The sequence below is a fragment of the Cynocephalus volans genome, chromosome 8 (assembly GCF_027409185.1).
Source record: "Cynocephalus volans isolate mCynVol1 chromosome 8, mCynVol1.pri, whole genome shotgun sequence".
In the NCBI taxonomy this organism is placed as follows: Eukaryota; Metazoa; Chordata; class Mammalia; order Dermoptera; family Cynocephalidae; genus Cynocephalus; species Cynocephalus volans.
Genome location: NC_084467.1, coordinates 16,696,635 through 16,764,798, shown reverse-complemented (window position 1 = coordinate 16,764,798; position 68,164 = coordinate 16,696,635). Strand labels below are relative to the sequence as shown.

At 56.5% G+C, this 68,164-nt stretch overlaps 1 protein-coding gene across 1 annotated transcript; it reads left to right on the top strand.

The window, feature by feature from the left end:
• Positions 1-32,700: 32,700 nt before the first annotated feature.
• Positions 32,701-54,714, top strand: RAP1GAP (RAP1 GTPase activating protein). Its single transcript, XM_063106873.1, is given in 24 exon segments — positions 32,701-32,733; positions 33,686-33,733; positions 34,811-34,849; positions 35,283-35,468; positions 38,318-38,421; positions 38,699-38,777; positions 39,212-39,265; positions 40,386-40,469; positions 40,684-40,784; positions 40,919-41,048; positions 42,096-42,251; positions 42,698-42,769; positions 43,405-43,491; positions 43,886-44,023; positions 46,409-46,540; positions 48,345-48,441; positions 48,444-48,521; positions 48,524-48,603; positions 49,400-49,509; positions 50,563-50,676; positions 52,393-52,516; positions 53,441-53,543; positions 53,879-53,982; positions 54,684-54,714. Coding segments are annotated over 24 exon segments (2,262 nt in total). The 5' UTR covers positions 32,701-32,715; the 3' UTR covers positions 54,708-54,714.
• The last annotated feature ends 13,450 nt before the right edge of the window (positions 54,715-68,164 follow it).

The window sequence follows — 68,164 nt, the reverse complement described above, 5'->3', positions numbered from 1 at the left end:
CTTTATCCAACTGAAAATGGGCTGGGAGTTTCATTAGCAGGGGAGGTAGGAGGGGGAAGCTGGCTGGATTCCAGCCTATGACGTGTGAGAGAGGCTTGGCCTCCACTCTGCTCTCCTTGGAGGTGCAGCAATTGCACACCTCTTTGACTCCCAAAGAGTCATTTTCTCTTCTACCTTTATATCTTCCTAATAGTTAGCTGGGTGCTCTGTGTGTTGTGATGTGTGTGTGTGTGCACATGTGCCTGTGTGTATATTGTATGAACATAATGTGATTTGAGGAAGGGCGCATGGTCCTGTGATTTCTGTACATGAATCTGTTGTCACTGGTGTGTGTTCATATGTGTGAACAAACCCAGCCACAGTCAGAAGGTGAGCAGGTACTCAGTGTGAACTTAATATAATCTTTGCATGTGTATGTGCATGTGCATGTGAGTTTGCAATGTAGGAACTGACATTCATGTGAACATGTCTGCACACACTTGATCTTGATATGATCTCCGTAGGCATGAATTAGATGTCTCTGCGCATGTGTATGGTACAAAAACAAGTGCATGTGTGATCTGGGAAAGTTTGTGTGCAAGTATGCACGCAGGTCTACCAGAGATCTTGTGTGTCTTGCTCATACTCTGTCACCAGTGCTGGAACAGTGTCAGACATACAGTAGGTACTCGGTACATATTTGTCGAGTGATTGAAGGAAAGATGGAAGGAAGGAAGGAAAGAAAGAAGGAAGAAAACAGTGTACGCTTGTGTCTGTGTCTTCAAAAGGGCTTTGCTCACAGGGACCCTTGAGGCATATGGTCCATATGGAGACCAGAGGTACATTCTCAGGGGTGGGGACCTGAGTGGGGGCATTTTCTCTGGCCATTTTTGTCCTGAGGGGGACACTTTGAGTAGGCAGGAGTCTTAGGAGCCCATTGAGTGGAGTAGGGGGTCTCGGAGCCAGGGCAGGGGATGGCTGGGTCAATAACCCCACTGGTAGCTCTTGCCCTACCCACTCCTCCTGCCCTTCCCAGGGCCTAAGGACCCGCCCCCCAGGAGACTCCTCCGGTAGCTCAGGGTCTGCAGTTCCTTGGGATTGGGTGGGTGTGGCTTGGCCATGGGCCAAGTAAGGATAATGATGCTTCCAGAGCTGGTGGAATTCTCTGAAGGCGAATGCATTTTTCCATTGTTATATCTTTAACCCAGCAAAGTGAGAGTGGGTGTTTAACAAATGAGCAAACTGAGGCCCAGAGAGAAAAACTAATTAATGCAGAGCTACACAGGAGCTGCCTGGGCCAGGGCAGGAAGCCCAGGACCACGCCGTCTCCTGCCCAGGAGGCTCCAGGCAGATATCCCAAGGGAAAATAACTGGGGGAGAGAAGGAGATTTTGGGGGACCCTGGCAAGAGTGCATATGGAGCCCAAGCCAGAGATCTGCCAGAGGTCTTCCCCTCCCTCTGCCCTTGCATTTTTCTGCCAAGAGTTGGGAAGGCGGAGCTGGAGGCAGGTGGGTAGAACTCCCAGAGTTCAACTTGGGGTGAACTTGAAGAGAGAACTCTGTGGCTTTCCACCCCTGCACCCTTCCCTCCTCCTTCACAGTCTGGCACCTGTTTGAACAACTTGGGTGCAAATCTAGGAGACTCAGAGGAGAGGGACTCCTAGAGAGAGGGCCTGGACCCTGGAAGACAGCCTGGCTCTGTTTTCTAGAGGCTGGAGGCAAAGGAAAAAGGGGGCTCTATCCTTCCCCCAGAGATGGCAGTGACTTCCTAGTGCCAGGTGGCAAGCACCCACTCTGTGTGTACTGGGGAGTAGTGAGCTCCCATCACAGTAGGCCAGTGGAGGCCAAAGTCTGTGGAGTGTTAAATAATATGTTTGAGTCACCCATCTAGGAAACATCAGAGCCTGGCCCAGCACTGGTCCCTATTACACTGTGTGTGTGTGTGTGTGTGTATGTGTGTGTGTGTGTGTGTGTGTGTGTGTGTGTGTGTCTGTGTGTGTCTGTGTGTCTTGAAGGTTGTTCCACATGCCTGCACATAGATCTGCCCCATTCCTTTTTATTTGTTTGTTTCCACATGTTCTAAGTGTCAGAAGATCTGCCCGCATACTTTCCAATAGCCTCATGGTATAATTGGACTATAATTTATTTATCTGGTTCCCTCTGGATGGCCATTTAGTTTGTTTTGGAATCCTTACTAATAAATCTTTGCTAACCCTACAAAAATGGCAATCTCATATAGTTCAGCCCAATACAAATGATACTGCAGCAAATGTTTTATTTCGCAAACACATGCTAAGTGCCAAATGCTATTCTCAATGCTTTATAATTAGTAACTTATTTAATCCTCAGCAAAACCCTTCGAAGTAGGTGCTGTTACTTTCATCACCAACCCCATTTTGCAGATGAAGAAACTGAGGAACAGAAAGCTTAAGTAACTTGCTCAAGGTCACACAGCTGTCCAGTAGGAGAGCTGGGATTTTAACCCAGGGAGGGCTCACGGGATGAGGATATAAACAGATGCCTTACTGTCCCTTGTCATTGGCCATTCATCTTCAGGCTCACATGCTGTGATGTAGAGGGTGAATTCTTGGAAGTAGTCTTGCAAGTTAAGGAGGTGTGTTTAAATTCTACTGTTGCCCAAGGAACTAGGAGCTTGCCAGGGACTGTCCTGCTGCATCCTTGGCCAAGAGAACGTGACCCCTACCAACCACCCCACTCTGCCCCCATCCCTTGCCAAGAAGGCAGCTGCAGCTGGTCAGAGCTGAGAGGCTGGAGCCCACACTGGGCTCTTTGTCCTTGGTGGGAACCCTGTGGCCCTCATGGTCCCTCTCAAGGGCCCACTGTCCCAGCATCAGCGGGGCCTCCCGGGGGGAAACTTGGCATGTTGGAGGCCCCTTGGCTACCCTGCCAGTAGGGCATGCAGAGCCCACTCAGGATCATTCCCATCAAAAAGGCAGATCAGCGAGGCTGAGATCCATGTCCAAAGGGTGCAGCAGCCTGGATGGGGCTGGAGTCCTGGGCCCCTGCCGAAGCACTGTGCATAACCCCATCCCCACCTCCGCATGGCCCTGGTTCCTCCTGGTTCCTCTTGCACACGTGCGTGTGCACGCACACCCATATACACACACAAACCCGCCTCTCTGGGAGCCCCTGCTGTTGCTACCACTTTGCAAAGAAGGAAGGAAGGACTTCCTCCCTCCTCGGGTGAACCTCAGTGCTCCCAGGGCTCACCCTTCAGAAGCCCCACTGCACTGTGAGTGGTGGGCTTCCCACACTACCCTGAGGTGGTCTCTCCAACCAGGAGTCTGCAGCCCTGCCTGAAGCAGAGGGGCCCAGCACCTTGCCAAGAGGGGACCAGGTCCACCTCTGAGCACTGAAAACCAAGGAGGGTAGTTGTAGGGGTGAGGAAGTAACATTTGCCCTGCCAAGGCTCTGAACTCTGCAAGAAACTCTTGAGGGCTCCTCCACCCACCAGAGTGTGTGCAGAGGAGAGGGGGCCCAAATGGGAGCAAAGAAGGGGGCTGGGGGCAGACCCCCAAGAGAGAAGTAGTTGTGTGAATGGAAGTTTCAGTTTCTTCATGTGTGAAATGGAGAAAGCACAGCACCACCTACCTCTGCCCGGGTGAGGCAATCTGTGGAGCCTTGCGCGGGACCAGTCATTTCCCAGGGGAAGATGGAGCTCACCAAAGCCTGGCCCAGGGCCCGGGTGGAACAGTTCTTGAAACGCTTCTGAAGCATCCTTGCCACCCAGTCTTTGCACCTTCCGTTGTCCTTCCTCCTGTAACCTTCACTGCATGTGTTCCCTGCCGTTCCTGTAAACAGAAAACCCCATAGAACACCTCAAGGCTCTGGGGGCCTCGCTGAGTGCAGGGGGTGGGGGGATTATCCTCTTTGGGGAGGGGGGAGGGGGTGTTGCTGGTGGGGGGTGGTGCGTCCTGGGAACAGGGCTAGTGTCCTGTGTCTGCTGTCCCATCTCCACCTGGGCAGCGGAGACAGCTTCCTGGGAGGCAGAGCGCTGGACTGTGAGCTCCGGGTGACCTGGCTGCAGAGGAGGGACTCGCAGTGTTTGCTGAGTGAATGCGGGACCGGCCGCAGGACTCGGAGCCTGCTTCCCCCTCGGAAGGCTGTGGAGTGAGGGAACCTGGGCGGGATGAATTTCCAGGAGAGGAGGTGGGGGGTCTCCACGCTCCCCTTGGCTCCTCCTCCTCACCACGGCAGTGGGGCAGGGGTGCTCCTGGGGGAGGGGGTAAAGTGGGCAGCAGAAGGGCAGTTGGAGACGGTCCCTTCATGCACTCGTTCGCTCTCCGGAACAGCTTGCATGCACTGAGCGTTTGCGCTGTGCGGGGCCTGGGCCGACATCACAGGGGCTCTGGAGGCCGGCGGGACTAGTCCCATTTTGCAGATGAGAAGAAGTTCGAGGAACAGGGAGTTCCTGACTCGGCCCTCGTGAGGATGGGGGACGGATCCGCCCACAGAACCCGGTGGGTGTCGAGGGGACATGGAAGACGGTGTCGCCCCCCAGAGCAGGGTCTGCGGCCGGTATCCCCAAGTCGGGCGTCGCCCCCGGGGCAGGGCTGGGGGATTGGAGGGTGTGTCGTCCGCACTCCCCCGCCGGCCCGCCGCGAACAAGCGGCCCTTTCTGCGCCGGCCGCCCGGGGCAGCTGGACCGCAGCCCGCGGGGGCGCGGACAGTCCCCGGCTGGTGCGGGGGCGGGGCGGCCGCGTTGCCAAGGTGACCCGGGCGCGGGGAGGGCGCGGCGGGCTCGGCGCGGGCCGGCGGCGGCGGCAGCATGAGCGGCAGGAAGCGCAGCTTCACCTTCGGGGCCTACGGAGGGTACGGGCGCCTGCGTCCCGACGGGGGTTGGGCGGTTGTGTGGCTGTGATTTTGTGCTCGCGTGTGGGGTGAGCGTGTGACCTGAGTGCGTGCACAGCATGTCGTGCTGGTAAGTCCACGTGTGTTCGTGTGCGTTCGCTTGGGGGTCCAGGCGCACGGGTGGGGACGTGAGTGCGGGGCGGGCGGTGCTGTGTGCGTGTCTAAGTGCATGACGGCCTATGGACGTGATGGTGCGGGCCTGGGAGCATGTGTGCGTGTGTGCACGTCTGGGTACATGTATGGGTATGTGGGGGTGCAAGCAGGTAGGTCAGGGGGAGGCTTGGCTGGGGCCCTCCCTTCGCCTCTGCAGCTGCCAGGCCCCTCCAGCGAGGATTTGGAAGAACGGAACCTAGAAGCCACTAGCAGCCCCCTGCTCACCCTGGCACCCCTGGGAACCCGGCTGCCCCTGCCTCATACTGCTTGGCTCTTGGGAACCCTCTCTGACCAGAGCTGCTGGCTGCCTGGGCCTGGAGGCCCCGGGGGATGTGTCAGAGTGGTGACTGGTCCATCTTGGGGTCACTGTCCCTCCTGCCCCCAAGTGCCCACTTCAGAGGGGTTCAGAGGTGGGATGGAGGGATTCTTGTCTGAGACAGAGATTTAGCAAATTGGAAGGAAGACAGGCTAGACAGATTGGGCCCAGGGCCCTTCTGGGCCAGCTGAGGAGCTGCGTGACCTTCACCAGGCCCTGCCTCCTGGAGGGCAGAGAAACACACAGGGCGCACCCTTGGGGTGTGGAGCACCAGGGGCCTGGTGTGCTGCACGTGACGCTGCTGGTGCCTAGTTGTAGTCTTTGAGCTGTGGGGCTTGCGTCCAAGGTGCCTCCCCTATCTGGACCCTCAGCCTCCAAGGGGACCCCAGCAGAGGGTGGCGCTGGGGGGAAGGCAAGAGGGCTGTTTGCCCTCTCTGGGGGCCTTGCTAGTTGTCAGGCGAGGAGAGTAGCCTGGGGTGGGCCCTGGGTTTCCCAGTCAGTGGACACCAAAGGGCGGCCCAGGGGGTGGAGCCAGGTTCTGTCGTGTGACCTTGGGCAAGTCCTGGCCTTTCTGGCCTCACTTTCCCCATTGGAAGAGTCAACCTTCCTCATTAGCTGACCCCTGAAAGCCCCCTGCCCTGCTTGTCCAGAAGACGCCACTAGCTGGCTGGCAGAGTCTGGTTGTTGGCTCCCTCTCGACTCCCTTCTTGCCTCTGGGCAGGAGTTGAGTTGTTTGTTGTCCCAACAACTGCCCAGTCCCTCGGCCCCCAGCCCTCCCCAACCCCAAGGTGCCCTCAGAGGGCAGTGGGGGCGAGAATCTGGGAGGGGACACTGTGCACACACTCTCCCTGTGGCTGGACCTGGGAGGATTTGGGGGAGACCCCTGAACGCTTGAGTAACAGGGTATGTGTTGGAGCGAGGGGAGGAAGCTCCCTGTGAGTCTCCTCCCAGATGCCCAGGCATTTGTCCCCGGGTGGATTTGAGTGAGCTCCAGCTCTGGGAGTGAGGCAGGCTACAGGGCTCGGTGGGGGTGGGTGGACTAGGGGGTCTTCTTCCCGCTCACCGTAAACTATAAACCCCCAGCACACCCCTCAATTCTATCTGGAAATGCTCTGAGCTAGCCCCAGCCACACCCCTACATCCTTGCTCTGACTCTACTGTTAGAGTCACTGTCCCACTCCACCTGTCCCAGGGCTGCTCCCGCTGACCCCCACCCCTGCTAACCCCCCACAGCCCTTGCTTCCCTACCCCACTGCCCCCAATCCTGACTCTTCTCCTTACTCTTTAACCCCCACACCTTCCCATGTCCCTAATCTGACATGAGGGCCCCTGTGACCTAAAGGAGATGGTGACTGCACCAGCGACCTTAGAAACAGTACCTCCGGAGGTCAGGGTGCAGGTGGGGGTGGCCAGTGTGTTGGGCAAGGCTGGTAGGAAGGGCCTGCTGCCTCACTCGCTGCCCCTTGTGCTGTGTTTCAGGGTGGACAAGTCCTTCACCCCTCGCCGGAGTGTGTGGTGAGTACCAGGGATTCTCAGGAAGGCCTGGGATGACTTGGCTGACCCTTGCAGATACCCCCAATCCTTCCCACCCCTTATAGTGCCACGCCAGACCTCACCAACTCTCCAACCATCCTTTCTGGGCAGGGGCGTGGGCAGGCCCTCTTACCTGTTCTACCCCCACATGTTCTTATCCACAGTTCTTTCTAGAGCTCAGCCTCAGAGTCAGGAAAATCAGGTTCAGATCTTAGCTCTGCCCCTGCCTGTGTGACCTTTAGCAATGCACTAACCTCTCTGAACCTCAGTTTTCTCATCTGTGAAATGGGGATGAAAATGCCTATTTAATAGAATATAAAGTTGTAACCAAACAAAACAAACTGGGCCTGGCATATTGTAGGCCCTCACAAAAAGTGTTTCCTTCTTTTCTCTCTTTTTATTCCTTCCCACCTCAGGGTGGCTCCTGGCTGGGTTGGGGTGCCCTTAGCCTTTTCACTGACCCCAGACCTTCCAGAACCATCCCATACACAGTACTTGGAACCCCTCCTCCAGTTCATTTTCTACGTCTGAGGCTCTCTTTGGAGGAGGAGGAGGAGGGAGGCAGCTGAGTCTGCAGCTTCTCTAACACCAAGAGGTGGTGGGTGGAGGTGCAGCCTCACCTCGGGATTCACCGCGACACCCTGATGCCCTGGCATGTGGGTGCCTCCCGACTTCCCTGGCACCAGCATCACACGGGTCCAGCTGGCTGCCCCTGCTGCCACTTCCCCTCCACCAGGAGAGCCCCCCGATGGCTCTGGCTCCTGCTTCCTGCTCCCGCTGAGGGCTTCCTGGGGCCCACAGGCCCTGCAGTGCCCCCGAGCTGTTGGATGGCTCCTATCTGGCACCATTGCCCCATCAGAGCCTTTCCGGGAAGCCACGCCTGGGGCAGGAGACACACGGGGTGCCCAGGCTGAGCTCCAGGGCCTGCCTTTTTATTTCCCTTTGATGCTTCCTGTGCAACCTGGGGCCAGTTGCTCTCCCTTGCTGGGCTTTATCTCCTGCTGCTGTGCCCAGTCAATTTGAGCCTTTTCTATATTCAAGGTGGTGTGCTATGCCTGGAGCAGGATAGAGCAGACAGTTGAGGAAGACGCCATCCTTTCCTTCAAGGAGTTCGATAATAATATCACCAACATCTGCCACTTGCCAAGCACCTACTGTGTACCAGATACTGTCAGGTGCTTGACATGTGTCATCTGTTGTAATCTTTACCACATCTCTGAGGGAGGGACTGTTACCTCTAATGAGAGATGAGAAAAATGAGGCGCAGAGAGGGGAGAGACTTGTCAAAGGTCACACAGCTAGTGAGCAGCAGAGCTGGGATTTGATCTTCCAGACTCTGTGCAAAGCCCAGAATCTCACCCTCTCTGTCCCAGGGACTCCAGCCCATATGGAGGGTCTGAGTGAGGGATGAACTTGAGGAAAGATTCAGAGATGAAGGGGTGACACAGAAGGCCAGTTCTAGGGAGCCCTGAAACAAGGTTAGGGACAGGGGCCCAGGACCGACCAGTTGTGTAACTTTAGGCAAGTCTCTTCCACTCTCTGGGCCTCAGGTGACACATCTATGAAGTAAAGGATCTGGAATCCCTTGGATGTGCCCATTACCCGCAATGCCTTGCCCTGCGCCCTCTTTGCTGGGGCTGCTGTCCAGGGTACTAACCCCCAGGCCCTCCCTTCCCAACCCCCAGGAGTTGATTGCTTAGCCCCAGCCTGTGCTGGGCGTGTAATCAGTGCTCAGTAAATGGTGGCCATTTTAACTGTTCATTACAATCTCCTGGCATTCAAGCCTCCTCCTCCTTGTCCAGTTTGGGGCTCACTTCTCCCGTGCCCTGCATTTCTGATCAGAATCTGACCCTGGTCAGCACCACCGCCATAATTTTGCTCACGTTGTTGCCTCCCCTTGACATCTCCCACTTCCATTTCCACAGGCCCTTGACACACCTCTAGCCCACCTTTATCACCATTTGTCAAGTGTTTTCTTTCTTGACCCCACATCCTATCTTTCTCTCTTTAGAACACCTCCTCTGCTGCTTATCATACATGCAGAGCACATACTAGTGACCATTCCTGGGGTAGTGGAAAGAGTGTGGATTGCAGAGTCTAACAGGTGTGCATTTGAATCTGCCTTTGCCACATTCTAGCTGTGCAACCTTGGGCAGGTTATTTCCCCTCTCTGAGCTTGATGCTCAACAAGTATTTGTTGCATTGGATATTTCAGTGAGTGGACTTCAGTTGAGTTGAGTGTGTCCACATGACCCTGCAGCATGAAGCAGGCTCTGAGCTCCTTGAAAGTGTGGGTTGCTTGAGTTACTTTTGTGCTTGACTAAGCCCCATTTTCTAGCACAAGCCCCGTGAAGGCCAGGCTGTACTCTTCCCATGTGTCTGTCCTCCGGTGGTCTTGCACAGCTACCCATGCCTAGTAAATGCTTAATGAATGTTTATGGAATTGAATGGTCCAGAGAGTGGAAAAAGTAAAACTTTGTCACTAGGCTGGAGGGCTTCCTGGAGGGGCTGTGATTTTTCCCACACCTTTTAGAGAAAGGACTAGGAGGCTGGGGCTTGGATCAAGGGAGCAATGAGGCCTGGTAGAGGCCAGGCGTGATCATGGCTGGGTTCCCCTACCTAACCCTGTCCTGGTGAGCAGGTTATATGCAGTGGAGGAGCTCACAGTGGGTGTGCAAATGTAAGAGGAAGGAGGCCCAGTGGGAGGGTTGGGAGCCAGTGAGACAGTGGATGGTTCTGGTTCTGCAACCCTAAGGGACCCAGAAGTCCTAGAATGGGGGCTGGACATTCGAGGTGGATACAAATGGAGGGCGGGTGGAGAAGTGTCAGGGTGGAGGGATGGCTAGGTAGACTTGTACAGGGAGCGGGGGAAGGTCTGAAAATACTTCTGAGAAGTCAACTTTGACCTTAAAACTAGGAGCCTGGTGGGGAGGAGGCATAACCCTACAGGGATTAAGTGCTGATGGTGTGCTTGGCATTTTCCTATGATGGTCTCATTAAATCATGACATTGGTCCTTCAAGTTGACCATAGGGGCCTCACTTTAGAGGCCAAAACCAAGACCGAGAATGGTAAAGGCTCTGGTTCAAAGTCAATCAGCTGGTGAGGGCTGGATTTGAATCCAGGTCTTTCTCCTTCTGAGGAAGGGACCTTGGTCAGAAATGGTGGTGAAGCTGCAGAAATCAGGGAAGTCTTGGTTATGGGGTGAGGGAGGAGGGGGGAGAGTGAAGTGGCCCCGCATGCCCCCAAAATGGGAGTCCCTGCCTAGGCCCGAGCATCCTGCTGGGAGGGCCATCTGGTCACTGAGATGTCTCCTCCTGACAGTATCAGTACCAGTGGCTCCCATATATGGAGCACTTCCTGTGTCCCAGGCCCTGGGCCAAGCACTTCACCTGAATTAGTTCATTCCATCCTGACAACAGCCTTACAGAGTAGAGAGACTATCACTGTGCATCCCCATTTTACAGATGAGGAAACTGAGGCTCAGAGAGGAGAAGTGGCTGGCTCAGGGGCATGCAGTCAGTGAGTGGAGAACCAGTACTGACCACAACATCAACCCGAGCCCAGGCCTTTAGCCCTCACTCTCCTGGATGTTGCCGCTTGTGACGAGGGGTGGGCTTGGGTGGGTGGCCCCTGTCCTCAGGTGGCTCCTGTTGGTGATCACTGAGCCAGAGGCCCTGGAGGCCTGTGTGCTGCTGCAGGATGCATGAGTCTAGCCTCATTAGTGGCTCTGAAATGCCAGGCAGGCACAGCCTGCTGGGCCTCCTCTTCTATTATGCATCTGGTGGGCAGGCCCCTGGTGGGCAGCTGGCAGAGCATAGGTCAGGGGAGCTGGCAGCTGCTTCCTGAGCCCACACCTGCCACCATACCTCTAGGTAGGGGTCTCCCAAGGCAAATGCCAAGGCAGCTCCTGCCTCACTCCCAGGCCCTCCAGGGTGAGGGGTCCCACTGGGGACAGCTTTCCAACTTGTTGGCCTGCCCATCCTAGCGGCCACTTCTGAGAGAGAGTGGGACTTTGGTTGATCTGGGGTCATTTGGGATGAGGGTGGGCAGAGGCAGAGTGAAATAGAACCTTAGACGCACAAGCTCCTGGCAGGCAGTGAAGAACCTCAGAGTGGATGGAGATGTGGTCGTTTATGTATCATTTGTTCATTCAGCCACAAGTAACCACTGAATACCCACTGTATGCCAGGCATGATTCTAGCTGCTGCAGATTCAGCACAAAATGAGACAGGCGCAGTCCCTATGCTTCACGTTTCCTAATCTGTAAAATGGGAAATGGGGGAGACAGACTACAAGTAAATAGACAAGAAGACAAACTCTTATGGTTGTGCTGAATTTTAAAACAAGGTTATGTGCTGACTTATCAGCTGGACCTTACCTGGAACTTACTGCGTGCTGGGCTGTGTCCCTAAGTACTTTGCACATATTGATGAATTTAATCCTCCCAACAATCCCCACAAGGCAGGTACCATTATTATTCCTGTTTTAGGGCTGAGGAAATGGAGGCAAAGAGAGGTTAAGTAACCTGCTTAAGGTCTCTTAGCAAGGCTGAGATATGAACCTAAGCAGCCCAGCTCCAGTTTGCCTGTCACCCTGTGCTGTATGGCTGGAGAATGAAGGGGTCATGGGAGGCCTTTCAAATGAGTTAAAACCTGGAGAAGGAGAGGAGCTGGGGAGAGCTGGTGGGGTGGGAGGTGCAGGTGTCCAGACAGAGGGAGCAGCAGGTGCAAAGGCCCTGAGGCAGGAATGAGTTTACTACGTTCTGGGAATGGTGAGGAAGCCAGTGTGGCTGGGCATGAGAGAGTGAAGTCGCAGGTAGGTTTGGAGAGAGAGGAAGGGACCAAATTGAGCAGGGTCTTGCAGGCAGGGTAGGAGTCTGGATATGTCAGTGACTGACACACAGAAGCATTGAGTCTCAGACTTCTGGCTTTGTAAAATCTCAGAATCAGAGAATATGAACCTTCTAGAATCTTTGGAGGTGGAAGAGACCTCTGAGCTACCCTCCTGTGGCCTCCCACTTAGCAAAGGACCCCTCCTTTGGTTCATGACCCCTTTGAGTGTTAGAAAAGGCTTTTGGGAGCCTCCTGAGAAAAATGCACCTTTATTTCATTTCATTTTATTTTTTTAAATTTTAATTTATCAATATATAGTGTAGTTGATTATCGTGTCCCTTCACCAATTCCTCTTCCCCCCTCTTCCCATCAACATCATATCTGTTCACTTGTCTTAACAAGTTCAAGGAATTGTTGTGCTTGTTGTGTCTTCTTCCCCACCTCCACCATTTATTTGTTTGTATATTCATTTATTTATTTTTAGCTCCCACAAATAAGTGAGAACATGAAAAAATGCACCTTTATTGTCAGTGACTTCATGGACCTCTTGAAGCCCGTCGTCCCTAGGCTGAGCCTATCATGACCTTTGGCAGCTGCTTGACTTCCTTACAACTCCCAGTGGTAGGAGGCTCACTACTCTTGAAGTAGCCCGTTCCATTGCTGGCAGCTCAGATGGGTATTGAAAGCTCTTCCTTACTTAGAGCCAGCTGCCTGGGCATAGGTGCACCCTCTGGGGTCTCCCACCCCCACGGTGGCCCTTCAGTGAGATAAGAATGGGGATCATGTCTCTCCAAGTCTGCACTTTCTGAGCTGAACAATCCGCACATCCGATCTTCCTACCTTCCATCCTCTATGCAGCTCGTTTATTGCAGGCTTTGAAGCCACGGCCCCTTCCATTGTCCTTCCCTATCTTCCTATGGGGCCAGGTGATGCCCCCTTCTAAGGAAGGCCACCCCCTTGGGTTGCAGGGGCTCCTCGATGGGGTCCCAGACAGAAGGACCCTCCCTTTTCAGGAAGGATCCCCTATAGCTTCAGGAGACAAGAGAAAATCCCCCCAGATGGGTTTTGGTCCTGGGACTGCCACTGTTTTGCTCTATGATCTTGGGAAGTAAGTCCTCATCTCACTCATGCACAGTCCTGCCCTCTTCATGCCCGTCCTTGGCACCATGAAGAGAGGGTTCTTGTAGCTCTGAGGTCCCTTGTTTGGTTGGCCTTGCTTGCCCCTGTATCCTGGTGATGCTCAGGGACTCTGGTCCCTTTGTCTAGGGTGTTGCATGGAAGGATTTAGGTTGTACAGTTAGGTAGACCAGAGCTCGAGTGCACACTCTAACTTTCCCTTGCTTGCTGTGTGGCTTTACCCAATCTACTTGGCCTCTCGGAACCTCAGATTGTCCATAACAATGGAAACAGTGTTGCTTAGAATGAAATGAGTCCAGTGTGTATACTCGGTGGATATTCTCCCTTTTCTAAGTATTTGCATTTTGAGAGAAAAGACTCAATCCAAGGAGAGACTCTCCAGTGGCAGAATTTCAGGCACTGTGGTGGCTGGGTTGAGATGGTTAAGGAGGGGACGTGTCTAATATCCCAGATCCTATAAAGGCTTTCGTGAGCTCAGGGTCTTCCCCAAGACAGTCATTCATTCATTCATCAGATTAGTTCAATAAGCAGTGAGTGTAGGGATGTCCTCTGAGGACCAAACCTTGAGCTAGACACTGCTGACATGGCAGTGGAACTAGCAGACGAGTCCACTCTTCTCCCCTTTTTTTTAAAGATGACCAGTAAGGGGATCTTAACCCTTGACTTGGTGTTGTCAGCACCACACTCTCCCAAGTGAGCCATGGGCCTCCCCAAGGCCACTCTTCTCATGGGATCACAGTCTAAAGAGGGAAATAAGGAAAGTGGTGGTTCTAATGGGAGTGACCAGTGCTGATGGGGGAGGCTTGAGGGTGGGGGGACTGAAAGGTCAGGGAAGGGACTCCATCCCACACCTGGGAATCAGGGGCTTCCTGGAGGAGGTGATGCAGAAGTCAAAGTGGGCCAAGTGGCTATGTGTGTCTGTGTCTGTGGTCAGGGAGGGAGGTCCAGTGCCAAGAGAATGTTCCAGGAAGAGGAGGTGGCAGGTTAGCAATGTGGAAAAGAAAAGCGTGTGGTGGCAGGTGCCAAGCACAGGACCAAGTTGGGCCTGGCAGGTGAAGGGAGGAGAGGCAGGTCATGCCGGATCGTGTCCCTGCAAACTCTGTTGGGATGTCTTGCGGGGTGCCCTGGAGGGCTCTGAAGCCCCAGGTCACCATGGTCAGAGGCCTGCCAGGGCCCATGATCCCCCACCCCTGCTCCTACCCCAGTTTGCTGCATAAACTGCTCTTTGACAGTCAGTCTGCAAGTGCTCATTGAGCCCCGCGCTGTGCTCTTGATGCAGTGCTGTGTAAGCCTCGAGCCCAGACTCCAGGCCTGGACTGTGGGCGCGGCCTCACCACTGGTTGGCTGGGTGACTTGGGCAAGTTGGGTGACTTCTGGGGGCCTCGATTTCCTCACCTGTAAATGAGGGCAATAAAAGTACTACCCTGCAGACTGTTGTGGGGGATTAAATGAGATCACGTGTGCCACGGCCTAAAACCAGGGCCTGGTGCAGAGGAATGCCCCGTAGATGCTGCCATGGCCATTACTGCTGCTGGTGTCGCGTGCTGGGCCTGCAGAGGGTGCAGTTACTGTGTGAGGACTCCGCCCTCTGGAAGCTCACTGCCTGCGGGGAGGTGAGGCCGGCCTACGCGTGAGCACACTCCCCGGCTGTGGGCACTGGCCTTGACACTGGCCCTGGGAATGCTGGCTTTGGAGTCTGACAGGCCTGGCACTGAGTCTTGGCTGGTGATCTTGGGAAGTCCCTCACCTCTCTGAGCCTCGGTTTCTTACTCTGTGCACCGGGGATGTTAGTAGCCCCCAGCTCAGGTGAGTGAGAGGCAGTGAGGAGGTGCATTTAAAGGGCTGACCCAACGTAACAGTGCAGCTGTTTCAAAACCAGCACCCCACTCTCCCTTTTTTTTTTTTTTTAAATGACCGTAAGGGGATCTTAACCCTTGGCTTGGTGTTGTCAGCACCACGCTCTCCAAGTGAGCTAACCGGCCATCCCTATATAGGGATCCAAACCTGTGGCCTTGGTGTTATCTGCACCGCACTCTCCCAAGTGAGCCACGGGCCGGCCCTCAGGGCAGCTGTTTCAAATCACTGCAGGACGGAACAAACATTTTGGGCCCAGGTGACCTGGAGAAACATCACTCTTCCTCTCTGAGGCTCATTTTCGTACTTATGAAATGGGAAGATTGACTCTGATACGCTCTGATGTGCTGGGGTTCTAGTGGAGTCAGATCGTCCCTAAGTTTGACTTGGTCCAGATGTTTGCTGTGTGACCTTGGGCTAGAGACTTAAACTCTTTGAACCTGCATTTCCACGACTGCAAACAGGGGCAATATTCACCTCACAGGATTCTTTCAAGTCTTCCCATAGCCATTTGTTTATTCAACAAATACTTATCAAGTCCTTACCATGTGTTGGGTACTAGTGTCCATGGACAGCAGGGAACCTGAGAACATGGTCTCTGCCTCATGCACGTTACCTCTCGGTGCAGGAGACAGATGCAACATGAGCCAGCTGACAAATAAGGTGGTTTCAGATGGGTAATGCGTAGTGACAAGGTGGGTGTGAAGGTGCTTGCCTTTGCCCAGGGTATCAGGGGAGGGCCTCTCTGAGGCCTAAATGGGAAGAAGCTGGCTGTGGGAAAGATGGTCCAGGCAGAGGGCAGAGTAACTGTGAAGAACATGAGGCAGAAACAGGACTCTTTCCCCTACCCCAAATCTAGAACATTCTAGATCATCTCATGGCAGCAGGTGGAGGTAGCTGAGAAGACAGGGGCCTGGAGCCCACCTGGCTGGCCCTGCTGCCCAGAGGTATGCTGAGGCCTGCTACACAGACCCTGGGCCTGACCATTTTAGGAGGGGCTTGGAGTCAAGGGAGGCATAGGAATTTATCCCTGCTCCCCCTCTTATCCCAGCTGCCCTGGGACACTGGCCCTGAAATGCCTTGGTCATTCCCAGCTCACCCACCCACCAGGCCAGAGGTTCAGTGAGATGACCCCTTACACATGCATACACACACACACACACACCTTTCCCTACTCACTCTTATAGACGTGACCCTTGTACAGACAGCTTCAGTCAGGAACACAGAATCGTGTGTACACATTCATTCATGCAGAAGATCATAACTGGGCATCGACTATGTGCCAGGCCCCTGAACAGAGCCAGTCCTGACCTGAGGAAGCTCCATTTCTAGAGGGAAAGACTGATAGAGGTCTAATGATCATGGCGTGAAATGTGCAAACCAAGCTGATGAATCTGTGAAGGTCCAGAACAGGCTTCTGGGGAAGCTGGTCAGGGTGGGGGCGGCTTCTCCCTGTCTGGGGAGGAGGCTCCAGAAACACTGAATAAAAGCATAGCACTCAAGGTGTGATGGGGGAGGATGGGGAAAGTGTAATGGGCTGCGGGTATGGTGTGTGCAAAGGCCTGGAGCACCATGGGTTTGAGGAGCTGAAAGGAGACTGAGAAGGAGAAGAGAGGCCCTTGATGAGGAGGCAGACACGCAGGGCCCTGGAGGCCACGTGAGGCAGCCACGTCTCCATCCTGCATGCAGTGGGAAGCCATCGGGGGCTGTCAGGCAGGTGGGTGGTGTGATCAGATCCAAACACGCTCGCACACAAACCCACCCACACCCCAGACGTGAGCTCCTTCTTTCCCACATCCACGTCACATTCCTGCCAGGCCTCCCGTCTCCATTCTCACCCACAGAGTCACACACACCCTCTCCCATCACCAGGCAGAGCTGCAGAAAGCTCGGCGCTGGCTCCCAACAAGTGTCAGACACTGGCCACCCACCGGATGGTTCTGTAGGGCAGGGCTCTCTGGTTCAGCCAGGACCTACCCTTGCTCACTCCACATGGGCACAGATACGCACATGCCCCGTGCACACACTTGCAGGATCACAACCCCCACTACACATGCAAGGTGGCTTCTAGCTTCGCAAGTGTTTTTACTTGCGTCAATGCATTGAATTCTCCCAGCAGCCCTGCGCGGAGGAATTATCAACACCATGTTACAGCTGAGGCTCAGAGAGGTGAAGTGACTCACCCCAGGCCTCATAGCTAGAGCTTGATTTGAACGGAGCTCGGTCTGACTTCCAGGTCTGTTCACTGACCCACCACATGCAGGTGTGCTCATCAGCATTCCAGACTCTCACTGAGAAGGTGACAAGTGACCTTCATCAACACCACATTCCAGAAACAGGTTGATCAACACAGAAAGTTATTTAGAGCCTAAATAACTAAGGAAGGGCCTGGGCCAGCGCATGCCCACCTGCCTGGTGACCCTGAGGCCTGGGAGGGTAGTGCCAGGGGTGGGGCTGGGCACCTGCCAGCCTGGGGCAGCTCAGGGCATGGAGCTGCAGCTGGGAGCAGAGCCTGTATTTGCATTTACAAATGAGGGAGACAGCCCTGCCCCTGCACAGGCTAACCACAGCTGGCCTGGCTCCCAGGATGTGATGGCTGAGGTCCCAGGACACAGTCCTGTGCCCAGCTGCCTGGGCCGCCTCTGTCCTGCCTTCTCTCTTCCCTGGCCCTCAGAGCAGGTTGCCTAGGGCCTAGTGTAGGGGAAAGAATGTGGGCTTTGGAGTCAGCCAGAACTGGTTTATAGCCCAGCTCTTTCTCCTGGCTAGGGGACATTGGTCATGGTGTCAGCTTCTCCTTCTTGGAGTAAGGGGAGAAGACTCCTTAAGATGCCTGAAAAAGGTAAAGGTCCTCAGAGAGCTGACTTAGTAAGTGCTCAGTTTTTTTAAATCTTTTTTTTTTTTTCTTGAGTACAAAAATAATGAGTGCTCATTATTTAAACCCAAACAACACAGAAACATACTTGACACAGAAGGCAGAAGTTCTTAGTGGTCCTGCTGCTCAGAGACAACCCATGTGAACTTTTACATGTAATTTAAAATTTTTACACATAAGATTTTTGTTGTGCGCAACTTGCTTTATTCACTTAACAGTATGCCTCAAACCCCTTTTCTGTCAAGCCTGAAGACCCTCTTTGTCGTTGCTGCGTAGTATTCCATGGTCTGCAGATGCCTTGATGTATTTAGCCAACCTCCTTTTAATGGACCTTGGGTGGCTTCCAGATTTTAGCTATTGCGAACCCTGCTGCATCGAATGTCTTTTGTTCACATATCTTTGTGTATTTGTGTAAGTATTTCTGGAAAATAAATACCTAAAAACAGAGTTGCTGGGCCAAAGAGTGTGCTCGTTTTAATCTTTAATAGTTGTGGCCAAACAGCCCTCTAAGGAAGTGGTAGCAATGTCTGTGTCTCAGCAGAACCAGGAAAGTCCAGTTCCTCAAAGTCGTGGGAAGTCATCCACTGCCTCTACCTTTGGCCACAGGGATCCTAGAGTATCAGGAGGCATAGAATTCCAAATATGGGAGGCACCTGGGAGGCCATCTAGTCAAGCCCCTCGCTCCTCCCGTTCCCACACCTCAGGATCTACGCGACCGCACCCCTGAGAGGCTCACTCGGCCTTTGCTTGGCTGGGAGCTCAGCACCCTACACGGCTGGTGGTTCTACTCTGGGGCCGCTCCATTTCTCCCATTGTTTCCCGTGCTGAACTCTAGTCTGCCTTCTCACAACTTTCCCCTAGGAGTCCTGCCTCAGTCCTCAGGAGCCTACAGAGGCAGGAAAGAAGGAAGAGAAGGGAGGACAGGGAAAGGCTCATGGTTACTGTTTATCAGGCACTTTTTACAAATATGAACTCATTTAATCCTCGTGACAACCCTCAGAGGCTGACACTGTTGGTATCCCCATTTTGTGGATGGGGTAACTGAGGCTCAGACAGGTTAATTGACTTTCCCAAGGTCACACAGCTGTTAAGTGGCCGTGTTAAGATTGGAATCAGGCAGTATGGCTCCAGAGCCCACACTCCGGTGCTGTACTGCCTCTCCGGGCAAGAGCCGGTAATTCATTGAGTACTTACTGTATACTCAGCTCTAGGCTAGTCAGATTCTACATGTAGTATCTAATTTGTTGCACGCAACACCCTGCAATGTAGATATCACTATCCCATTTTGCAGATGAGGAAACTGAGGCTCAGAGAAGTGACTTGGAGGAGTTTTAGGCCCCCTCCAGAGAGAAAAGCTCTCTTCCAGGCTTCCACTTCCAACCAGTCCTTGATGGACTCAGTTTCCAGTTTCTCTCCTATTCACACTCCGCAGGATGTCAGAGGCTTGAAGAGGTTACGGCAACTTAATCCTGAACACACAGCGATTTAGAGGCAGAGCCAGGGCTTTTCTTTGCTGTCTTTGGTTAGGAGATGGAGACCTTGTCTCTCTCCATGGGGGTTTCACCTTGGCCTGGGTGGCCACCCCATCCAGGGAGTCCCAAGAGGCAGGGACCTCTGCTCACCAGCCTGGCCTGGAGCCCATGAGGCGGCAAACCCAAGCTCCAGCCCCATGTAGTGCTGGTGCGGAGGGGAAGGAATGGATTAAACAAGGACTCGGCACTGGAGGTTTCAGTGTCTGGGTGCTAAGGCCAGAAGAGCCCCAGGAACAGCTAGAGAACAGTCCAGGTCGGTATCACTGGGGCTGTGCTTTGTTGGGGGGAGGCCTGGCTCACCCCACTGTGATGCCAACACCCCACACCATTGTCTGGCCCAGAGCAGGCGTCAGGACGTGTGTTCTGAATGAATGACTGAGCACAGGAATGAAAGGCAAGTGGGGAGTGGGCAGAAGATCAAGTGGGTAAGTGAGCAAAGGAATGCGCGGCACTCCGGGAAGGGAGACCCCCGGGCTGCAGAGGCTGGGGGGGACAATGAGGTCAGTGTAGGGGTGGGGGCGAGACAGAATGTGCAGGCGGCTACAATACTGCGTGTGGGCCTATGGGTGCTGGGAAGGGCGCGCTGGCCCACCCTTGCCCTGGGTGCTAAGGGTGGGGGTAGCGTGTGGCAGGCCCATGGTGGGAGTTGTGTCCTATGCCAATGTGGGCAAGGAGAAGAGCAGCTGGGCTGAAACTTCAAAGGTGGAAGCTCGGACAAGTCACTGTCTCTGTCTGGGCTTTAGTTTTCCTTGGGTAGAATGGAGATAATGTTACCTGCTGTGTGTTCCTTGGGAGGCTGTTATGAGGGTCTACAGTGAAGGCAGTTTGGAAACTGTAAAGTGCTGGGCTGGGTAAGCAAATGTTGTTTTTCCCTTGCAAGAAGAAGCCCCATGGCTGGGTCATCTCAGATTCACTTCTCCTCCCTGTCCCGGGTGCAGGGAGGAGTCAGTCTACATAGAAGTCCACGGGGAGGCAAGGAGGATGAGGGCTCGGGCCACCTGGGTGCAGGGCAGGCAAGGGGTGGATGGGAGGCCCGGTCCCCAGGTGCTGTGCCCCTGGGTGGGGGCCAGTCCCGTGACCTCCTCTCGGGCTGCCAACTTGTTGTTTGCTCAGGAGGCCACTGCCTGGCCCAGCTCCGGGATCCGGGTGTCTCGGCACTCTGCCAGTGTGGGGTGAGGGGAGGGCACCACATGCCACCTTCCTGCTCACCCCCTCTGCCCAGCTTGTAGCCTGGAGGCCCCCTCCTCCTCTTCCCTGCAGGGACCCTGCCAGCTCTACCACTTGGTACCTGTGGGACCCCCAGCCCTTACTGAAATCTTGCTGAGCCTTTACTTCCTTATCTGTGAAATGGGTGAAGGCAGCAGCCCTCTCAGTGTTGTTGTTATAAGGATTAAACCAACAAACAGTGGCTCCCTCCCCTTCTCCCCACCCTCTGCTCTCTCTCGAGTCCTGGCAGAGGTCAAAGGGGGAAGGAGTGGCCCAGACCCGTGTCAAGCTGCCCAGGCCCCTGCCTCGGGAGGAGGGGGCCAGGTTCCCTGGGCCTACCTGTGGAAACCTGCTCACCTGGCTGGCCCGGCCACCTTCCCTGGCACCTTGGGAGGGACAGAGGCAAGCAAGGGGGAGGGCAGTGCCGGATGGTTGAGCTCAGAAAACAATGGCCTCTGTGGCCCCCCTGGGAGCGGGCAGTTCCAGGGCAGCCGCTTGGCTCTAGTTTCAGGAGATTAGAATCCCCTCAGACCCGACGCTCGTGGCTGGGAGGGGCCTTGCACAACGCCCTACTCACTTTGAGGTCTGTGCTCCTTCCCCTCGCCCCCCACCCCAGGTTCGTAGAACCAGTTGGTCCCATGGAGACCTGGGAGACCCAAGGACCTGGATCCACGCCTCCCCCTCCCAACCTCTGGTGGCCGGCGCTGGGCTGGCCTGAGCCGCTCAGGCCCCTGTCCTCTGGTCCCCCCTACAAATCCTTCTTGGCTCACATTCATTGGTTCAGAGTCCCTCCTCAGCACCCCCTGCACCCTCCATCTGGTTTCCCAGCATGTGTGTGCTGGGGTGGGGGGGTCCTCAGGCTGGGTTCCTCCTCCAGCTCTTGCTTCAGGTTCTGTCACCTGTCCAGCTCCCCTGCTCCCAGTCGCAGTCTTCCTTCCTGAGTGGTCACATGTCACCTGCTCTAGCCACCAGAGCTTCAGCTGTATAAGCTGAATTTGAAAGCATGAATGGTTCACCAGGCAGAAAAGAAGGAAAAGGGAGCCCCCAGCAGAGGGGACAGTCCATGTGGAGGCTCAGGAGAGTGAAACAGCACAGCTTGTTTGGAGCTCTGTCTGCAGCCCAGCGAGGCAGGATAAGGCTAGGACCAGGTGACTGGGATAGGACAGGAAGGGGGGAGGTAGAGAGATGAGACTGGGAGGGAGACAGCAGGGGCCAGCCTACCTGGGGATCCCCATCCTGGGCAGCTATCTCTGGATGGCCAAAGGGCCAAGTCCCACACACAGGACAGCCCAGCCACCCTTCTGGTGCCCTGAAAGGGTTGGGTTCTCCAGAAGAGAAAAAGACAGGACTGCCCTGCCCACCCTCCATCTGGTTAACAGGTGGGAAGCACCCCAGGGAGACATCTGGTCACCTGTCCTTGGTCTTCCCGATCTCTCGCACCATGCCTGGGTCTGACCCTGCTGTTTTGCAGAGTGTGGAACCTCCTGAGATCCCCCACCCTGGTGTGGCATCGGAGCCTTGGACTGGTGGAAGGCCTGGGTTCTCAACCCTGACCTGTTCCCCCTTGCTGGGTAATCTTGAGGTAGTGGTTTAACCTCTCCAAGCCTCAGTTTACCCTTGTGGGAATTTGGGTTCCTAATGATGCCTTATTTCCCTCTCTGGTTCCTGCGAGAGTCCCAGGAGTGAGCAGATAAAGAGGGCTTTTGAAAAGTACAAAGAGCTGTACTCACGACTGATGGTGAGATTATTATTGTTACCTCGATGCAAAGATAAGGGAGGGGGAGGAGGTGCAGTGACAGTTGCCAGGAAACCTGGGAGCTGTCAGCAGCTGCTGTTTCCGGCCTGGCCCATCCCACTCAGGAGCCAGGCCCTTCCCCACCAACACCCCTGCCTCGCCCTTTCCCTGGGAGAGATGGGTGCTCTAAGAGGGAGAGAGCTGGGGCCTGCTGGCTGGCGGCCACGTGGCCGCAAGGGCTGAAGGTGAACCTGGAATGTACCTGGCCTGGACTCCAGGTTGGCACTGGCTTTCTGTGTGACCTTGGGCAAGTCGCCTCCTCTCTGGCTGCTGCTTCCTCATGTGTAGGAGGAGGCAGCGGGCAGGTGTCCAGGCCAGACAAGGCATGATTGGAGCTGGACCTGGGATAGGTGCTGTGATGGGGAGGTCACTGGGGGCAGGAGGCAAGGTGACAGAACTGAGGGCCTGGGTTGAGAGCAGCTGGGATGTATGTAGTGAAAGGACCCTGGGCTGGAATCAAACATCAGCACTGCCCTTGCCTTGGCTTGTGACTTATGGACTTGTCCCTTAACCTCTTGGAGCCGTTTTCTCCTCTGAAAAAAAGATTATGTTCAATCTCAAAAAGCCACTGTGGTGATCACATGAAACAATGCCTGTGTAAACTGTAGGGTGCTGTGCAGATATGACTACAGTCATGGCAGGGCAAGGGAAAGGAGGGGAGAGTCCCCATGTCCCAGGCTGCTCTGGGCTCCTCCTAGCTGCTGCATGTATAGGAAAAATGCAAAGAATTTAAGCTGAGCCAGGCTGAAGGGCCAGGAAGGTTTTTAGAGAAGTGGGGAGGGCACAGAGACTTGGGAGACCCTCATGTGAATGAAACAGGAGGAGACAATGGTGGGATAGGAGACAAAGGGATGGACAGAGAAGTTCATGAAGAGGGAGGAAGATGATCGAGTTGGGGGAGGTCTGCAGAGGCCACAGGCAGAAGAGGATTGGAGGGGTGGGCTAGCAAGGTGGGGAGAGACGGGTGAGAGGTGAGGAAGGCTCAGAGGACAGAGCAGGTGGAGAGAGGTGAGAGGCTGAGTTCATTCATTGCTTCAAAAGTATTTGTTGAGCAACTGCTATTCACTGTTTACTAGGAGGCAGTAGAGTGTAGTGTTAAGGGACAGCACCTTGACCCAGAGGGTTGGGGAGTTCAAATCCTCAGACTTTCACTTATTGTGTGTGACCTTGGACAAGTTACTTAACCTCTCTGTTTCTTAGTTCCCTCCTTTGAAAAATGAGGAGTAAGCCTTGCGTCAGCACTGGCTGCCGTTGCTGTTGTCACTAGTGTTATTACTCTCTGGCTTGACTTGATGTGCTGGGCCACGTCCCCAAGTTGGGGTTGGAAAGGCTCTATGTTGCTGGGTCCACAGGGTTGGCCGTCCATGTTATAAAGTTCAGATCTTGGGCTCTGGAGTCAACAAACCTGGATTCAAATGCCTGCTCTGCTTCACTGACTGTGTGGCCTTGGGCAAGTTAATGCAACTTTCTGAGACTCAGTTTCCTCAGGTGGAAAGCAGGCAGTTTCTGTGCACCTGCCTCATTGGGGAGCTGCGAGTATTAAACCAGATCACGCAAGGCCTGGGGTAGGCCGTGGCTTTTGCTATTTCTCTCCTTTCTCTAGCCCTTCAGGGCTGGGGATGGATGGGGCAGAGCCTCCACTTTCCTCCTCTGACCCCATCCTGGAGCCCCTCCCTTCCCCTACCCTTTAGGGCCTCAGCAGTGGCTTTTTGGTGGAGTTGCCTGGGTGGGGGTCTGGGCATTGCCTGTGAGGGTCAGGACTCTGGCCAACCAGGAACTGGAGAGCTGAGGGCCCTGGGACAGAGTTCCAGACAAGCCAGAGCCCCCTTGTCTTGAGAGGCCTCCCTAATCCTGTGCCAATGTGGGCAATCCTGAGTGAAACGGACACCTGGACAGGAGGAAACTGAGGCTGAGAGGGTTCTGGAAGGGGAGTGTGTAGGAAGCTGCTGCCAGGCTGACCTGCAGTAGCTGTTGTGTGAGCCAAACAGAAGGTACCACTCGACTGGCCTGATTATGGACAAACACCTCCACCCGGCAGCCAGGCCACACCAAGACAGCGGGCCCCACGACCAAGGGACCCAGCTTCACTTGAGCTTCAACCCCAGGACTTTCTGCCCTTGGGCCACCTCTGCTCTCCACCCACTGGCACTGTCCCTGCTCAGTCAAGGACATGGACTTAAAATTCCAGCTCTGTCACCCACTTGTGAGGGGAAGTGGCTTCATCTCTCTGAGCTGCAGTGTCTCCCTCTGTAATAATGGGGATAAATAATACCCACCTTCCAATACTGGAGTGAGGGTGGAATATGCTTGACACAGTTCCAGGCACATAGTAGGTCTCAAGAAAGAGTCCCCATGGGAGCCTCAATGGAATTTTCCTGAACTATTTCTAAGGGCCTCTCTCTAGTCCCCCCACCCCATCTCCAGTCTCTCCCCATGTTAGCACACCTTGAAATCCCCAGGAACCTGTGTTTAGGACATTCCCTTGCTCACAAATCTTCGAAGACTCCCCACTGCCAACGTTCATTCATTCATTCACTCATTCAACAGATATTTAATGGGGCCCTAACTTGGGGAACCAGGGTTTACTGTAGGTGGACGAATGTGGAAGTATTCATTGAGGGAGTTCCTATGAGCTGCTCAGGCTCTGTGATGAATTTTTTTGGAAACTGAGTCTGTGAGGGGCTGTGTCACTGACTGAAGCTCACATAGCCAATAAGTGCCTGAGAATCCTTCCCCCACACTGATGTCACGGCTTGAAGTGCTACTGCCATCGTATCCATCCTTTTGGTTAAGGATGGCTGTGCCCATCCCCTCTTTTAAGATGCCAGCACCCCTGGGAGGTGGGAAGGCCTCTGGTGCCCAAGAAGGGCTGTGGATGGCTCCTGAGTCGTTTCTCTTCCTGGAGGAGCTGGGAGTCAGGAGGAGGCTCAGAACTTCCTCGATCTCTTTCTTGGCCCAGATTCCTGTGGGCCCTTCCCCTCTTGGGGCGTGGCAGTCCCAGCACTGCCTGACTCAAGCTCCCCGTAAGCCACTGAGGATCATCTGGCAGCCCCAATGACTCACCCGCCAGGGACTAGCCTTGCTGGATGGGACCTGGGCAGGGGTGCAGCCACGTCAGGGTGGCCCTAGGCAGCCGGCGGAAGCCAGGCCTGCTCACCCGGCCTGGGCTCCCTGGATCCCAGGAGCCACTGGGCACTTCCTTACCCTGACCCCAGAGGTGGCCTCGGCAAGCTTTCTAGGGTGACAGAAGCTGACTTCACCCTCACCAGGCCTGCTTTCTTTCCTGAAGGAGGGGTGTGGGTGTGGGCTTGGAGTCAGACAGGTCTCATGCAGATGCCAGCTCCGCTGCTGACCGGCTGTGTGAACCCCTCATGCATCCAGGTCCTCATCCACGTGGTGAGGAGTCCACGACCTCAGGTCTGGAGAGGGCTCAGTACAGGGCCTAGCATAGGCCCTATGAGTGTCAGTTATCGTTATTGTCATTAGTATTAGTAGCAGCCTGGATGGCCTCTCAGTCCTAAGGCTGCTGTCTTCCTGAAGGCTCTGGGAGGAGTCTACAGAGGCTAGGGTACCCTGCTCAGTCCAGGAGGCTCAGCCCTCTACAGCAACCCTCACTGCCCCCTCCCTCAGTCTACTCATCTGCAGAATGGGCTGAGGACGTTCTCTTGGCTGGAACCCTAATGGAGAGCTTAGGGAGACCCTGTCCACATCTCTGATCTCTGGGGAGGGACAGTCTGGCAGCCTTGCTCAGGAAGCCCCTCTTCTCCCTTCTTCTGGGGAACTCAGAACCCTCTCCTCCATGAAATCTGTCCCCCTTCCTATCCCCCAGCTTGAGAGTGACTCTTCCTCCCAGAGTTCCTAAATCTCCCAACCTGGGGCTTTCCCTGACCTCAGACTCTTTTTCTCTTCTAGGAGGAGTGATGGGCAGAACCAGCGCTTTCCTCAGGCACTAGACCTGTCACGAGTGGACTTAGTTCCCTCCCATACTGCTTCACTGTACCCTAAGGTAAGTGCCCCCCTCCATACCTACCACCCCAGGTTTGGGGAACCTCCCCCCAGGGCTGGGAGATGCCTAAGAATGAGTATGGGGCAGAGGCAAATGTCCAGGTAGATGCTGCTGGGGTTTAGCCCCCAGGGGGGTACCACTCCTGACCCCTGGGTGGGCCTTGTACAGTCTTAAAGGTAGAACCAGGGTCTGCAGAACTGTTGGTAGGGAGGGTCTTAGGGCTAATCTGAGCATAACAGCTGGGAATAGACTGGCCGACCAGCTATTCTTCATTATCAACATCCCCATCAGTTTCCTTATCGGTAAACCAGGTACAATTATAGTACCCACTTCATAGGGCCATTGTGAGGATTAAATGAAAGAACACCGATAGAGCAGTCCATGCATAATATCTGGCAGAGTAAGAGCCCTATAAATGAGGCTATTATTGTTGTTATCACCCAAATCAAATGTTTGCCCAGCACCTGCTTTGTGCCAAACATTGTCAGATTACTAATCTGACAGAGATCCTGCCCTCAAGCAGCCATCATCCAGTAGAGATAAATAACTGAACAACTTATGCAGAATATCAAATACCAGTAGTAATTGCTAGTATTTATTGAGACTTACTGTGTGCCAGGTGAGTACTTAATGCTTTACATGCAGTATATCATTTCACCCTTGAACTATAAGTACTATGCAATAGCTACTATTATTAGTCCCATTTTACAGATGAAAAAATCAAGGCTCAAAGAGGTTAAGTTGCTTGCCCAAAGTCACACAGATTAGATGTAGGCTGCGTGACCAGTGCCTGGCCTTATGTCCTCTTTAATACATGGGGTAATAGGTCCTCACTTTTTTTTTTTTTTTTTTTGACCGGTAAGGGGATCACAACCCTCGGTACGGTGTGGTCCGCACCATGCTCAGCCAGTGAGCGCACTGGCCATCCCTATATAGGATCCAAACCTGCGGCCTCGGCGCTACCAGTGCCGCACTCTCCCGAGTGAGCCACAGGGCCGGCCCAGGTCCTCACTTTTGAAGTAGAATTGGCAATTTGTGAAGCATGTCCACAGACATCATGCCTCTTGGTCTTTTCATCAGACCTTGGGTGGTAGGCATTCTTTAATTGAAGATCCAGATGCTCAGAGAGGTGAAGTGGTCTTTCTGAGGTTACACAGCCAGGAAATAGCAGAGGGGGTATCTACCAGGCCCATCCCCCAGATCTCTGGCCTGGAACAAGAGCCAGGCACCTTTCCAAGGCCAGGAGGGCAGATGGCCAAGGAATGGTGTCCCTGTGTGGGACCACCACCTCCAAGGGGGTCCCAAGTAGGGGTGCTGGTGGCAACAGAAGAGGGTTCCTGAGATCCTCTTCTGCTTTCTCTGCCTGGGCAACAGCCCAAGACTGGGCCACGTGGATCCTTGGGCTTGGCAGGAAGGGAGAGACTCAATGGTAGCCACTCACTCAAGCAGCTGGGTTCATGAAAGAGGCTTCCAGCCCCTCTCCCCCTAAGCATCCGGGGAAGAGGCCTGGGTCCTCTCTGAGGGCTGTGTGCCCTTGGACCATAGCTTCTCCTCCCTGGGCCTCAGTCTTCCCGTAGGAAATGAGGGTTGGAGCAGCCCTTCTCCCGGGTCCTGCCTGCTCAGACAGCCTGGGGTTGGCCTTCTTGGATTAGTGCTGAGCCACCTCCCCTCAGACTTCCTGGCCTCCACCCAGTCTAGCTAGAAGCCTCCATTTGTGCCAACACAGCCCAGAAGGCAGGCTCCAAACCACCCCATCCCAACAGCCAACCCCCACCCGAGAATCAAGACACAGTCTGTGGATCATTCTCCTTTGACAGGGGAGGGAGCCAGGGCCCAGAGAGATTGAGTGATTCATCTGGGGTTCCCAGAAAGCCAATAGCGGACTGAAGGAACCCAGGCTGGTGACACATTCTCCATCCTCCTCCCCCAGTACCCCTAACACTGTGCACATTTATAACATAGGTGGAACTAGTCCCAGGGGCAAGTAACCTCCCTGTGCCAATGGGCAAATCCCTGCCCCTCTCTGGGCCTCTGTTTCTTCATCTGTAAAATAGAGGTGACAGTTCCTTCTCTGTCCACCTTGCCAGCTTGCAGTGGGACAATGATTGTGAAAGTACTTTGGAAAGTAGAAATCGGGAAGCTAAACTGTTATCAGCATCATTACATTTCCAGGGCTAGACAGAACACCCAGAAGGGACATTACCTTCTCTTTGGGAAGCCACGTGTGTACAGATACTGAGCTAGTCAGTAACCTCCCACTCTGTCCCTTTCAGGGGTTTCTCCACTTGGGGATTCAGAAATCTGCACACACGTACATACACAGCCTACCCACACCTATGTACAGAGACATAGTCTTAGGCACCAAACACATAGACACATTCACATATCTGTAAATATATTCAGAGACTTGCACATGTACACATGCATGAGATACACATGTACAAACTGCACAAATACACATACCAGGTATTCCCATACACACAGAAACACACTATGTCCATGTGCACACAGCCACATCCAGTCTTGGAGTCACACGCACGTACATACAGCTGCACGCCCGTGTGTGCACACCTTCTACTCCACTTGGCACACACACATCTCCAGTGAGGCAAGCAGGTCTCGCCTCCCCTGGGGGCAGTGTGGGAATGGATGTTTCTCTGGCTGCATTTTGATGGGTGCCCGGAAGCGCTCAGGCCTGGAAGTGGCTGCATAAATCAATATTTGCTGTTGTTAATTATTAAAACCAAAGCTACTCCTTGTCTGGAACATACATCTCTGGAGTTCCCGCTGGCTCCCCAGGCCAGAACCTGACCCAGAGCCAGGTCTGGGAGGCAAGGAGGGAAGAGTACCTTCCTTCTAGAAGCCCTTGGCCCTGGGGATGGAGGGTGGTGGGCAGCTGCTGGCAGCTTTTTTGGGAAGCTGCAGAGAGGTCGGGCGCTGAGCTATTGAGCAGCCCCAACCCTGCAGGATTCACAACAGCTGGTGTTGACTTGGCCACAGATCAGGAAGCATTTGCCGCTTTCCCAACATCTGTCTAAAGGAGGGGTGGCAAGGCCCTGGCCTTGTCTCTGCTGTACAATAGCTACACCAGGCCAGGGACACACTGCAGGGTCAGCTGGAAGGGCCTGCAGAGGTCTTATATTTTACAGATGGGGAAACTGAGAGATGGCGGGGACTCACTCAAGGCTACTCAGCAAGTTGTAGGAAGTTCTGAGCTAGAACCCACAAATCTTGACGTCTGCTTGAGTCCTTTCTTCCATACCATGAGACCTTGGCAGCCCCCCCCCCAGGCTCTGTGGCCGTTTCTTTCAGGGTGGGGGGCAGCTAGGGCGCAGGGAATGTAGGGAACAGGACAGCCACTGGCAAGCATTCTGAGTGGGTGGTGAGGAGGAGGGAAGGGAGAGACCCCAAAGAGCTGCTCCAGACCTTTCCCTGGATTCCCGGTTCGGCCTTTTCCTAGCTGTGTGGTCTTGGGCAAGCTATTTCACCTCTTGAAATCAGTTTTCTCATCTGTATAATGGGGATGACATTTGTACCTCCTGGGTTGTGGTGAGATGGTGAGACATGCGAAAGGCCCAGCATTAAGTGCTCAAGAAAAGCCCTCCGTCTCCAAGGTAACCCCCTCCTCTTCCTGCCCAGCTTCACAGCCCGTCTCAAGAACCCCGCCCTTGAGGCCCTGAGGAGGGGTACCCAGCATCTGGCAAGCTGGAGAAGGAAGGGTGGGGGACCACTTGGGAGAGCCGGGATAGGGTCCCGTGGAGAGCCAGACGCGCCGAAACCTCCCAGCGCTCCAACCAGAGTGCGCAGGCGCAGTGTCCGGGGTCCAAGGGCCGGGCCTCGCCTGGGGCGGGGCCTCCGTGTCCCCGCCCCGGGTCGCCGCAGCCCCGCCCCGCCCCGCGCCGCCCGTACCTGGCGCCCCGCCCCCTCCGGCCCGGCCGCCCGGCGAGCCCAGCGCAGGCGGTGTCGCCGCCGGGAGCCCGGACCGCGGAGCTCGGCGCGGCGGGGCCCGGGCCGGGGCGCGCGCGGGCCGGAGCCGGCCGGGCCAGCTGAAGCGCCGCCGGGGCGGGGGCCGGGCCGGGGGCCGGGCCGGGCTCGGGATGGCGCAGCCGCGGCCCCCTGCGCCCCCCGGCCGTCCGCGGAGGGGCTCGCTGCCTGCTGGGGCCGGCTGGCAGGTGAGGACCCGGGCCGGGCGGCCCGACCGAGGGAGTCCCTGGGACCGGGGACAGCTCGACTTCCTCGGAGCCCGGCAAGCTGTGCCCGAGCCGGGGCGGGTGTGCGAGGCTCGGTCATGGTGGGTGTGTGAGCTTCTGGGAGGCCACAGGCGCGCTCCTGCCCTGGGGTCCCGGGCCTTGGGGCTCTTTCTGCAGCTGTCCACGGAACTGACTGCCCGTGGTGGCACTGTGGCTCTGGGCTGCAGTGGCACTGTGTGTGTGTGAACTACTGTCGGGGCACTTTACCCTTCCCCTGCCCGCTTTGGGGGGGATTGTGAATGTTGCCCTGTAACTTGGTGGTGGTGCTCTGCATGTCATGTCGGGGATGCACCCATCTGGGCCACATCACTTACAGCCTTCTCCATGTGTCAGGGCGTCTGCTGCTCCCTGTGAGGCTGTAACTGTGGGTGTTACTTGTTGCTGTGTGTACGCTCTGGGTGACAGTACCATGTGTCAGTGTTTGTGTGACTGTGACTCCTGGCGCAGCAAGGCATATTTCATTGTTCCTAGCTATGTTTGGTTACCCCGAGTGGGGTGCCTTGGGGGCCTTAACATGCCCCTCATCACTGTGTCTTTATGGGACCGTGCCAGTCTGAGGTCGTGTGGCTGATCCAGGCCTAGATGCCAATGTTGTTGTTGTACTGTGTGTCGGGTTGACAGACACATTCGTCCACCTGGACTGCAGGTGTGTGTTTGTGGTTTCTGCTGTAACCGCCTGTGGAATTGTCTCTTCCAAACTCAGAGGTGTTGGGTGTGGCATAGGTGACCGTGGGTCAGGTTCTCCTGTGGACTCCTGTGGTGGATTTTACAGGGCGGGTCTTGCCTCTGTGGGCAGACCTCTGAGTGTGCACCTGGGGTGTCTGTGTCTCGTGACCTTACACAGGGCGCTGTGTGTGTGTGTGTGCATGTGTGAGCTGTGTGTGAGGTTCAGGCCTGCGCCTCTCATCCTTCGGGATTAACGGCTCCTGCAGTTGCCCGGTGCTTCTTCCTTTTCTCAGAAATCTCCTTACTGTTGTGGCATAGTGTTTGTCATGTCTGTTGCACAGGGTGTGTGACCCTGATGGGGAGGAAAGGGGAGCTCTGTGTCTGAGTGTCCCTGGACATGTCTGCCTCTATCTGTGAGCGCATGTCATCGTGTTTCTTGGTCTCAGACACGAGAATGGTTTTATGGTGTTAGCATATCTTCATGTGCAATTACTTGTGTGCAGACCTGCACAGGTGTGGGTTTGCATTTGTGTGTGTCTCTCTCATGGTACATGGACCCGTGTGTGTTTGAGTGGGTGTGCTGTTGTGTAACTCGGGATACCAACATGTTTATTTGTGTGTTGGTGTATAGCTCTGAGTCTAAAAACCAGTGTGCACAGATGCCATGGATCTGTGTGCGTGTGTGTGCATGTGTGTTGCTTTCTTGGTACACAAAACATATGCATGGTGCAGTGACTGTTTAAATATTGGCATGCAGGCCTCTGTGTGTGTGAGAGCAGGAGGGGGAGAGAGAGAGAGTGTGTGTGTGTTTCCTGGTGCACAACTTCATAGCACATGTGTGTGAGCTCAGGCAGTGCCCCCCGCTGGGCAGCAGGAGCCGCCTGAGTTGAGCCTTGGAGGGGTTGGGGGAGGGACGCCATCCTGGAGGCTCTGGGGGCTTCCCAGGCCCAGCCCCCAGCCCCGCCAGCCAGTAGGGATGCCGCCTTCCAGGAAGGCTCGTAGGGAGTTGGCGCTGGAGAGGCCAGTACTGCCAAGTGCAGCTGGCAGACGCCGGATTAACTCTGCGTGTGCCCTGGCTAGCCTAGGAGAGGCTGGCCCGAGCATGGGAGAGTGCGTGTGGGCTCGCACAAGGTGTTGGGCTAATGGGTATCCCAGCATCCTCTCCCCCCAAAAGCCCCCCAGCCCACACTGTTTGGGGGGACAGTGGACTGTCTGAACTGTGGCCTGTGGCCTGGGTTTGCTGAGCCTCACCCTCTTTGGGAGAGATGGGTAGAATCACAGGCCCTCCTGGGGATCCCGGCTGGGCTTATCTAGGGGCTGGGACCTGGGGCTCTTCTGAGGGGTCCATGTGCTGATCTTGGCACTGCTAACCTTGCTATGACATAGGGGAGATCTGTCCCTCCCCAAGGACGGCAGCCTCCTCACTCTGAGAGAAGAGGACTCAGTGGGGTGGGCTGCTCAGGACCCAGGCCATGGGCCTTGGGCTCACCTCTCTTGGCAGTTGGTCAAACTCTGCGGGTCCACGACACAATGCCCGCTCCCCTCCCTCTTGCTGCTTAGACAGGTGCCCCAGTGGTTGGTCAGAGTTGGGGGGACCAGGAGGGCTGGAGTGGGTGGAGTCTCTTCTGGGGCTTGGCAGGATCAGCGGGGGCACCCTCGGGACTGACCTCACCCTCCTCCATCTCTGTTGCAGAACACAGATCTGTTTGAGATGATTGAGAAGATGCAGGTGAGAATGGCTCTGTAGCCTGTTCTGTGGAGCCACAGAGGTGGCGAGGTTGGGGCTGGGGGCCCCTAATATAGCTCCAGCCCTATACCTCTCTGAGGACAGGCCATGAGCCCTCAGCAGACCGTGTCAGGAGAAGGTGGTGGCAACTCCTTTTCCATAGTCCTCTATCTGGGGGTCAGGGTGGAGGATGGGGACTGTAGTGGCCAACCCTCTTTCTGATCCTGGGGTCCAACCAGGCTCCCACCTCCCATCCCTGTGTAGGTCCCCAGCAGAGCTGGGTCAGCTCCTCACCCCCCCATCCCACCATCCCCTACCCCACAAGAGGCATCTGCAGGACCCCATGTAGAATAGGAAGAGAGGACAGATGCCAGGACTCCTGTCAGCAGTGGCCGTGCTGCAGGTGGGGGAGGTGTTAATGAGCCAGGCAGACTGGAGTGCAGCCTGCCATGCTTGATTTCTGCCCACCCTCTACCGTCTAGCCCTGGCCTTACAACCTTTGTCTGTTTTTTGCATGGGTGTATGTCAGGAGGTGGGCAAGGGGGTGGTTTGGTCAATCCTTGGAAACCTCCAAAACCCTGCCCTCTCCTGCCCCTCCTGTGTCTCTGCTTCTCTTAGTCTTTCTGTCTCCACCTCTCTCTCTCCCCACCGCCCCCACACATATCTGTGTAGACACAGGTACCCCCTTCCCACTCACACACAGGCATGTGCACACCACCCTGCCCCCACTCCCAGTGGCACGTGCATTCCCGCACAGAGCCCCCAGCCCCTCCCTGCTACCCCCGCCTCCATCAGCCCAGGTCACCACCAGGACAGCCAGCAGCCCTTCCGAGAGGCCTGAGGAGCCTGCTGGCCAGCACCTGCCTTGGGAGCACCCCCACATCCACAGGGTGGGGAGGCAGCTCCTGGCTGCAGGCATGGGAGGGATGTAACGGGGTGTTGCTTTCTCTTGCAGGGAAGCAGGATGGATGAACAACGATGCTCCTTCCCACCACCCCTCAAAGTAGGTGGCTAGGCGATTGCTTCCTGAGCAGACCCCCTCCTCTCAAAGGGCGGGGGGAGGTCTGGGAAGTGCTGCCACAGCTTGCAGGTGGCCCAGGGTGTCCACCACCTTTCCATGAAGTAGTCTTACTGTGTGCCAGGTGCCGGGGCCATGGGGAAAGCAGGATCTACCCAGCCTCTGCCCTAGGAGTTCTGAGATGTGGAGAGCCCCTCCCATGCCATAAGGTGGGGGCTTCATCCCAGCTCCTCCCCACCCCATCTTCACCACTGCAAACTCACCCAGCCTGTCCAGGCTGTACCATCCCTCTAAAGACAGATGCTGTGAATGTTTTCCCTGAAGGTGGTTATGATCAGCAGTTTCAGGAAGACTCAAACCCGGGACCTGGGAGGCCTATGAGCTCCTACTTCATGAAGTTCCTGGCTGGGGGCAGTGAGAGGGGTACCCACAAGGGGACTGACAGGAGGCTGAGGACCGAAGTTGATGAGGGGAGCCTCTTTTTTTGACAGAATTTTCTTGAGGGGTGGTGCTGTGCAGATCAGCATATGGTTCCTGATGATTTCAGACCCCGGCAATGCTGGAAGACCAGCAGCTAGACCTGGGGGAGTGGGCGCAGGGCTACAGGGGTGAGGGTTAAAGGAGGGTTCATGAGCAATAAGCCTGAGGCCTCGTTCAGGGCAGGGTTCTCAATGTGTGGGCCTCAGACCAGCAGCAACAGTGCCGCCTGAGAGCTTGTTAGAAATGAAAATTCTTGGGCCCCATGCAGTTCTGATGTATCTGAAACTCTGGGGGTGAGGTATAGCAATCTGTGTTTAGCAGCCCTCCGAGTGGTCCAGAAGTTTCTTCTGGGGAAGCAGGAGAAACTTTCCCCAGGCAGAAGGAGACCTAGAAGATGCAATGCTCAGTGAGCTCAGCCTGCCTAAGCTCCGGCCTTGTAGGGTCACCCCAAGGCCAGCCCCTTCCCCATCCGTAAGATAGGGAGATGAGACCTCTGCCCCACAGGCAACCTGGGGAGACTGGGAGGTGTGAAGGGTGAGGAGCCCACCCTAGCTGGGCCTCTGTCCCGCTTGTGTCTCGCAGACGGAGGAGGACTACATTCCTTACCCGAGCGTCCACGAGGTACCCGGCTGGATCCCGAGCCCGTCCTTACCTCGAGCCCGGGGATGCCCTCACACAGGACACCAGGGTTCTCATTCTCGGGAGCCTGCCCACAGGCCTTGCTGACTCCAGAGCCTGTTTGAACACTTAGGCCTTCTGAGCTAAATGTTTCAGCCTCCTGGGCCAAGGTCATGCTCCCAGCTTTACCTACCGCCCACTCCCATCCTTTGAGACTGGGACACGGGGCTTGGTGCTGTGTGGGTCTGGGAGGGAAAGGGCTGGAGCATGTACCCCAGAGGGGCCCACGTAGGCTCTGGGTTGTACCCTAGAAGTGGCCCCAGGTCTGAGTTGGAAGGGTGTTCTGGGGCTCCCAGTGGGGTACAGTATGGGTTGGTGTTCTGGGGCTCCCAGTGGGGTACAGTATGGGTTGCCTCTCAGCTGAGTCCCCCTTTAGGTCCTGGGGCGAGAAGGGCCCTTCCCCCTCATCCTGCTGCCTCAGTTTGGGGGCTACTGGATTGAAGGCACCAACCACGAAATCACCAGCGTCCCCGAGACAGAGCCACTGCAGTCGCCCACGACCAAGGTGAAGCTCGAGTGCAACCCCACAGCCCGCATCTACCGGAAGCACTTTCTCGGCAAGGTGGGTGGCCGGCTGGTGTCGGGGGGCTGGCTGGGGTGGGTCACAGTCCAGCTTGTACGAGGCTGAACCTGGGAGGGAGCAGAACCCATGGCCTGAGGCTGGGAGACTATCCCAGAGCCCTGAGTCTCAGAGAGCGTGCATAGTGGATTCACTTATTCACTCAACATAACATTTATTGCAAAAGGCAGTAATATGACGTAGTTAACATCAGGGACTCAACCAGAGTTTGAATCCCGGCTCTGCCACCTCTTACACGGGACGTCAGGTAAATTGCTTAACTTCTCTCTGCCTTGGTTTCCTCCTCTGTAAAAGCGGTGATGGTAATGATACCCACCTCATGAGGTTGCTGTGAAGCTTTAATAAGACCAGGCTCGTAAGGTGTTTAGAATGGCGTCTGGAACAAAGTAAGCACTCAGTTGGGGTTAGCAAATAATGAGCACCAGCTGTGTGCCTGGCCCTGTTCTAGGTACTAAGTATATAGCAGCAAAGAAATTAGATCCAGGCCCTGCCCTCGGGCAGCTTGGGGTGGGGGCTGAGAGGACACTGTAATGTCATAGGTTGACCTGGACTGATGCAACCCCTGCCCTACCACCAGCCCCAGAGCAGGGACCCTGCTCCGTAACAGCTTGCAGAGTATCACCCAAGGGTGTTCACAAGAGTTATTAAGTGAACTCATGGGAGCCGGAGGGGAGATCAAATGCTGGGACCCTGTATGTGTTAGGATCCGTGCCAGGTGCTGTCTCTATGTCAGTTTACAATCAAGATGGGGAGTATATCGTGAGCTCTGGAGCCTCATGGCCCAGCTGCAAAGCTTGGCTTTTCTATTTACTGATGGTGTGACCTTGGGCAAGTTACTTAACCTTCTTGAACCTGTTTACTCATCTGTAGAAATGGGAGTAATAAAAGTACGTGTAAAGCATATAGAACCATGCTTAGTAAATATTCATTAGTGTTAGCTTGTTATTACGTCGTCGTAATTGCTCTATGAGATCAGGATTACTCTGTTTTCACAGAAGAGGAAACCGGAGCTTAGAGAGGTGAAGTGACTTGGTCCAGGACACACAATTACTGAGCCTGGAATAAAACCAGCTCTGGCTGACCTTCCATTAAGATATGCCATGGGAGAGGTCATGCTCCTGACCATGTGTGTGTTTGTGTGTGTATGTGTGTACTGGGAAGAGGGGTTGGGGTTGGGAAGTCGTGTGACCTCAGTCTAGGCTTAGGGCATTGGCCTGACCCTGGGAGATGCTGGTGCTAACCTGCAGGGTTGGGAGGCATCCATCGTGACTGGATCTAAATCAGCCAGCCCAGCTTCAGGAGCCATTGCTTGGAAACAAACCCAGAATGTGGCATGAGATGCTCCCTCCTGGCTGAGCCCTGTGGGTGGAGAGAGATCTGGATCCCAGGCATGCACTGTCTAGAGGCTCTCAGCCAGGTCTGGCAGGTGGTGGCATCCAGGCGGGACCGCATGGGCCCTGCACATAGTTAGTACTCAGAAAAGTTTGCTGAAGGAGTGGTGAGTGACAGGTGAAGGTGGTCACCTTGAGCAGAGCAGGGTTTGAAGAGGCACAGGTTGGGGGCGTCAGAAGAGGCATGGTGCAAGGGATCAGGTTAGCGGTGCAGAGGGGAGGGGCCCAGGGCTGGCAGAGAGGCAGGGCCATTTCCTGACTCTAGGTGGGGTGACTGGGGAAGCAGCCATGTGGTCAGGCACTAGGCCCTCTGTATGGACTTTCTGGGACCCTGTGCTTACTCTCCCACTGTGTCCCTAGGGCTCCACTGGGCATGGTCCAGGGAAACTCCCCATCCCCTGGACTTCCTTGCCAAGTGCCTCCTTGCCAAGTGCCTGCCATTCCATCTCTGGAGAACGTGCCAAGCATTTGGGGCTTTCTGCTGCTCTGTGCCCAGGCAGGTCTGGGGGAACTCTGCCCCCCGTCTATTCACTCTGCCCCTGAGCTGCAGATTTGTGGAGCACGTCCCCTGGCCCCTGCCTCTTTCTCCTCCTGGCCTCTGAACACAGGTGTTCATGTTGAAACAGGATTTACTTCCAGGGTGATTCCTGGGGCGGGTGTGGCTGGGGAGGTAGCTGCACTCCCAGGGCTGGAGCTGGCAGGAGGAGCCTAGGGCCAGGCTGGGCCGGAATCTCCCCACACTCCTGGCCCTCGGTTCTGGGCCTTCCTCACCTGGAGGTGCCAGCCTGGGCTCCTCGCTGGGGGTGCCATCCCTGCTGCAGTTACCCTTATGCCCCTTAGGGTAGCTGTTCCCAACCCGCACCCTCTTCTCCAGGTGAGGCAGGAGAGCGAGAACCTGCCCGGCCAGCCGCCCTGTGTGTGACGAGATGTTTCACTTCCTCTTTCTCACAGGCTCTGGCTTCAGGGGCCACAGAGCCACAGGTTGGGCAATCAGCTGTCAGGTTTTTCTTATTGAGCACCTACTGTGTACCCAGCCCTGAGGAGGGCAAGGGCGGGGAGACGGGTACGCAGGTACAGATGTGGTCCTGACTTTGACGAGGACCCAGAGAGCCAAGGTTACTACAAACATGCATTGACACTGAGTGTGCTTGGCACTCTATCCCTTTCCGTGCCTGCCACCATCGAGGTAGGTGGCCTCGCTCCCATTTTATAGACTAGGAAAATGAGGCACATAGAGGTGAAGTAACCTTCTCAAGCTGCCCAGCTGGTAAGTGGCAGAGGTGGGATTTGAATGCAGGTCTGTCTGATGCCAAGTCTGCTATTCGCTGTGACATGTGCTGCTTAGTGAAGGATCCCCACCTGGGAGTGAGTTGGCTTCTGGTTTCCAGAAGCCCCAGGCTCGGCCTCACCCACTCCCCCGGCCCCCACCTCCCACCACAGGAGCATTTCAATTACTACTCACTGGACACTGCCCTCGGCCACCTTGTCTTCTCTCTCAAGTATGATGTCATCGGGGACCAAGAGCACCTGCGGCTGCTGCTCAGGTGAGGGCAGTGGGGGGAGCTCTGAGACAGCAGGAAGGCTGAGTTCTTATAATCTGAGAGCCCATCTCATTTTACCCACTCTCCTAATTGAGGCCCAGAGACGGTCAGGGATTTGCCTGAGGTCACACAGCAAATTAGTGCCCGAGCCAGGCCTGACGCCTGTCATCACTTCTGGTCCTCCCTGTGGCCCTCCCCCTCTGGCCTTACTTTGTGTGGAGGGGCTCCCAGCTCCCTGTCCCGCTGCCCAGCCCCTCACCGTTCAGCTTTCTCCTCCCAGGACCAAGTGCCGGACATACCACGATGTCATCCCCATCTCCTGCCTCACCGAGTTCCCCAATGTGGTCCAGATGGCGAAGGTGAGGCCTCTGTTCCCTGAGCTTCCTGAGTTAGGCCCCCTAGGCCAGCACACGGCCGGGCTGTGGCTTTGCCTTGGCAGCCACCTCTTCAGCTGCAGGCTGGGCCCTGCCTGCTGCAGCCTCGTCTCTGTGGTCCTGCCTCTCGCGAGTTCCTACTATGTCCCCCTGCTGCCATGTGTTCCCCTGGGCTCCGTCCCCCGCCTGCATGCTTTTGACACTCCTAGCGCCCGCAGAGCCCAGGGGACCGCAGTTCTCTGAGCCCCATTCTGAGCAACAATGAGCCCCCCAGTCCTGCTAACGCCTAGTTGTTCCCAGCACAGCGCCTCCCTCTTCCTTTCTGCTGCTGTCCTCCCCTGACCATGGCAGTGAGGCCCTGGAGGCCCCCTCCCCCCTGGCTGGCCCAGCCTCACACCCTCCCTCTCCTCCTCCTGCAGCTGGTGTGTGAAGATGTCAATGTGGATCGATTCTATCCTGTGCTCTACCCCAAGGTATGGCTGGATCTGGGCCCTGCTCACTGGGGGTGGGCGGGTAACCGAAGGACTGAACATTTGTTGGGCACCTGCTGTGTGCCAGGTATTTTTCCCAAGGTCTCTCATTCAGTCCTCACCATAACCCTGCAAAGTCCACAGTTTGCAAAACAGAAACCACAGAAAGGTTCTGTGCGTTACCCAGGACGCACAGCGGATGAGGAGGGCCTGCATTTAAACCTAGCATGTCTGCCTTGGAGGCAGGCCTTACTCACATCTGGAAACATGTACTATTCAGGGACCCTCCCAAGGGCAACCTGTGCTCCAGGCCTCCCCTGGGATGGGTCTCTCTTTCACTGGCCTTGCTTTCTGACCTTAGAGGAGACCTGGGGAGAGAGAATGACACAGGCATCCCCATAGACACTGCCCCACTGATAGCAGCTACACTTCCATCTCAGGTGCTGGGTTGCAGGTGCTGTGACAGTGTAGGGACAGGGGCAGGAGCTTCTGTCTTAGATGAGCCGGGGGGGCTTCTTGGAGGAGGTGAACCTCAAAAGACATGTAAACCCTTGTGGCCCTGACTGAATTCTGGAATAGGGCAAGGTCCCTGAGGGGGTGGTGTGGTCCAGGAAAGGTGTCTTGAAGGAAGAGGCCTCAGAAATCAGGTCCATGTCTTGGTCACAGAAAAGGAAACTGAGGCCTCAGGTGATGAGAAGAACTTGCTCAAGTTCCCACAGCAAGTTGGTGTGACATGGCCTGTTCTAGAAGGATGATGTGGGTTTACAGAGGAGCCAGGGAGTGAGCTGGGTGTTAGAGTGTGGAATGAGGGCAGGCTTGGCCGTGGCAGGACGGGGGCTCATGGCAAAACTCAGGAGCAATGAGCTTAAGCTTTGGATCGAAACAGACCAGGGTTCAAGTCCCAGCCCTGCACACATGCAGGCTGCAGGCCTTGTCAAGTTGCTTAAGCTGTCTGAAGCCAAGGTTCAGAGGGGGACTGCTGGAATGGCTCCCTCACGGGCTTGTTTTGAGGGTTACATGACATGATGTGTGTAGAGAGCCCTGCACGGACTTGGCAGGTGGTAAGTGCTCCATGAACGGCCACTTGAACACACGGTCTTTTCACCCATCATCCCTCCCACAGGCTTCCCGGCTCATCGTCACCTTCGACGAGCATGTCATCAGCAATAACTTCAAGTTTGGAGTCATTTATCAGAAGCTGGGGCAGGTGTGCTCACCTCCCTCCCCCACCCCACCTGGCCCCATAGCTGGGGCCTCAGACTTTTACAGTTGAGACCTTGCCAAGGGACTCAGCATCCTGGGAGCCTGGGCGCTGCCAGAGTTCCTCCCTCCGGCCCTCTCTGGGTGTGAGTGGGGGTGGGGGGCAGGAGCTGCTCAGGAGCTTCAGCTCCGTGATCTTAGCCCCTCTGTGTGGTCCCCAGACCTCTGAGGAAGAACTCTTTAGCACCAATGAGGAAAGCCCTGCCTTTGTGGAGTTCCTTGAATTTCTTGGCCAGAAAGTCAAACTGCAGGACTTTAAGGGGTGAGTGTTAAAGCCAGCCAAGCAGAGCATAATCTGACCCATGCTCCTGGGCAGGGAGGGAGCCCCCATCCTGGCCCCATGGAGGCCTGGCTGGGGCTGGAGACTGAGCCGTGGCCTGGGGGGTCTGGGGGCAGGTTCCGAGGAGGCCTGGACGTGACCCACGGGCAGACGGGGACCGAGTCTGTGTACTGCAACTTCCGCAACAAGGAGATCATGTTTCACGTGTCCACCAAGCTGCCCTACACAGAAGGGGACGCCCAGCAGGTAGCCTGGGCACCCACCCACCTGCTTCCCACCTGCCCGCCCCACCTACCTGTCCATTCGGTGTCCACACTAGGCTCAAGTGTTGGGCTCTGGGATACAGAGATGGAAAGATCCAGTCCCCCAACTTGTGAGCTATAGTTGGGGCAGGGGAGACAGGCGGCTATCATGCTGGGAAAGCCTCAGCTTCCATGTCTGTGAAATGGGGATAATAATGGCACCTACCTCATAGGTGAGTGCAGATGAGGAGGCACATAGCGTGACTAGAACAGTACCTGGTCCTGTCTGTCTGCAGGAGCTCAATAAATGTGAGCTAGCATTTTTATGGGGAGCAAAGAGCATTGTGGGGTCACCTGGGGACACCTAGTCTTGGCAGAGGTGGGAGAGAGTAAAAGCTTTCGAGATAAAGTGTCTTTCAGGCTGCAGAGGAGCTGGAGAGGGCATGTTCTAGGTGGAGAGAACAGCTTCTGCAAAGGCCCGGAGTCCAGGAAGTACAGGGCATGTTCCGGTCACTGAATTCAGAAATGTGTCACCTTGTCCTGAGCTTCCTGTAGCACTGTCCCCCTTAACCCACACTCCTAGCCCAGGGCAATAAGAGGGTAACGTGAGAAAAATGGAAATATTTATTTCTTTAATGTCTTTTTTTAAAAAAAAATAACAGCCTCTGTTCACTTCAGCAACATGAATATACTGAGTGGAGCTTGTTCAATGAGGGGCATGTTTGGGGTATTTAGATAGGAAAAGGGCTGAGAAGCAGGGCCTGGGCTTCCAGAGACCTGGGCTCAAGCCCCCTAGCTCACTATAGGGCCTTGTGACTCACTTTCCCTCGGCCTTGGTTTCCTCATCTGTCACAGGACTCCAAGAAAACTAAAATAATTTTAAGAGAACTTTTCTGCCACATTTTTTTTTTTTTTTGCGGGGGGAGGGCAGTAAGCAAATCCTTAGATGTGCACTCTGCCTACCCCAAACCCACCCAAACCCCTGTGGGCATCCCTTCCCCAGTGGGCCCCTCCCTGGCCAGACTGTGAAGGCGCGTGGCCCTGTGCTCAGTTGCAGCGAAAGCGGCACATCGGGAATGACATCGTAGCTGTGGTCTTCCAGGATGAAAACACGCCCTTCGTGCCTGACATGATTGCATCTAACTTCCTGCATGCCTACGTGGTCGTGCAGGCCGAGGGCGGGGGCCCCGACGGCCCCCTCTACAAGGTGCGTGACCTCAGAGCCTCTCAGGGGCACCAGCAAGCTCCCCAGCCACAGCTCTGCCCCCACGGGGAAGCCTCTTAGCCTGTTTTTCTAACTGTAAAAGGAATGGGGGACTGTGAGGGGCCCTGATGACGGAGAGTCCCAATCACGCCCTCTCTGCTCCCCAAAGTCCACTTCCTAAAGAGGCCAGCACCCTCCTCCACCTCCTGGCCTGGTATCACCTTCCTCTTCCTCCTTTAGCCTTCTCTGCCCTCATCATCCCCAATGACTCCTGAGGTCCCCCACCCCTTAAATTCAGGGCCAAATCCTTCTAGAAAAGATTTATCTCGGTAGCAGTCACAGAACCTCCCCCACCAGGTGGCAGGGCAGGGAGGTGAATTAGGGGTTTCTGGCTGGAGTGGGGCAGGGAAGGCCCAGGAATCTACAGGGACAGCTGCCCTCCCTTCCAGGTCTCCGTCACTGCAAGAGATGACGTGCCCTTCTTTGGGCCCCCGCTGCCGGACCCCGCTGTGTTCAGAAAGGTGAGGGGCAGCCCCCAACTCCAGTCACGGGCAGAGCAGGACTAAATGGGTGGGGGCTGAGGGAGGCACACATTCTGCCTCACAAGGTCCTGAAGCCCCATTGTGTGCCAGGGCAGTTGGGCTCCCCTAATAGTGCCGCCGGGGGCTGGCTTTTTGTTTATCTTGATAAAAGCTGACCTTTTTTTTTTCCATGGTCACAGAATAGACTGCACCGTTGGTTGACCTTTTTCGTAGCAGACTCTGTGGCCTTTCCTCATGTCTGTTCTTTTTGACGGTTACAGTCTCCTTTCCTCTGAAATGTTTGGGGAGGGGGCACACGTCTCTCTCACCTCTCAGAAGCCACGCTTCAGCCCCCTGCACAACATGTCTCACTACCCCAGACTGAGGTGGTGGGAGACCCCAAACAGACCCTCACACCTGTGGCGTTTGAGACCATGAAGGGCATAGGGCCCCTCCCGGGGCCTGGGCTGGGGAGCTGAGCCCAAGGACATGCCCTCCTGGGAGCAAAGAGGGTGATGCCAGACCCCAGCTGGGCACAGCTCAGGAGCTCCCTCCCGACTCATTGGGGCTCAACGCCTTATTTCTGTATTCATCTGATCCCCACTTTCTCCTCTCTTCTGCACTGGGGTTCCCAGGGGCCTGAGTTCCAGGAATTTTTGCTGACAAAGCTGATCAATGCTGAATATGCCTGCTACAAGGCAGAGAAGTTTGCCAAACTGGAGGTGAGGCTGGGCTGTTGGGGCGGAGGCCCCCACTTTTTAACTTAGAATTTCAGCCCTGCCCCTGGGAAGGAAAAGCCACGTTCAGACCTTGGCCTTGGGGGGCTTCCTGGGGGAGGGCGGATTTATGCATGGGTAGGGCTTGGGTCAGGGGAGAGGAAATAGGAGGCACCTCAGGGATAGCGAGGAGTGGCCAGGAGGGGCTGGGAGGTGGGCAGGCTGACAGAGGACACCGTGGGGGAGGGGAAGCTGGAGGGTGGGAGCGAAGCCCGATCTTGGAGGGGCCTGAGGGAAGCCGAGGAGATGGCCCTCGACTCGGAAGGCGGCGGGGAGGCCCGCTGTGGGACGAGGGGCTGATCGCTCGGGTCTGTCCTGACGAACCTGGCCTGGCCCGCAGGAGCGGACACGGGCCGCCCTCCTGGAGACGCTCTATGAGGAGCTGCACGTCCACAGCCAGTCCATGATGGGCCTGGGCGGCGACGAGGACAAGATGGAGAACGGCGGCGGCGGAGGTGGCTTCTTTGAGTCTTTCAAGGTGAAAGGCCCTGGGCCTACCTGGCCGGGGAGGGGCGCAGGGATGGAGTCCGGGGGGCCAGTGGAAGAGGCCAGTGGTGTGGCCGGAGGCGGGCTCACACTGGGGTGGGGTCGGGTGGGGGCGTGGCTGGGTGGGGTCGGGTGGGCTAATGGTCGTGGGCTGTAGAGGCGGGCTCACACTGGGGCGGGGTCGGGTGGGGTCGGGTGGGCTAATGGTCGTGGGCTGTAGAGGCGGGCTCACACTGGGGTGGGGTCTGGGGTGGGCTAATGGACGTGGGGTGTGGCCGGAGGCGGGCTCACACTGGGGCGGGGGCGGATGGGGGCGTGGCTGGGTGGAGTCGGGTGGGCTAATGGTTGTGGGCTGTAGAAGCGGGCTCACACTGGGGTGGGCTAATGGTCGTGGGGTGTAGAGGCGGGCTCACACTGGGGTGGGGTCGGGTGGGCTAATGGGCGTGGGCTGTAGAGGTGGGCTCACACTGGGGTGGGGTCGGGTGGGCTAATGGTCGTGGGCTGTAGAGGCGGGCTCACACTGGGGTGGGGTCGGGTGGGCTAATGGACGTGGGGTGTGGCCGGAGGCGGGCTCACACTGGGGTGGGGTCGGGTGGGCTAATGGACGTGGGGTGTGGCCGGAGGCGGGCTCACACTGGGGTGGGGTCGGGTGGGCTAATGGACGTGGGGTGTGGTCGGAGGCGGGCTCACACTGGGGATGGAGTCTGGGGTTAGGGCAGAGACGGGCTTGCGTTGGGGGTGGAGTCGGGTGGGGGCGTGGCTCGGGGCGGGCCTAGGCTTTAGTTGGCTCTTAGAGTTGGGGTTTGGTCTGTTCCTTGAGTAGAGTTTGAAGCTGGAAGTAGACTGTGAGGTGGGGCTTTGCCTTGGGGAGGAGTTAATGGGTGGAGGTGGGGCCTAGGCTGGGGGCAGAGTCCGCCTGGGAATTCAGCTGAAGGTTGGAGCCCTCTAGGTAACAGCAAGATACTGCTAGTACAAAGGGTAGTGGCTGCCTACTCAGCAGGCAGAAAGAGAGGAGGAGCACTCTTTCCTGACTGAGGGAAAGAAAGAGGTCCTGGAAGGGGTGTGTGAGACGAGTGACCGTTGGAAAGGGACCTGGCCTGTGTGACCTACCCTGGCTGTCCCCGATTTAGCTTAACATTAAAAGCAAACTCCCTGGGTTCAAATTCCAGCTCTGCCACTTAACAGCTTGGTCATTCTCACTTTTTTTAATCAGTTGAGTAGGGTAATGGTAACTTACCTTATACAATTATTGTTGAGTTATTTATAACGCAATTAGGTTAGTGCAATATAAGTTAACAAGCAAAATGCAAAACCCTGCCCCATCTGCTTCAGCAACTATTGTCCAGAGCGAAAGGCAGAGAAGGTAGGAGTTCCTCCTCCCCCTTGGACAGGGCCCTGAGGTCCTCAGGCTGCAGGGCCCCAGGCAGGGACCTCTTTGCCACTGTCTTCTCCACCTGTGGGAGGAGGACTGCCCATCCTGCAGGTGAAGCCAGGTTGGTTGGGCCTCACCCTCACCCCAGGGCAAGCCACAAAGCTGGAGCTATGGGTTTGCATGAGGGGATTAGCCCAGCTGCTGTAGCCTGCCCTGGAACTGAGGTGAGCAGTTTCACTGTCTTTGAGAAAGAAGCTTGGAGAGATCCCTGCCTCTGCCCATTGGAGACAGGAACAGGTGGGGTGAACATGGGTCTGGGGTGTCTTTGAGGAGAGATCCACATCTGGTAGGTGCCGGCGGTGCACCTAGGTTAGGTCAAATAATTCCTCAGAGGCAGCAGAGCCCACAGTTAAGGACATGGGATTTGGCATATTAGTTTCAGGGTCACCTCTGCCTCAGTTTCATTACGTGTCAGACGGGCATGATGGTAGTCCCCACGTCATAGGGCGGATTGAATGACAGAGTGAATGTAAAGTACCTGGCCCCATGGTAGGCATGCAGTGTAGATTGGTCTTAAAAAAGCAGGGAAGGGAGACAGGAAAAGAAAGGAAGAAGATGCTGAGAGACCCAAAAAGGAAAGAGACTGAGGTTTTGGAAGGGTTCTCTGTGCACACTTTTCGTCATGACCCAGAATCTTCTGCAGTCCCTACCACAACCACATGAGGCAGAGACTCAACACATATCAGCTGTGTGACTCAGTGGCCTGCCCAAGGCCACCCAGCAAGTTGGTAGCAGAGCCAAGGCCCAAACTACCCTTAGGCACCATGTGTACTGTCTTTTGTTTTGCATATAGGGAAATTGAGGCCTCAGGATGGGGAGGGACTTCTGGGGTCACCCAGAGTGGCAGTGGTCGGGGAGGATCAGATGCCTGGTCTTCTGGGTTTCTCAAAAGGGGAGGGGCCTTATGGAACCTGCACCTCCCCCACCCCTCCCTCACCTACACAGCGGGTCATTCGGAGCCGCAGCCAGTCCATGGATGCCATGGGACTAAGCAACAAGAAGCCCAACACCGTGTCCACCAGTCACAGCGGGAGCTTCACACCCAACAACCCCGACCTGGCCAAGACGGCTGGAATAGTGAGTGCCCTCCCCAGGTCCCGCTCAGCTGTCCCTCCCCTGGGGGCCCTCAGCTCTCCCCTGCCTCCTGAGGCCCGGTCCCACTTCCCTCCATTGCCCTGCTGTCCACGTGCCCGTCCTGGGCTCTGGATTCGGTCTAGCTACTGCTGTCCCTGGGGTCAAGTGCCCAGGCTGGGACCCTGGATGCTGAGAGGTTGCAACCCCCTCCCTGGCTCCTTGGCCCTCCCTTCTCCTGGCCCCTTATTCATTGGGTGTGACTTTCTGCAGGGCAGCTCTGGGACAGCCTCTGTGTCACATTCCTTATTGAGTACCTACTCTCTGTTGTGTGCTGGGAACTGGGCTGCTGTGTGGGCACCTCTTGTCAAGCCATGGGTTTCTGGGAGCACCTATACTGTGTGTCAGGCTGTGGGCACCTACTGTGTGTCAGGACTTGGCTGCTGTGTGGACATGCACTCTGTGAGCATCAGCTGTGGGCCTGACCCTGAGTTCCTGTGAGCACCTCCTGTGTGTCGGGTTCCGGGCTGCTGTGTGGGCATTGACTCTAAGCACCTACTGTGTACCTGGCCCTGGGCTGCTGTGTGAGAACCTACTGTGTGTCAGGAAATGGACTGCTGTAGGAGCACATCCTGTGTGCTAAGCCCTGTACGTCAGTGAACACCTACTGTGTGTCAGGAAGTGAGCTGCTGTGTGGGCATTTCCTCTGTGAGCTCCTCCTGTGTGTCTGCTGCAGCCAGGGGCTCTGTGGTATGGCTGCCTGTTGTGTGTCTTGTGTGAACCTCTCCTGAGCGAGCACCTGCCGCGTGATGACTGACTGTCTGCCAGGTTCTGTGGGATTCTGCTGCTCACACTCGGGAGTGCTGGACGCACAGGATGAAAAACGCCTGTGACCCTGGGCCACGCTGCTCTCTGCCGCCTAGTGGCCGTGTCAGGACACTGCACCCACTGCTCCGCTCCCCGTCCATCTGTCCATCCACCCATCCATCCATCCATCCATCATGTATTGGCTGTCTGCTGCATGCCGAGCCTTGCACTCAGTGCCATGAGGCTGTGTCACGTGGCAGGAGGGAACCCCCGCCCCTGCCCTGTGGTCCGGCCTGGCCTCTGCTGTCCAGCAGTCAGCAAGCCCACTGTCATTGGAGGAGCAGGCCCAACCTCCCCCAACCCAGATTTACCGACCACTCCTTTCCTCCCCACCAGAGTGGCCCGTCCTCCTGTGGGTGGCCACAGAGGGGCCCCGGGGACCAGGCCGGGCCAGCAGCACGTACCGCGGCAGTAACCAGAGCCATTTCTGTTCTCGTTTTTGCACACCTCTCTCTTCATGTCGCCTCCTTTTTCTTCCCTTCCCCTTCCTGGTTTTTCCTCCCTTCCTCTCTCCCTCTTCTGCTCTCTTGACCTCTCTGCCTTCTCGCACTGTTGTGTTTCTTCTCTCCTCTGGCTCCTGCCTTTCTGCTCCCTCTCCTCCCCTTTCCTCTGTTCTCCCCTTGCTGTCCATCTGTCCTGACCTCACCCCGGCCCGTCTTTCTGGCTCCGTCTCCATCCTTCACTCCGTGTCCCATCTCGTGTGCCCTCTCACACACGTGTGCCTGTCTCTGTGTGACTGTCTGTTTGCTAATCTCTCTCTCCTCCTCTGTCTTCCGTCTCTCCTGTCCCGTCTCCCTCTTCTGTTTTTGTCTGTCTGTCTGCCTCCTTCCCCCCCGCTCCTCTCTGTGTCTCCCCTCCCGCCGTCTCTCTCTGACTCTCTCTGCCTCTCTCTCTCTCTCTCTCTCTCTCTCTCTCTCTGCCCTCACCCCCTGCTGCTTGCCAGTCATTGCTTATTCCTGGGAAAAGTGCGAGTAGATTCGGACGCCGGGGCAGTGCCATAGGCATAGGAACCGTGGAAGAGGTTGTCGTCCGCAGGGCCGCAGCTCTGGAGGCTACCTGCACGCGCTGCTCTCTGCTGGCTCTCAGGATGGAGGCCATATTGGGGACGTTGCCCCCTGCCCCTGGGACAGGCCCCAGGGCGTGCAGGCTGGAGTGCCAGCAGCTCCAATGGCACTCAGCACCTGCTTTGGGGCCTAATACCTGTGCCAGAACCAGTGTCCCTCACCAGGGGCTTCTGGCCCTGCCCTGGCCCCTGGCCCAGTCCCTGCCAGGATCGTGTACCCAAAAGCCCTGTGCCCAGCTGCACGTCCCCCAATATCGCCGGGTTCTGCATGGAGCGCTATCCCTCTCCTCTGCCCTGGCTCCCCCGCCCCTCCGTGAATTGGCCTAGGGGGTCCTGCCCGTCAGTGCCTCCTTGGGGTCCACCTCCTGCCTCCCCTGAGAAGCTGGGGACATGCTTCTGGGCCTGGGACATCCCGCCGTAGTGTGTGTATGGAAATGGGGTGGGGTGAGGTAGAGATGAACTGCTGGGCCAGGACCTCCCCCAGCCAGTTTGGGGGCTCTGAGGAGGGGCAGGGCTGGCGTGGAGCAGGGGCATGGGCTGCCATGTGCACCCTCTCACCACCCACCCCTAGGCTGCCCTTAGACTGCCGGTCCTGTGAAGCCCTGAAGGTGCGGGGAAGGGGTGACCATTCTGAGAACGTGGCCATCTCCCTCCCCAGCCCAGAGTGGCTGCCCCAACCCCTGGGCCCTGCCCTTCTCCTGGACTAATATCCCGGGTGCATCCCTGCTATGTGACCTCAGCAGAGGCCATTGCCCTCACTGGGCCTGTTTCCCTATCTGGAGTAAGAGGGCTGTTTCTGGAGATGGACATTTTCCCTCTTTCTTTCTTGCTCATTGCCTCTGCTTCAGGGCTGGGGCAGCAGGTCCCTGGGCGGATGGGGGGGGTACTGGGGCACCCAGGGCAGGTGGGCACTGAATTGGGGCCTCTCCCTGCAGTCACTGATTGTCCCCGGGAAGAGCCCCACAAGGAAGAAGTCGGGCCCGTTTGGCTCCCGCCGCAGCAGCGCTATTGGCATCGAGAACATTCAGGAGGTGCAGGAGAAGCGGTAGGTGGAGTGGCTGGGAGGGACAGTGCCCTGTTCTCCCCTGGCAAAGCAAAGCAGGTGGAAAGGAGCACCCACCCCTCTGCTCTCTGTCCCCACCAGTGACAGCTGTGTGTGCAGTCAGGTCCCTGTTGTGTATCAGGCACCAGGTCAGCATGTCACCTGACAGGCAACAGTTTCATCCATTCAGCAGTTCTGCCAGCCCCATGGGCGTCTGCACCTTGCAGATCAAGAAGCTGTAGGTCAGAGGGGTTGGGGGCTCACCCAGGTTACCCTACCGGTGAGGGACAGAGCTGGGATCTGAGCCCTAGTTTGTCCAGGCCAGCACACAAATCCTTCCACAGCCCCAGCGTGTGCAGGAGAGTCCAGTGCTGGTTTCCAGGCAGGCTTCAGGGTGGGCCTGGGAGTCTTCAAGTGCCCGTTTGTGGGCAGCAGGGCTGCCCCTGGAGAGCAGAAGATGGTTCCTGGGTGTGAATCCTGTTTCCACTGTACTGAGGCTGTGTGACCTTGGGCAAGTCACTGTACTTCTCTGAGCCTCACTGTCTCAGTCTGAAAAAAAGGGATAAGAACACAGCCAATGGTGTGGGGCTGCTGTGAAGGTTCTGTGTGATGCCCCTGAAGCTGGGGTCAGGTGCCCTGAGGATGCTCCGAGAGTGGAGCTGGCACCATCCTTGCTGCCACCAGAGGTAGAATGCTGTGAATGCTGGGATCGAGTCTTGCTGTTGCCTATTCTAACTGCCCATCCTGCGCAGATTCCTTCCCGTCTCCGAATCCCACTTTCCTTATCCAGAATGGGGGACAGTTATACCCCCTTTTGTGGGGAGGGCTTGAGACATGTCCTGCTTCTGTCACATATAGCTCCATTGGTGCCTGCCCCATCATTGGCCAGACCAGCCAGGGAGCCCACAGGGACTGCTCTGGGGTTGGCTTCTGGGGTACAAGCTGTGGGTGCAAGGCAGAAGGTGCCCATGGCCTCCCCTCACCGCCTGGGCCTCATTCTACCCCTGATGTCAGGCCTGGTGCTGAATCCCCCTGCTGCCCCCGTGTGCCCCGCAGGGAGAGCCCTCCGGCTGGCCAGAAGACCCCAGACAGCGGGCACGCCTCCCAGGAGCCCAAGTCAGAGAACTCATCCACTCAGAGCTCCCCAGAGATGCCCACGACCAAGAACAGGTTGGGTTTCGGGCATGTGGGCTGTGGGCCTGGGGGTGGTAGATCATCTTTTCCATCCCCGCCTGGGCCCAGGGCTGCCCAGAGCCTTGACACCGGCTCATCAGTGTGTCAGGGATCCTGGGGCATCCAGGAGTGCCTTGTGCATACCAGGCCCGTGACAAGCTCTGGAACACAGCAGTGACCTGTGCATACACAGTGCCCACCTCACGGAGCTGCCGGCCCAGTGTGACATAACCTTATAAGCCATTTCTAGATAGAGGTGGTGGGAGGAAAAGAGAGCAGGGGTGGGGGTGTGGTGCAGAATGACGGGGGCAGTGGTGTTTTGGATGGGTCCTCAAGGAGGACAGCTCCTGGGGTGACATCTGAATTGGGAGCTGAACGAGGAGCCAGCCCTGCTAAGACTGGCGTGGCAGAGAAGATGGTCCAGGCAGGAGCAGAGCGAGTGCAGAGGCTACGGGGCAGTCTTGCGGGATAGAAAGCAGGGAGCTATCGGAGCCAGGTGGGAGATGGGTCGGGCCAGCAGACGTGGCGACGGCGGTGCCGGGGGTGAGGTGGAAGGGGTGGGCAGGGGCGAGCGCATGGCTTTGGAGCCTGGACGAGAGCTTCGAATGTTATCCTAAGTGCGTCCAGGCGCCTTCAGGGGATTTTAATTAAGAGAGCGATTCTTAGGGCTGGCCCGTGGCTCACTTGGGAGAGTGTGGTGCTGATAACACCAAGGCTACAGGTTCGGATCCCTTACAGGGATGGCCGGTTAGCTCACTGGGTGAGCGTGGTGCTGACACCACCAAGTCAAGGGATAAGATCCCCTTTACCAGTCATCTTTTTTTTAAAAAAAAAAAAAGCGATGCTTTAAAAATGTGGCTGTGGTCGTTGCGGGGAGAAGGCAGGGAAGCAGAGAGCCAGCGGGGTTGCTCCTGCATTTGGTGCACGCTGCCTGAGTCCCTTCTGTGCCGGGCTCTATGGAGGTCAAGCATGTGAGCAGAGAGGCAGGAAAGGGTGACAGGGAAGGGAGAGACAAGGTATGCAGGACTCAGAGTGCAGAGGGTCATTCCCACCTTGGGAAGAGGAATCAGGGAGGGCCTTCTGGAACAAAGGGCCCTTGGCTGATTTTTGAGAGACAAATTTGCTTTTTGGGTTTTGAGAGAAGGAACGAGACTCCAGGCAGAAGACACAAGTCCCTGAGCATGAAACAAAATTGTGAGGGGATTAGGAGAGTAGACTGTGGAGTTGCCTGGGTCCAAACCTCTGTTCTCCCACCTGCAGTTGAGAGACCTTGGGCCGTGTGCCTGCCCTCTCTGTGGCTCCGTGGCTCCTCATCATTGTCACATGGGTCTGATAATGATAGCCATGACCTAACGTAGGCGAAAGCACTTAGAGCAGTGCCTGGCACAGAGTAAACAAGCACTAGATGATGATATTATCATTGGTAATACTGGAAATTGGACTTCATCTGGGGGCAGTGGGCAGCCATGAGAGGGTTTTGAGCAGGGGAGGGACCTGCTCAGATCCATGTATCAGGAAGGACCAGTGTGGGGAGGGACGAGGCTGCATTGGGAATCCAGGGAGGCTCAGAGGCTCAAGGAACTGTAACAGGAGTGACAAAGACACTTGGCTGGTCCAGGCTGGGCCTCCCTGGGCAGGGAGGGCAAGGGTGTGAGGACTTGGCCCGGGAGGAGCCAGGGTGGACGCCGGCTAATGGGGCACTGTCTGTGGCAGAGCGGAGACAGCAGCCCAGAGAGCAGAAGTGCTGAAGGACTTCTCCCGCTCCTCGTCCAGTGCCAGCAGCTTCGCCAGCGTGGTGGAAGAGACGGAGGGCATGGATGGGGAGGATACAGGCCTGGTGAGAAGCCCAGGGCGCACAGTGCTCCACAGTGGCCTGAAAGGGGGCTCTTTGGTCTCTGGAGATGCTCTAGGTAGAAGCATGAGCCTGGGGGTGGCTGAGATGTGATCAGGTGACCCAGCCCAAAGGAGCAATGCAGACTAACCCTCCCCTGCTCCTAAGCCTTCCATGGCTCCCCAGTGCCCTCCACAGAGTGCCCAGTCTCTAGGACTATTGAAGGCCTGGTCACTCCCTCCTTCCCTGGTCTCATCTCACTTCAGACACTCCATACTCTCTTGCAGTCGCCCAAACATACCAGGCTTACAACACCCCAGGCCTTGGCACGTGCCGTTTCTTCCATCTAGAACACTCTCCCTGCTGCCTCCTTCCCCCTTGGCCTGGCCGACTCCTACTCATCCTTCTTGACTGAGTCTCACACACCCTCCTGAAAGCCTTCCTTGATTTTCTAGTCCCAGGATGGCTAGGAACACCCCACTTTATGCTCTCGCAGGCCCCGGGGCCTTGCATTTAACACCACATGGTCGTTCTTCATTCAGCAACCCTTTGCTGGGCCCCTGCTCCTTGCCAGGCCCTGTTCCAGGTGCTGCAGGGCCAGCAGGGAATGGTGCAGACCAAGGCACTGCCCGGTGGGGCTCAGAGTGGAGAACTGTCATGGTCTCTTCACAGTCTCGCCTCCTAGGCCTCCAGCTCCCTGAGGGCAGGGCCATGCCTGACTGGCCCAAGAGGACACTGAAGAGTGTTTGTTGAATGAATGAGTGGGAGTGGGTGGTCCGTGCCTGCGTCTGCGCCTCCCCCCACTGCCCTCCTGTGGCATCCCTGGGGCAGATATTGCTGGGCCTCTTCCACCTCACAGGGGGGAGGGGGGCGTGCAGCCAGTGCCATGGACGTGAGCTGAGCTCCTCCCGCTCTCTTCCCCGTCCTCAGGAGAGTGTCTCGTCCTCAGGAACACCCCACAAGCGGGACTCCTTCATCTACAGCACGTGGCTGGAGGACAGCGTCAGCACCACGAGCGGGGGCAGCTCCCCAGGTACCAGGCCAGGGCAGCTCCCCGCCAGGCAGGCCGCCCTCGGGCAGGAGGGGACCAGTTCTCATGCCCTAGGTGGCAGGGATGGGATGTGACTGCCCCTGATGGGGAGACAGTTGGTGGGTCATGGTCCAGCCTAGTGTGGTGGAGCAGATTGGAGGGCTGGTAGCTTCTGGAAGGGTCTTGAAGGATAATGGGGGAAGGGTGGCAAGGAAGGGAGTTAAGGGTGGGCCTCGGCAGGGTTGGGGAGCACCAGTGCCAACCGCCCATCCATGCCCCCGTCTCCCTGGTACCTCCCCGCGGCCAGTGAGGTGGCTCCCTCCTGCCCCCCTCCCCAGGCCCCTCACGGTCACCCCACCCAGATGCCAGCAAGTCGGGGGACTCTGCGTGTCCCGAGATCAAGATCCAGCTGGAAGCATCTGAGCAGCACACGCCCCAGCTGGTAGGTGCAGCTGCCTGGGGCCTGGCCCTGGGGGAAGTCCCAGCTGGGAGGGGGATTAGCTCTACTGGAGAGAGGTGTCAAGGGAACCAGGAGTTGCGGCTGGACCAAGAGGTCCTTCTTGGCCAGGAAGGGTTGGGCTTGTCCAGCCTGGGCACAGCCAGTGACTTCTGCTTATCTGTGTCTCCTGCCCCCTTCCTCACCTGTCTTGCCACCTGCCTCGCCACCACCGCCTGTCTGCAGGGCTGTTAGCCAGGCCACCTCCTCTGAAGGTGGCACTGAGCAGGTCAGCCCCTCAGCTCTTGTCTGGTGGGGAGAGGGTGGGAGTGGGCAGGGGGCTGGGCTGACTCCTCCCTGTTCCTCTGTCATCTCTCTGGGCTGAGAGCTACATATCTGGGTTTGAATCCTTTGCACTCAGTTGCTGGGTGACTTGGGCAGATCATGGCCCCTCTCTGAGCCTCAGTTTCTTCATCTGTGCAGTGGGGCTGATACATGCTGCATCATCTCTGCCCACGAGTGGTTGGGAAGATTTGATGGGGGCCTGAAAGGGACTTGGCAGTCACTGGGTAGGGAGAGGTCTGGAGGGCTCCCAGTGGAATGGAAAAACCTCAGTCTGGAACTCTGAGGGCAGGCCCCTCCCAGTCTTGACACCCCCCCCCCCCCCCCCCCGCCTCATGGTGTCTCCATTTCCCTGTTCCCTGCAGATGAAAGCGCAGAAGCACAGGTGAAGATGCCGTGTCAAGTCTGGGCCGACGGGACCTCTGCCCCCAAGGCTGACACCTGCCTCCCCACCCTTCCCCTGGCCCACCCATCTGGGCTGTCTCTGCAGGGCAGAGCCATCCAGACCTGGGAGTGGGGAAGCTGCTGGCATCGTCCCCACCCCCCAGGCTGGGGGTCTGGGCTGGGGCAGGGATTGGTCAACCAAGCAGGCCTGGCTTGTCCCCACCCTGGGCTTCTATCACCCCTGGGTGCCCCTCTGGACTGCAGGGAAACAAGGAGGGAGAGAGATTGTCAGTGCATACAGAGCCTACAGCAGGATATGAGGTGTGGCGGGATGAGCACTAGGCTGAGTCCTGACTCCCGGCTTCCTGTTGGGTTCTGCTTTGTGACTCTGGGTGAGTCACTCTCCCTCACTGGGTGCCTCTGCTACAAGTGGACAAGATTATTTCAGAGGTCACTGAAGACTGTGATTCCATGCACCTGCCCCATAATGGGGGGATTGTCGTCCCAGGGACCTCCTATCACCCTATCCCACTTCTTGAGGCCCCTGGGCCCCAGTGGACTGAGGGGCAGGCAGCTGGCTGTGCCCATGGCTCCTCCTGGACCCTCAAGCTCCACCACAGATCTGCCAATGCCCTGTCCACTGCCTACACAGGACAGACAGGTGACCCCTTATGGGGGAAGGAGGACCCACCTGGCTCCTCAGCCAGCACCCCGCTTAACTCCTGCCATCCCATGCTCCTGGGCACGCCAGACCGAGGGGTCTCAGCTGGCCTAGAATCGCAGGCCTCGCCTCCCCTCACCACCTCCACGGAGGGGGCAGCCAGGCACAGCTGCTGTGAGTCCATGTCCTTGTGTGTGTCTGTCCACACTTTTTAGGCGCCACGCCAAAGGCCAGCCTTCTGGCCCCAACACCCATTTTGGAAGCCTCTGTGGCCGTGCGTATGTCAGTAACAGTTGTATAAAATAAATTCTATTTATCGCTATTGTACCTAGAGTTGGGCCTGGATTTGTGTGAGGTCTGCCCAGATTAACCCCACATGGATGCCCGTGGTGCCAAGGTGGACGGGCAAACCTGTCCCCATCAGAGCTGCTAGTCCAGGGGTAGGTAGCAAGGCCAAGCCACAGGGTTTGTGACCATCAGCCCTGGCTTCCTCCCTGTGGCGCTACCTCTTCCCCCACTCTGTTCCCTTTCACAACAGGGGGAAGAACATGGCTTTGGAGTCAGGCAGACATAGGTGTGAGTCCTGGCACCATCTATTATTAGCTTGGTGGCATTAGGAACCATTAGCTTCTCTGAACCTCGGTTTTCACTTCTGTGAAATAGGAGCAATAGTACCTCTCCCAAGGGTTTGTTACAAGGATTCATTGAGCTAGTTCATATCAAACACTTAGCACACACTGTCTGGCACACAGTAGGTGCTCAATTAATGATCACCTCCTCCTCTCTCCTGTTCAGTGAATCCCAAGAATTTTCCTGATGTGGCCACCAGGGGGCGCCAAGGGATCGCTTACCAGGATGGATGGGGGCCAGGGACTGGGGATGAGTCTGATAAGGTACCTGCCCCAGGAGCTCACAGTGTACGACCCTGGAATAAAGGGTGATGAGTGGCTGGGGGTGTGTGTGCATGAGCAGGGGTCTGGGGGAGGGAGGCATGGGGAGGAGTTCCTGGAGCAGTTCCCAGATGGCTCCTAGTTCCTGGGAAGCCTTAGGGAAGAGTGTCCCTGGGTGAGGGAACTGCATGTGCAAAGGTGTGGAGGGCACCTGGAATTGGGAAGGTGGCAGCCAGTTCTGAATGGCAGGAAGGGGACCATGGAAGGGACAGGGGGATGAGCAGGGACGAGGCCAGAGGCCACATGACCTTGAATGGCAGACCAAGGGGCTAGGACTTTATGCCCAGGGCAGTGGGGAGCCATGGAGGTTTTAAAACCAGAAGAGCCGTAAAAAGCAGTGGTGTTGCTGGTGGTGACTGGCTGGGCAGGGTCAGCGGAGGGAGGAGAGGATCAAGGGGGCTTTGTTGGGGGCGAGGGTGGCCAGGAGGACAGTGGCCAGGCTGGAAGGTGTTGGGAGGCACGAGCAACAGGACGAAGGGCCTGATGGCATGTGGAGCTGAGGGAGGAGTTGGGGAGGCTCCCAGGGGTCCAGCCTGGGTTTTGGGTTAACGAGGTGGGTCTGCTCTGGGGTAGAACCACAGGAGGAAGAGCAGGTTTGGGGGGTGGGTGGGGGGACATTGGGCTTGGGGGCAGGCACCGAACTAGGCCTCAGTGGGATCAGCTATGCCTTGGCCTCCCCAACAACTTGGCTGTGGCCGCCTCCCCCATCAGCCCCCATCTCCTTCCCTGGACAATGCTGAAGCACCCCGGGGGCTATCCAGGGAGTGCTGGGCTTTTCCTGACAGGGCCCTTCTATGACTCTTAGATGCCTCAGGCCACCCAGACCCAGGGGCCATGACTCACACCCAAACCCCAACTCCACCCACCTGGGTTTGGTTCCAGGTTGCCCTGGGCTCAGTGGGCCCACGGCTAACCCTGCCCCACTCCCCTTCCCAGCCTCCCCCATCCTCTAACCTCCCCGCCCCCCACCCCGTGCCCTCTCCTGGTCCAGGCTCTGCAGTCCTCTCGGCCGCCGGCTTTTGCCCTGTCCCCTCCCAACCCACCTCCAAAGGGCCAGCAGCAACAGGCCAGCAGCAACAGTTCAGCACCAAGGTTAAGGGCTTCTTTGGAGTCAGCTCTGAGTTTGTTCACCTCCTAGCTCTGTGACCTTGGCACATAATTTTGGCTCTCTGGGCCTCAGTTTCCTCATCTGTACAGGAGGGATACTAATAGTCCTGACCTTGTTGGTCCCCTTGTGTGAGGATTAGATGAGGCATCCCCTCATAAAGTTCCTGGTGCAGCCTCAGCTCATGGTGGGCCCAAAACATAGTGTGTGCGGGTTGAGGGTGGAGTGATTAGCCACTAAATGTTCATACCAATAAACCTTCAGAGGACGTGGGGTCAGCTCAGAGCATGTAGGACACCGTAACTGGGGCCAGGCCTGGCATGGACGTCCAGACTGAGGCTTTGGGAGTGGACGACTGTCAAGTGCTTCCCCTCCCAGGCTTTCCCAGAGTGACGACCCTTTCACAGCAGAGCCCAGGCGTGTCGGCCTGTGTCACTCCACTCCACGATGCACACTGCCCCCCACGGCTCTATGCAGTAGCTGAAGTCCAGCAGCTGGGGTCTGTTGTTACAGAAGCAGGTGGGCAGCTGGGCAGGAGGAACCCGCTTTGGCCCTCGCCCTGCCCAGGTTGGGCTAGGCCCCATCTGCGGGAGGGGAAGGCCTCTGCACTGGGTTCCAGACCTGGGCCCCACTGCCCTACTCCTCTGGGCTCCGAGGTGGGGCCAGGGGAGGCTGAGCACGCATCTGGCCTCTGGGATCAAAGTGTCCAGTACTGTTTCTCTTGTGCCCGTGCCAGCTCTGTGCTCGCCCTGGATTCTGAGGTGGGGAGGGTGAGCCGGGACACTCTGACTCGAGGCTGGAATTAGGGCTTGGGTGGGGGGCACCAGGCTCCAGGAAGCGCTGGACTCTGCTTAGAAATAGCTCTGGTGGTGGAAACAGCAGCCAGAGGTTTCTCCAGACGCAGGAGGGAAGCAGCCTCCCATGGAGGGACTTGGGTGCCTGGCAAACCCAACACCCTCCATCTCCCCTGCCTCAGAGCTGGGACCTCCCTGTCTCACCGTCTCAGCTTCCTCACCTGGAAAGGAGGAGGAGACCCCTACCTATTGGTGTGAAGACACTGTCATGGTCTTTAAGGTACCATGCATGGTGCCTGGCACAGAACTTATGCCCAATACGAAGGGTTCTCCCCTCCCCCATGTAGCTGGACATGCATGGCTAACCCTGGGGCAACTTTGCCAAAAAGACGGCCGCAGGCCCAGGCCGGCCCAGTGCCAGAGGACTGGGACCTGGATGTTCTCTGCTGCTCAGGCCACAGGGGGTGCTCAGCTAGGGACCCTGGAATGTGGAGTTTCCTCCCTCCTTCCCTGTTCCCGCCCTGCCAAGGGGACAGCCCGGAATGGAGCCTCCTGAAATAACCAGATCTGGTTAGAGAGGCTAATTTTAAAAGCCTCTCTGGCTGCTCCATAGGCCCTTCTGGGAAGCCATGAATGTCCCTGTGTATGCCCCTGGGAGGCAGGGCTAGGGGAAGGTGGCAGGGGCTGGGGCTGGGCTCTGAATGGGCTCCCACTCCTGCCTGCCAGGGCTGGAGACCCTGAGCTGCCTCCTAGGGACTGCCAGTTTGGGGCACAATGTTGGGGCTCAGGGACCCAGCCTCCCCTCTGCCCCATTCCACTCAGGCAAACCCTGGTGGGCTTTTAGGACCCTCCACCTGCTGCACTGGTCTCCTGAAGCAGCTCAGGGCAGGGGTCCTTAAATTCTCTGTCTCTTTCTGTCTTGGCTTCTCCCCTCTGTCTCCATTTGCTCAGTCTCTACATCCCTTTTCTTAATGTCTCTGTCTCTTTGTGTCTCTGACAGTCTTGGTCCCTCTGCAGTGGTGGCTCTGTCTCTCTCTCTGGGCCTATGATGCAGTAGACCAGACACAGCATTCCTGACGGTCCATAGCCTGGACTGGGCCTGCCAGGTGGTGGGTGTGGTGTCCACCTAGGAGCTAGGGTTGCAGATGGGGCAAGGGGGAGGACACCAGTCCTGGGGGCTGACAGGAGCTTTAATTGGGCAGGAAGGGGCCAAGTCCAGGCAAAACCTGGGCCATCTGGCCAGGCCAGGTGCCAGCAGAAGGAATGAGCTCCAGGGGTCGGGTGGCCAGATTTAGCAAATAGAAATACACAGTGCCCAGTTAAATTTGAACTTCAGATAAACAAGGAATAAATTTTAGTTTAAGTATACCTCGTGCAGTATTTGGGACATACTTATACTAAAAAGTTATTCTTTGTTTATCTGAAGTTCAAATTTAACTGGGCGTCCTGTATTTTATCTGGCAACTGTCTTAGTTTTCTGTCACTTAGAATACTTGGAACTGGGTAGTTTATAAAGAAACAAAACTTATTTCTTACGGTTGTGGAGGTGGGGAAGTCCAAGGTCAAGGGGCACATCTGGCGAGGGCCTTGTTGGTGGGGACTCTGCAGAGAGTCCCAAGGCAGTGGAGGGTGTCACATGGTGACAGGGCAAGAGCGCCCTGACTTTCTGCTGCTTCTCCTTATGAAGCCGCAACTGCCATCCACTTGCCATTAGCCCATTAATCCAGGAATGGATTAATCCATCAATGACAGCAGAGCACTTGCAGTCCACTCATCTCCCAAAGGCTCCACATTTCAAATACCATAGTTGAATTTCCCCCCTTTAACACTGCTAGAATGGGGATCGAGCGGGATAAACTACAGCACAGCCCTGTCCGGAGAGGCTCTAGAAGTGAGGGGACAGGTTTCTCAAGAACAGTAGTCTGATGGGGGTGTCACAACCATGCCCTGGAGAAACCCCAATCTGATGGGGGAGGCAAGGCTACTGCCCACAGGGAGCTCTCGGTTTTCTGGGCATGGGCAGTGTCCTTGGGAAGATGGTGGGGGGATGCATGATACAAAGCCCAGTCCCCTTCTCAGTGGAACCATAAACATCAGAAGGGCCCATATGTGCTCTGCTGAGCCCCAGCACCTGGAACACAGTGGGGGCTCATAAATATTTGTTGAATGAATGAAGAATCCTCCTGACCCATCACCATGGAGTGAGGGGGCTCATGGCCAGCAGGGGACTCCAGCACCCGACCTCTAAGCTCCTTGGAGCAACTGAAGTATGCACTGCCCCCACCCTGGGGTCTCCCCAGTGAGCTGCCGATGGGAGGGGCGGGGGTGAGGGTGTGGACCCCAGACCCAAATCCTACCTTGCAGTTCAGCCCTGGGCAAGGGTGCAGGTGGGGGGTGGGGACTAGGGCAGGGTGACCTTTGTTTCTGGTGTTGGGGGGATGGTTGGGACTAAAGTGGAGGGGTGGGCCAGAGAGGTGCTGCCCAGTGCTCCTTCGGGGGGCATTTGGACAAGCCAAGTGTTTCATGGCACCCAGGAAGTTGGGAATCCTTGTTTCTGGGGAGGTGAGATCTAGGCCTCTATCCTGTGGCTCATTAATCTCAGGTGGCTCCTGGATGAGGCAACTAGGGAAAGGCCTGTGGCCCTCCCACACCACCTCAAGGGCAGAGTCCCTTACACAGACTTTTCGTTCATTCATTTATTCATTCATTCATTCACTTGCTCTCACACTCCCTCACTCCCCGTCACCCTTCACTGAGATCGCCCCCCACATTCCCAGCCCAGGCCTCGTGCTAAAGGATCTCAGCAGCTTATCCAGTCCCAACAGAAACACACCTGTTCCAACACCAGCACTGCCGCTGGTTCCCAGCGTGACCTTGGGTGGGTCACTGAGCATTCAGAATCTCCATTTCCCCACCCATAAGGTGGTGATGACATCAGCAGCTCCCTCGCAGGGTGACTGTGGGGATGCAGGTGACCCCTGCCTGGTGGGTGCTTCACGGGGGGAGCTGCTGCTGCTGCCATTGCTGTTATTAATGTTACCATTTCAAGGCTCCTGTGGGTTGGGCAGGGAGCAGCTGGCTGGCTCCATGGCCAGTTCACACTGCGGCCATTCTGGGAAGACCCCACCTTGTCTCGGGGCTCCAGCCATCTCAGTTCCCATCTGTCCTTCAAGGTGCCTCTGGCTTCCAGATGCAGCAGTAAATCCTTCAGAGAAAAGTCAGAGGTGGGGACAGAGCTCAGGGCCCGGCCCCTCTTCACTGGCCTGTCCCCTCCTGCTCAGTGCCTTGGTTTCCCCAGTTGTGCAAGGGGGCTGGGCCAGCCATCCTGCCATGCTCTGGAAGGGGCCTCTGTGTGTCATCCTGTTAGTAACGGTTTCACTCGGTTTCACTCGGAGCCTATAATCACATCTGCCCAGGGAAGAACTAACACAGCGTTTCTTTAAATTGGGCTCTAATTGCGGCTTTTAGTGCAGTCAGATGCTTGCCCATCCCCCAGCTGGTCTGAATCAGCGAGGTTGTCCCGGCCTGCCCTGCCAGGCCCAGGAATCCTTGGGACTTTTCTGGTTCCCACTGAGCCAGTGACAGGTCCGGGAACAATGTCTCTTGAAGACCTACCATGTGCTCTGCCCTGCACCGGGCACTTTTCATCCAGGGGACTCTGTGTCATCTCACCACAGCTCTGGGAAACAAGTGCTCCTGAGACTGTTTTTAGAGGGGGAAACTGAGGCACCGAGGTGAAGTCACTTGCCCAAGGCTGCTCAGCTAGGAGGCAGCAGAGTCTGGATTTGAACCCAGCTCTCTCTACCTCCAGGGCTTTGTTCTCAGCTTGAGGATGAGAAGTGCTCACCCCAGCTCATTCAAAACCTCCCTCCCGAGGGGCTCTGAGGGGCAGCTGGGATCACCTGAGCCCCCAGCCGCAGCCACCTGCCCCTTCCCCACTGCTTGCAAAGACCCTTCTCCCCTCTGCCTTTCCTGCTCCGCAGCCCACCTTCCTCTACTCAGGGCTATGCGCCTGCTCGCCGGTCCCATACGCCCAGAAGTGGTGGCCATGGACAGTGGGGTGTTGGCAGGCGCGGCTAGGGGCAGCTCCCCTCCTTGGCGGGTGGGGGAGCCTGTGGTTTCCCTGTTTGTTCTGGAGATCCCAGCCGCTTCCCCAAGGAGACAGCTAGTGGTTCCCAGGCCACAGCCTCTCAGACGGAGCCAGACCACGGCTGGCCAGCTTGGGAGCACTGCCGGCCAGCCCCGCCAGGCTCCGCCAGGCCCTGGCGCTGGGTGGTCTGGGCAGGGGCCAGGGTGGCCTTGGTCCTGGCCGCGGGGCAGGAGCCATGACCGGATTCAGTCTCGAGGCCACCCTGCCAGGGACCTAGAGGGGTCCCAAAGGCCAGGATGGCCAGACAAGGGGCAGAGGCAGGCATCGGGCAAACATTGCCTTGGGAGATGCTCAGTAGGAAAGACCCTGGGCCCCAGTTCCATCTGAGGGCCTCAAGAGAGACACCCACCTTTTTCAGGAATGACAGAGTTAGATGGTTTCAACCCACCATTGAGGTGGCTCTGACAGGAGCCCACCTGAGAGGCTGATGGAAGAGTCAGGGTTGGCAGGCAGACCTAGACCCCAGCCCTGCCTTCCTCTGGACCTCAGTTTCTCTATCTGTACAATGGGCAGGGTCTAGGACTTCATGCTTGGCAAGGGCTCCTCCAGCTGGGCAGGCTGTGGATGGGGGTGTGGGCAGCTTGGGCTGGAGGGATCTCAGTTGCTCCAGAATTCATTCTCAGGGCCTTCTCCTTGCCCACCCTGTCTTGTAGTATCCCCTGACACCTGGGCAGACGAGGCCTTGTCTCTGCCAGTTCCCAGAGGTGAACGCCTGCTGGAGTGGAAAGAGCTCCTATGGGTTTTGGAGACTGACAGACCCCAGTTCAGTTCAAATCCTGACCACTGGCTCTCTGTAACCTTGGCCAAGTCACCTCGTCCCTCTGCCTCGTAGCTTTAAACACAGTCATGACCTTTGTCTTTCTATGTCCAGCCTGAACTCCTCCCCTGAACTCCAGACTCCTTTCCCTCCTGACAACTTACCCAACATCTACACTCCGAAGTCCAATGGGCACCTCCAGCGGAACATGATCCAAACCCAACTCTCTATTTTCTCCCCAAATCTGGTCCCCCATATCCACAAATGGCACCTTCATCCACCCAGGTGCTCAGGCCAAAAACTCTGGGGCATCCCTGACCCTGCTGCGTCCTCCACTCCCCATATGCAGTCCAGCAGCAGGCCCTGCTGGCTTTAACTCTCAGCACAGCTGGGATCCAGCGCCTTCCCGCCACCACCACACGTAGCCTGTCCAAGCCACCGCCGCCACCACCCCAACCCGGACAGCAGAATGGCCTCCAGACTGTGCTCTGGCATCTGCTCCTGGCACTGCTGGGCCCTCGTCTGCACAGCAGCCAGGGCGATCTTTCCAAAGCATAAGCCCATCATGTCTCTCCCCCGCTTCTAACCCTCCAGTGGCTGCCCGCCGCGACCAGAGAAGATGCAGGCCTCTGTTATGCCCCACACAGTGCAGCTCCTGGCCACCCCTCCACCTCGTCCCACCCACTGTCCCTCTTTCTCTGGCTTTGGCCCTATTATCATATTTCTGTCCCTCAAACATATTGTCTTTCCCACCTCAGGGTCTTTGCACCTGCTTTATTTCCTGCTTGGCACAATCTTTCCTCTAGTTTTTTTCAGGGTCGCAGCTCCTACTAACTGGGTCTCAACTCACTTGTCACCTCCTGAGACAGGCCTTCCCTGACCACCAGCTACAGCAGTGTCCCAGTCACCAGTCATTGTCTGGACCTTGGTGTTCTTATCTGTAAAATAGGGCCAGTGCCAGTGCCCTACTTCCAGCATTGTTAAGAGGATGGGGACAGTTGGGGTGGGGGTGCTGAAGTGCCAGTGTGAGGCAGGCACTGGCTACCTGTGAGTCCTTCTTTCTCACCTGTACCTGCAGTCCCAAGGTGCGGCTGATCCTGCATTGGCTGGATGCAGGGTCAAGTGGCCATGAGGACCATTTGCTGGAAGTGGAAGCTTGGATCCTCTGTTCATGTTACTGTGTGACTCCAGCTTGGTGTCTGACTCTCTCTGGGCCACCTTCCTCCTGTGGACTGTAGAAGCCCATTCCAGGCCTGAGCTTTGTCTGGGGGACTGTGGACAGAGGCCTGTGCCCCAGGAGACTCCCTCAAGAGTAGAAGGCTCAGGGCAGACAAAGGGCCCATCCGGTACCAAAACTCCCCCTGACGGTGGCTGTCGGGACAGCACCTGCCCATGCTGCAAGGGCAGCGAGCAGCTGCTCAGGCCTTGGCAGCTGAGGGTGAATGACCACATCTCAGGCGCCTCCAGATCCTGCCTCGGGGCGCTCCTCTCATCCTGACCCAGCTGGCCGCCCTGGGCTCGGCTTCATCTCCATTCTTCCCCACCAGGTGACCTGAGTGGGCAGGAGGCTGGTTACAGGGCACTAGCCAGAGTGACCCAGGCTGAGTCTGGAGAGCTAGGCTGGCATGAGTAGGTGGAGGCCACTGGGCGCTCCCCACCAGGATGAGGGCTCAGCCATGGGCCCCCTCCTGGTTTCCAGGCCAAGAGGACAAGATCCCTAGACACTGACCCTTCCACCCCCACCCCACAACCTGGAACTTTTGCAGAGTTACATTCCCAGTTCGTCCTTTTTGCTTCTCTCTGCTCACATCCCCCACATCTTGCCCTTCCCCATCAGGGTGCTCGGGAGGCTGGGGCTTCCAGATTAAGGAGTCCACTATGAGGGCAGTGGACTCCAGCGAGTGGGTGGCAGGGACCAGCCAGGCCCCAACCCCAGGACCAGAGGATCGGCATTTAGTGACCCACCCACAGACACTGAACCCTCCTGTCCTCCTGTAAGTCACGGCACAGGGAATTTAGGCACCTGGAAGAGAATCCACTTGCCTGAGACGCCGTCGGGGAAGAGGAAGAGCCCTCCTGAAGTCCGGCCCTGCCCGAGGCTGAAGGGTGCATGGAACGCATGGCGTGATTAACTCCTGCACTCTGCAGCCTCGCTGCTTGGCTCCCAGTCCTGGCTCCGTGCCTTGTTAGTGGTGTGGCTTCCGATAAGTTACTGAACAGAAATTCTGTAAAATGGGGATCACAACAGTCCCTGCCCTCGAGGGTATTTGGAGGAAAATAAGTTAATGTGTGCAGCGAGGCACTTGGGGACAGTGCCTAGTACTCAGGAACGCCACAGAAGTATTCCCTGTTGTGCCTGCACTTGTGTGCCCGCTGCCTCGATGATCCTGAGTCTCGGTTCCAACAGGCAGGAGGGAGACGTGGCACTGGCCTGCCCCCTGCTTGGCTGGCGGGGCATGAGTGCCCAGCCCACCCCAAGGTTCTCACGGACTGCTGAGGAGCCAGAATAGGGCCTGGTGCCCTGATCAAGGCAGCATCACAGGGAGACCCACAGGAAGGCCAGATCCTCTTCTGAGAACTTAATCCCTGCTCCCTGAGGTCGGCTGGGGCTAGATCTTGGTGGGAGGTCTTCAGTTTAGCCACCAGGGCTAATTATAAACACTGCTGTCTTGGGACTCTCACCACTCCCACAGTAGGGCTTCTGGGGGGCTGAGGGAGCCCGTGATTCTATGGCTGATGGGGCTGGGGTTGTTTTCCTTAGAGGGATTAGTGCCCTGAAGGCAAGGGGGAGAACATGGATTGGGAGCCATGCAGACCCGGGTTCAACTTCCAGTTGTCACCTACAATCCATGGGCCCTGGTGCAAATCTCTCTGACCTGCCCAGCCTCTACTTCCCCATCTGTAAAATAAGGGGTGAAACTGCCCACCTCACAGAATGGTAGGGGGTGTATGGAAAATGTACCCTCAGGGTAACAACTTCACTGCCATGTCTCAGGCACTTAGTAGGGTGTGTGGCACATAGTAGGTGCCCTGCTGCCTCCTGCTCTCCATCTCAGAGCATTTGGTTTGCTGACAAGCTAATCTTTCATATGCTCGTCCAGCTTCCTTCCTGACAATTAGGAGTGATATTCAGGCCCGTATTGGGGGCTTATTCCTCCTCCCCATCTCCACGGCCTTAGCTTCTCCTGCTTGGTCTATTGTAACAGCCTCCAGATGGGTCTCCAGTCCCAGCCTCCAGTCCCTCTTCCTGAAGCCACCCTTGAAACCAGCTGCCAGGATGATCTTTCAAAAATGATGCTCATTCCCAAGCTCCACAGCCCTTTATGGCTCCCCAGGAACTTCATGGTCAACCCCCAGCTTTTGGGGATGGCATTCGAGGCCCTCGTGTCCACCTCTCCAAGCTCACCTCTCCCCACAATGTTTCCTTCTGAATTCCCCTCTACACCCTCATGCCCCAGGTCCTCTCCACTTGTCAAGCCTCAGCTCATTCGCTGTCTTCTCTGCCTCAGTGCCCACCCTTGTGCCCACTCTTGTGCCCCTTTCCCTGCCCCCATAGCACCTTACTTCCCCACACACTGGGGTGGACCCTGGAGGTCTCTGTCATGAGATATGAGCCTGAGGAGAGAGCCTCAGGCTTGTTTGCTGTTCTGCCGCCCAGGCCCAGCTCAGGGCATGGCACTCAATAAGGCAGGGGTCACAAGCTCAGTCTCCACCATGACCAGACAAGTGAGTTCCGTCCAAAGGGTTTTAGTGTCAGAATACAGGGAATGCTGGGGGCTGTGGCACAAAAGAGAGCTATACCCTGATGGGCAGCCACCTCCCAGCTCCAACTGATCCTGCAGAAACATGGGGTCCACTGCTGGCCAGATCTTCCAATTTTTCCAAAAAGCCAGAAATCCAGATCTTATGTGAAATTTCCCAGTGTTTTCAAACTCTGTGTGGTGCTCAGTGATGTCTAGAGGGGCATGTGAGCTGGAGGCCGTCCTGAGCATGAGCAAAGCTGACCACTGAGCTTCCCACGCCCCTTCCTTACTACAGAGCACAGGTTTAGGGGCGATTGTGTCCCCAGCACCTAGTGGGTACAGGTCACGGATGCTGCAAAACATCCTGCAGTGCACAGGGTAAGATCACAACAGGGAATTATCCTGTCCCAAATATCCATTGTGCCAAGGGTGAGAACCTGCTGTGATGTTGATGGTGGGAGCAGCTGCCCAGCCGAAAACTACATTTCCCTCTCTCCTCTGCATCTAGGTGGGCTTATGACCACTTCTCACCAAGGGACTATGAGTGGGAGTGATGTGTGTCACTTCCAGAAGTGGTCAAAAAGCAGTTGTGCTGGTTCCCCCATCGAGGTGTTGGGCAGAGAGAAAGGACATCCAGAACTTAGAGCAGAGCCCCAAGGTGGAAGGAGCCTGGGTCCCGGCCACCTGAGCAGGGGCACCACTGGATATTTGGGATAGAAATTAATTTTTACTGTGTCAAGTTATTGAGGTTTCTGGATTTATCTTTTACAGAAGACAGGGTTATCTCAGTGAATAGAAGAGGATTTGTCAGCTCATCTTTGTTTTTCCTCCCTGAGACAGCATCTGAGGGCAGTGGACACCCTTGTGCCATGGGTACTGACTGTCAGCTGTGGCGTCTGGTTCTGTGGCCATGGGTGCTGGTGGATGGAGACGGGGCTTCTGCCTGGACTTGGAGTGGGACTCAGAGCCCCGAACAGTTAAAATAGAGGATGATGAATGACTCAGAGCCCAGCCTGTGGGGGAGGTGTGGGAAGACTGAGCAGTGAGTTCCTGAGGCACGTTGATCCCTGGTTCCTGAAGGACGCATCATCACACATCCTGGAACCAGGGCAGGAAGAGCTCCTGAGCCTAAGGGCTGTTTGTGCTCAATTCTGTGCTAGGCGCGGAGCATCAGGGAAGTTGAATACCTTGTTCAAGTTCATAGCACCAAGAACGTGGTGGAGCAGAGACGGGGACCCCACCTCTCTGACCCACAGCCCATGCTTTCTAGCCCCATCCGTGTACCCTAAAGATGCCGTTGGT